Genomic DNA, 72,089 nt, shown 5'->3' on the forward strand with positions numbered 1-72,089 from the left:
CATCACGAACAAAATCATATTTGGCTCCGACATTGCGAAGCTCCACGCAAAATTTCTTACAAACTTTTTAACTTTTTAACTTTTAAAAAATATAATGTACTCATTTCCAAATGATATGCGCAAATCCTATTACCTATTGGTTCAAATTTTCCGTTCCGACTAGAGGAGTTCTCTATATGAAAAGTAATTCATATTTTTACCATATAAGTGGATTATGGTAGATGAGACGTTTATTTTCATCCATTGTATCCCTTTATTCGACTACAATTTTTTTTAACCTTTAAATATTATTCCCTTTGTCTCAGTAATAGCTTTCAGCAAAAATCATGAATATTTTATTCAGTTAACGGAAACCCAACCCAAAAATTGTAAAGTCTGTAAATTTGTTTGAATTTTATTTAGAGTGTTTTCGATTTAAGAAAAGCTAGATTGTAATGAGCAATGTGTACTTTAGATTCCATGTAGAGCTTCTTAATTTCATTGATGCGATATTTCCTTTCATGGTTTTTGGTTTTCTTCAAATACACAGACTATTGGACTTCATTAGAAATTAGCATACCAACAGTGTGTTTGAAAATTTCACGAAGCTTACAAATTCGAAATGGTACTTGAATTGGTATAACTGTTTAAATATTATTTTTACATTATAAAAAGTGACTAGTTACAAAACAAAAGTCACCTGTTTTGTATACGGGTTTGAACCGTGGATTGATCAGCTGGGATTCAGTAATAATACAATAAATAGTAACGAAATATAAGAGCAAAATAGTATATTAATCAATAAAATCTACATTTTTATGTGAATATGTGAAAAATTACATACATGCAGTAATTCAAGAACAGTTAATGTTATAATCAAACTATGAAGGAAAAAAACCTCGATAGATCATATTTTCAACTGTTTCCGCTGTGAATGTCCCATCTGAAAGTATAAAATATTAATTATTATACATTTTATCAGCAAACAAATCAGGGCAATTGAGTTGAGAATAACAATGTTACATTAAAAAAACGTCTTTGTTTCAAATAATCGTACGAGTAGAATAATGTAATATCAAGTATCTCACGTTTTGCTATTTCTTTTTTTGTACATTAAAAAATGTTTTTTAATTTGTTAGTTATTTTTCGAGTTTTAATATTTAGTTTGAAAAAAAAAAATATTTACATCTAAAAAAATGACAAATTTTTTTATCATTATGTTTTTGCTTAGTTTTTGAACATTTTACTCGACACATTTATTGAATATTATTCTATTGTTTTATTACTTTTCCAATGGGCCAAGAATTGCCCTTTTTTTGGTGCTCCTATGGTTACTTGCGGCGCTTTATCTGCTACAGTTTGGCATATTTCTTTGATATCTGAATAATTTTTCAAATCACCGGTCTTGCATCGTACCTCTCTTTTTACTATTTTCTATTATTATAAAAGTAATAATTAGAAATTAAATAGTGTATTACAAGTTACAAATAAATCTGATTCCTCTTTAGCGTAATAAAAACTGCTATCTACAAGACACAAAATAGGCCATGAGGTTTTTTATGCAAAAAAACATCAATTTTATAGTAGTTAACGTATTGATTTCATATTATGTAAAAAATGGGAGAAGATATTATATTTAAATTCTCTCTTACTGTATCAATCATTGGAAAAATTCGTTCGAAAATGGTTCTTCTATTAAATATCTTTTTATATGTAAAGAATGAGTGGAAAAATCATTAACTATAAAAATCCTTCCGTTTTACTATTGAAAGTACGTATATATTTTAGGTTTAAGAGAAAGACAATACCTATCGAGACCAGAAAAGAAAAAATGGCAGATGTCTAACTTTTTTGAAAGTTTGAATATTTTGAATATCTCACAAAACCAACCTAATAATCCTTTTATCTGAAATATAGTATTATGGTTGTTATTTACCTTTAATTCTGGTTTTTTTGTAGCAGCAAACGCTAGGGCATAGGTCATAACATCATCTTTATGAAACCTACGGTCTGAAAGTTCAAAATATTATACATTTTTTAAAAAAATGAATCAGGTCAAATGAGTTGAGAATAACTATGCGGTATACTAGTAAAATAATAGTAGTTTTTAGAATAGTAATGTAATAAAATATGGTCCCAATTTCCTAATTTTTTATTAGGTTTTATTTGTTACTAACTCTTAGTTTAAAAAAATACTTTTTTATAGTTATTACATTTGATTATTAATGATGATGTCTTTTCAATGGTTTTTGACCATTTTACTCAACATATTTATTGAATATTTTTATAAATCGTTTAATTACCCGATTGTGATTCTAGGCTTTCAAATATATCCATATTAGCTTCTGGTATGTCAGCATCCTTAGCTACTTTGGCACATATAGCTTTTATTCTATCAAATTTTACGACGCGATCTTGCCCCATTATTTGCTCGAATATGCCTCTAACTAATGTCTATAATTTTCAGCATAAGAATTTAATTTTAAAATGTATTTTATAATTAACACAAAAACTAATTCTTCTTTAGCGAACCAAAACGCCAAACTATGAACAAACGTTTGGAGAACCGCCCCTCCCCGCGGAACTTTTTGATGCGTACCCAGCATGCATGTTACGATAAAAATAATGTTCTTAAAATGTTTGTATTTTTTCGATTATTTTGGCCAAAAAAAACAAGAGAAAAAAAATCATAAAAATTTTTAAATAATCTTTTTAACGTAACAGACATGCAGCATAAGTTTTATTTTTAGAATTTTTTTTAAATTTTAATTCTTCATTTCTGTTTAAAAAATGGAAGAAATCTTTTTGTAAGCTTATATTTATTAATTTTTTATGTAAGAAACCAGTAACAAAATCATTTTATGGTTTGAGAGAAAAAAATATCATTCGAAAAGCTGAGAATTTTTATATTAATAATAAAAACCTATACTTTTTAAAGTTATAAGTTGTTAAGTGTTAATTAAGTGTATGAGTTTTAAATGGGAAAATTAAAAGTTTGAATATTTTGAATATCCTAACACAAACAAACTAACGAGCTTTTAATCTGTAATATAGTTTTATAGTTTTTATTTACAAGTAAACTTGGATTTGTTTTAGCTGTATACGACAGGATGGCGATTACAGCTTGGTCATTTGTGTATCGAAAACCTGAAAGTTCATAGTAATATTTATTATTAAAATAACCAAATTAACAGCAAAGGAATCGAGAATAGTATCGTGTTACAGTTGCAAAATATTTGTTTTTTATGTTAATGTAATTTTAGAATAATAAAGTCAATTCACATTTTATATGTATAGTGATATTGGTTAATGAACTTATCACATTTTATAATTTGTTTTGTACATCATCAAAATGTACCCGTTTTTTAAACTTTTTATTTGGTTTAAGAGTTATGATTTTTTGGTTAAAATTTTTTTTTAATTTTCAACTATATAAATAACAAAATTGATTATTAAATTGTTTTGTCAACATTTTTCTAATATCTATTACCGAAATCCATATTGTTTACATCATAGTTTTTGACGATTGTATGTGCTACTTCGTTTATTACATTTAATAATTGAGTAAAGTCCATTTTGCCATCATTCCCCACTTTTGACGCGATTTTTTCTTTAATCATAGTCTGTAATTTTCAGAATAAGTGTAAAAGTATGTTCAGTATAAGTGAAAAATATTTTTTTAAGCGTAACTGGCGATTGTAAGAATATTAAATACATTTTTTAAACAATATATCTCTTCTCCAGTGGAACAATGGTGTAAGTGCAAATTTTTGACTTTTTGACTTGAGTATGAAAACAGTATGAAAACATTTCATTTTATCGAGTAAAAAAACCATGACATAAGTGTAATATCTATTATTGACCGCTAGAGAGCAGTTTTGTCGTTTACCAATCGTGTACGGTTACCATTGCACTAAAATTTTAAATCACGTTTTCTGATGAACAGTTAAATTTGCACTTACACCATTGTTTCACCGGATAAGCGATATTACGTTTGGCATATGGTCAGAGTTTTGTCTTTTTTATTCGAATTATCTTTTTATTCAAAATTATTTAATACTATTTATTCCAATACTTTTTTTATTCTACAAAATCTAAGATGCTTTCCAATATTTTTTATATGAAAAATTGCAATAACATTTTTTTTTAAATATGTCAACAATTAAAAAACTAAATAAATCATGTAGTCTAAGCTTTTTATTCTATTTGAATAATAGTTATCCAAATTAATAATTTTACGTCAATCTTTCGAAAAATTATTCGTCGGTCATTCAAATAAAAAAAATGATTTAAAGAAATATTTAGGTAAACAATTTTTTAAATAATGTCCATCTCTGTATAAAGTAAAACAAAACTTTTAGTGTTATATCTCGATCATAATTAATAATAAGTGCTCGTTTACTTACTTTCTGTTCTTGAGTTGGGGGGACACCTTGACATTGGAAAAAGAATGACGTCACGCAAAAAAACAGTATACTTTTCAAATACATGTTAATTTATCAAAAAAATAAACTCGGATTTAGAATGTTAAATTATTAGTTTATGAAATTAAAACTGTTTTGAAACTATTCGATACTTATGAAGATTTTATAATGTAATTTGAGTATTGTATTGATTGGTGACTGTGATTCAAATAGTATAAATTAGCGCAGTACCTACTATAAGAACATATACTTCAGGACTGTACACTGTTTCAAATTTGTTACTATTGTGTTGTGCCTTTGAAGTAAACAGTAGATATTCAAGAACATTGTTTGTTGCACGGTATACTCAAGTGCAAAACATATGCATATACTGCCAACGTTTTTCGTTTGTACTCAGTCTGAAGAATATATTTCATACAATTTAACTTATTTATACTAACATTTTTAAATATGTAATATTTTTGTTAGTACTTCACGGTTTGAAATGGGAATGGATAAACTGTTTTTGGCCAATTAAGTTACTTTAAGTTTCTACTTATTGGTTAAAAACAATTAGGAGTTTCAACATACACGAAAACAAATTAAATGATAAATAATTTTGACTTTGTTATAAAAAATGTATCTTGGTTAATGTCATGCTAACTTACAATAGATGGCCGATGCCATATTATTTCAACATCATAACCACTGCATCAATAATAAAAAAAATTTCGATTACAAAAATAATATTGTTCTAACATAGTTTATTCTAATAATAATAATAATATACACAACACATATTGTATAAAGGCCAATCAGGCGAATTTGGTATATCGTAAATATATGTGTAAAATAATAAAAAATCGTAGAAATATAAGAAACATATTTTCCTTTTCCATGTGTAAAAGGCTGTAATGTAAAAATATGTTATAACAAAATATAAGGCAAATACTTAATTTTAAACAATATCGTATTGTGCAGAAAACAACATAATTCGATTCTCATGATTAAATTTGACTTAATATCATATGAAAAGAGTTATTCAATTTGGCGAGAATGGCTAATAATTTTGTAGTATGAAATATGTTTAAACATTGTACTGCTGATAAAGATTGAAGAACCAACAAAATTATAAACCCTTTCCCCTAGAAGGGATAGAATTTTTTTTCTATATTTTATTTTTTCAATCAAAGTTTTAGGGTTTGAAAGGTAATCTAATATGAAAACCCCTAAAAAAGGGAAAAATTACAGTTTGACTAAAGTAAATGTCTAGGTTGCTACGTTTTAGTGAATGAATAATAAAAATAAAGATAAAGAATAATAATAAAATTGTTTAAATGTTTAAATCCTATATTAATATCTTAAATTTCTCAAATTTGTAGTATTCACTTCCTTGTCTTTTTAAGTAAATGAATTGGTTCTTCAAAAATTTACATCCACAATAATCTGAAAAAAAAGCGGATAAGCTTCAATATTTTTTTGAAAAAAATTAAAATCCGATCATCCGAAGTAGGCGTAATTATGTCAAGTCTTTAAGTCTAAATTGGTTTCATGTACTACCAAAATGACTTTAAGCCGTAGAAAAAATTGTATACGTTAAAACTAGTACTAGAGGCGTATACAAATTACAAATAAACCTAAAGACAAATTGATATGGTCCAAATTTATTAAAACCCTAAATATTACCTATATAATACTGATGATTAAATCCCGCCCGTTTTCAATCTCCATAATATTAGCTGGTTATTATTTTATTAGATGTATTTTTTATGTGGAAAAAGAAAACCTTTTCGGTTGCACATCTAGCATGAACGTAGAAAATACATGTACTTTCAAGAGGGGGCGGCTAAAAAAAATTCTGTGGGAGGCTATTGTCCCTTTGACAAAGCTAGACAAAATTGTTGTCTAAATAAATAGCGGCTCTTGTATCGTTACAATGATTTATTAAGTTGTGTTTTTTCGATTTATTAGGCCTATCGGCCTAAGTACAATCTAGGTTGTAATACACGAGCAGATAAATATTGTACATGTGTATCGTTCAAAAAATAACATGTTTTCGTGTTAAACTAAAAATATATGTAGGTTTACTGTGTACGAATTTATCGGTTTGAAAAAAACAACAGATATCATGTAACCAGAACACATTTTATAAAAGCGATACCGAATTATCCGATTTAATATACTATACTATAATATGCTTCTTGATGGGGTACTATCAAATAAACTTGTTTGTCTTGTTTACTGCTTTTGTCCTTGTAAAATAAAACTCAATTAAAAACATGACAAATTTAAGTTACGCCTATATAAACAGGAACGAATAGTTTAAAACGTCCCGAAAGGCCTAACTCATAGCTTTTGATACTTTTTTTTTTACCTTTGACGTTCGGAGTTAACTCACAAATAAGATTACACCCACCCCCCCCCACAAAAATCTATACGATATAAAAATTTAAAAGGGTAGAATACACGAGTAACAGAAAAAGAATGGAACTCATCCCGATTTTGAAGAATTTATATCCTTTCAATACGATTTAAAACTAAAATTAAAAACGTACTACAAACTATGCATCGAACAAGTATTGAAAAAAGTCTACCAGTTTTCAAAATAATTGTAGTTTTACGCATTAGTTCATTTTAATCATATTTCATATTGCATATAACAGAAAACAGTTAGACTTAAATGTTTTAATACTTTATATTAGGTAATTATTAGCGTCTTGAATGGTTTATTCATACATTATCAGAGCATTTTTCAAAACCCCATCTACTATTATACGTTGTCCATTAAAAATGTACTTGTAATGTTTAAAAATACAAAAAATTAATCAATTGATCAACGATTACATTAAAGGGATTGAATGCAGGAATGCATGTTATTATGGAAGTCGATTGTTGAATAACTGATTCATTTACTTCAAAAAGATGAATTTCAGCAAATAAAATAGGACTTAAACACAATTTTAAATGAAATATCATTAGTCGATTTTTACATTAACCTAGAAAAGTGGCCGATTTAGTCAAATATTTTTACATAATTGATATCTAACCATCCTGAGTTGGCCTAAAATGTCCAACAAACAGGCTACTTCAACCCCCTTAAAATATTCACTGGAATCAAACTTACAAATTTTACAACAGTTTTTGGCTACAATAAATTCTGACTTAAAGCATTTTCTTCAATGTCTAATAAGTAAGCATGCTGTTCCCAATACACGTTCAATCAAGATTGTCAATGTTTTATTTTCACTTTAAAATATCTATTTGTATCATAACCCTTTTTTGTGACTTACGAAAACCCTTAAAAAGTAAAACTTTTTTTTTTATATTAACTTTGAAATTTATAGAATATACGTGACATTTTGTATGTAGCCTTTGAGCTACTAGAGATGGGCTCTCCCTCCTTTAATTACACCTATGGATTTGTATGGGAAAAATCGCCTTCGATGATGTATCAAACCTATGTTTTCAAACAGGGTTTTGAACCCAATTTGTATTTGAATTTCACAGTAGTAATTTTCAAACCGATTATGAGTCGATTGAACTATTTACCAACACGACGTTAACCGCTTTAAAATGTGCATGTATATAATGTGTCAATATTTTTGAAATCTTCAGTATAAAAACTCTCATATATACATATACATATGAATATCGTAAAAAGGCCTTTGCATAGTATGTTCTTTTTCGATTCCAGCAAGTATAATAATAATTTCAACCATTGCATCAGCCCCTAACCTAACCTAGCCGGTTGTTTTTTAAATTGTTCTCAATTAGCAATGTAAAGTATAAACAGATATTTTATCGAGCGTTTCAATTGAAAATCTATTCATTTGCTCCTAAAACGAAATTGTTATTGTGTTTTCTGCTGTTGTTGTCGTTGTAACCGTTCTTATTTGTGCACATGTTTCATATGCGAAAATATTTCACTAAAAAACAACTTTATTTTTTTGTTCCATATAGGTCGGTACTATTAGTTTTTATAACTTTATGCGAATTGTTGTTTTCAATATTCCACAGTATTTTTTGTCCCTTCATATTATTTTTCTGTTTGAATATTTATAAAAGCCATTTTCATTGATCAAATAGATTTACACATTACAGTATACCTTGGAAACCTCTACTTTAAGTATAATTTTAATTCCTAAAACTACAAATAAAGAAAAAAAGATTAATGAATCCCCCTATGTTTCAAAACAAATATGCTTTGCTTAAAAGTTAATTTAATATAATACAAGACAAAACTTGTCATTATATTGTTAATTACGATAGTTACTATTACTACTAATAGAGTTACTATGGCAATACATGTATATAGATAGACGATCAACCTTAATCGTATCCTTAGTATTAAAAATGGATTTTTAAGCACATAATTATTGTCATTAGGTACAATGCTTTTATCGATATTTGTATTTTTACCTGTGAATACTGAACTTCCCTTGCTTACTCACTTACTACTACTACTCTAAAAATAGTACACATAGGCCCAACATATAAAAATAATAATATTAATACTAATAAATAAACCATGAATAACACAGGCTACATAATATTGATACCGATAAAATTACAGTCAATATATAATTATATAAATATAGCAATGAACTTAAAAAGAATATTAATCAATATTAAAATTGCATAAAACATTAGATATATAAATAAATATGACAATGATTAAAAGCAACAAAATGATAATATTCGTCAAGCAAAATATATATTATGAATATATTTATGATAAATATTATAAAAACAATGATATAACAAAATAACATTTGGTATAAAAGCATCACCCTTTTATAGTTTTAATAATGCAGTAAAAAAATCCATTACAAATATACAACAAATAATGCGTATAATAATAACTAGTATAATTTCCTAACAATTACCAAATTTCCACATAACATATAAACAAATATAGAATTTTTGCAGACAATCCTTATACACAATATTACAGTATTACACGATATCTACTGCAATCCACACCTAGTTACTTTAAAAATATTACTTTAGCCCGCTCAAGCGAAGCTTCAGGCCGTAATTAAAAAAAAATATCCAGCCAGTGTCACATATTTTAAAATCATACTATTTTATATTATATGATATAGTACAAGTCCGTCAATCATTAGCTATACAGTCTGTACATTGTACGCGTATAATATTTCTTTGTCAATCCAAAAATGTATTCCATGTGGTTGTGTACAATTTTGAATAACCTTTCCGCTCAAGGCAATTAATTGTCACATTCGGGCACCCAACAATATGACATTAGTTTTACTACAAATACAATTTTAAGCTCATTTTTGTCATGATAGTGCTTCTGTCGATATATTTCGTGTTCCTACGGATTATTGTTATATATATATATATATATATATATATATATACATATAAAAATATATTTATTAAATGATTGAGTATTCATTTTCTTACACGGGAACGTAACATGATCACGCAGTAGTATTAGCTGTGTAATTTATTTTTCTTGTGTTTTTATAACTTTTTAATTAGAAATAAGGGAAAACCAAGTTGGGATTTGATGTTTTATATATTTCTTCAAACAGTTATATATGCAAAAAAAAAAAATATATATATACCCGATAACCACATATTTCAGACCATATAAGATTATAATTGTGGTGTAAAAAATTAAAATACAATAACATTTCAGTTACAAAAGTTGAACGTTTACAAAAATGTTTTCTACAAAATACGATCTAATACAAATACCAATATTATAATATTGGTACCGTTAGTACTGTTTCTTTGAAAATTCATATGAAATATTTTTTTATCATAGTTTCATTTTGCCAAATAATAAATGCATATTTGTTTTCTTACACGAAAACATAATATTCACGGCACTTTGTTAGTGGCGCCATTATTTGTACAAATGCGATTCACGTAATGAACACTTGATTACACAAAGTATTTTGTGAACAGTTACATGTTAACCATACATGTAAGCAAGCTATACAAAATACATACTAAAACCACAGTTTTGGAGAACTATTTCTAAAGTTATTGAAGTTTTAAGTTTGGGACGGGAGGAAAAGTGAAGTGTAATGTATTATTTCTGTCTTCGCGCACTTCCCAACCGCACTTCCCCACCTGTCATAACTTTTAAACTCTTATAACTTAAAAAATAGTTGGTCAAAACTGGTTCATCAACCAGTCGACGTTTTTAGTAATAAATTCTTAATTTAATAAGCTAATACAATACCATATAAATTTTAAAATTTTATATAAAAATATTTAGTTTAGGAGGGGAGTAAAAACAAAAAAAAAATGAGACCACATTGTATAAAAATGATATTATGAAAAAAATTAAATTTCAATCAAAAGATTGTTAAAATGTTTATTACCATACTTTTATTTTTGAAAACTACAATTTAATAAAATTAATATAATAATGAAATGTAAATTAAGAGGGCGTCGCACCGGTGATTTTCAATGGTAAAAACATGTTTATGCCAACTGAAAATGCCTCGCTTAATTTTGGTTTTAGAGTAAAAGCACATATTATAAAATTAAAAAAAACAATATTCCGAAGGGCAAGATGGTGCGATTTTTTTAAAAGATTAACTTTTTTAAAAGTTAGAGTCATTTAAAAATGTTAAAAAAGTCATTATTTCTAAGCTATGTATTGAGCGTTATACTTGGAATAATGAAAAAAGCGCACCGTTTTGCTCTTCGGAATATTATTCTCTTTTATAAAGGGTGCTTTCACTCTAAAACCAAAATTAAGCGAGTTATTTTCAGTCTGCTTAAACATGTAGACATGAAAAAAAACAGTACAGGGGAGTCGAGGCATAGCGGGGACGGAGCATAGAGGAGACGGAGAGGTCACAGGTTTACAGGAATTTTTAAATCTGAAAGTGATAAAATCACTTTCGAAAAATCGCTTCGTGCCAATCGGTAGTTAGTATTTTCAAGCCAGTCAAACAGTCCAAACCAAGCATATTATAAACCAGCAAAAAGTATTAAATTGAGGTTCTGTATTTACAATTAAGCATCAAAGCGTTAATTTGAAAGTGATTTTATCCGAGACGACTAGTACAGTAAAGTATAGGCATAATGGAATCAAAGCAACGAGGGGACGAAGAGGTCACGGGTCTACAGGAATTATTATAAATAAAAGTGATAAAATTGAATAAAATCCCTTTCAAATAACGCTTTGATGCTTAATTGTAAATACAGAACCTCAATTTATTATTTTTAACTTTGCTGGTTTATACTGTGCTTGGTTTGGTGTCACCGCATAAATAAATATTTTAACATTGAGTAGAATACAAAGCAATGAGCGTTTTTAAAATTGATAGATATATTTTATAACTTCGATGTGGAGCAGCGATGCTACTGGTTTTTGCAATGATGTGAGCTTTTTTTTGTGTCTGTATACATTGTAACTTTTTTAATACTGGACCAATTCTTTTGAGTGGCAACTATATAAATGACAACATTTATCTACTTGGTATTAAGTGGGATCGATTTGAACTTAAAGTTTTAATATTTACTGGCTCTAATTTTTATTTTTATTAAATAAATAAATGATCTGGGTATGGTATAATATTCTTGAAAACTAATTTGTCCAAAACATTATTGCATTTTATTATATATTCTACGGCTGTATTTTTTTTTTTTTTGGTTACATCGAGATGCAAATGTCAAACTACGGTAGCATACCACATGTGTTTTGCGTATATTTGATTAAGCCAAGGTTAGACGACAAAAGGTGTTAACACCAACGGTAAAAAAAAATATAGTAGATAGAAAACCTATGTAAAAAAATGTTTTACATTAAAATACTTCAAATATTATAATATTTGCAAAACATCTATGATGTTCAACCTATTTCATCTTACTTCCATTTAATGTATTAACCACGATTTCTCGAAAAATAAAATGCATATTGACCGTTATAACAATTTATTAAAACTCATTTTCTTCATAGCAATAGTATAGGTGATTTATTTTTTAAATAAGGTATTGGTTTTACTCTGATGTGGGCTTTTTTTTTTTATCGAAAAGGAGACGGATCGAATTGCAATTTATAAGGAATATTTATTTGGTATGCCCGCACACATTTCTCATCCCCCTAGAAGGGGTTCAAGTTTTTCTGTTTTTTTAGTTTTTCATCCTTATTTTTAGAACCTTTAAGTTGAAAATTTATCATTAGTTAGAACTCATATGTATTCAAAACATATTAAACGGAAAACAAACTCGGCAATACAGTTTTTCTTTAAATTTCGGAAAACAGTGTTTTCGCAGATAGCGTACATTTTAACAAAAACCCCTAAAATAAAAAAAAAATAAAAAATGTATCAAATCTTAAAAACAATTTGATGTATATCTATGCGGAATAATACTATTAAGGTTTGTGCTCAAGTACTACTTTTGACTTTTAGTTAACACTCACAGTCAAAACCAAGCACAATATTAACCAGCAAAGTTAGAAAGTATTAAATTAAGGTTCTGTATTTACAAATGAGCATCAAAGCGTTTATTTGAAAGTGATTTTATTCAATTTTATCTCTTTATTTATAATAATTCCTGTAGACCTGTGACCTCTTCGTCCCCTCGTTGCTTTGATTCCATTATGCCTAGTACAGTAAAGTACTGTACTAGTCCTCTGATAAAATCACTTTCAAATTAGCGCTTGGATGCTCATTTGTAAATACATAACCTTCATTTAAAACTTTCCAACTTTGCTGGTTTCTACTGTGCTTGGTTTGGATTGTGCTGGCTTGAAAATACTAACTATACCGATTTGCATCGAAGCGTTTTTTCGAAAGTGATTTTATAACTTTCAGATTTAAAAATTCCTGTAAACCCAACTATGCTCTGTCCTCACTATGCCCCGACCCTACTGTACTGTTTTTTTTTGCAAAAACGTAGTGGACCAAATAACACATATACAATGTTTTGTTATATTTTGTTGGAATGGTCGACGATTCATGTTTCAATCGTTTGTACTCCATAGTTTATATTATAATCGCTTATTCTCAATAAAATTAAAATTTATGTATTATATATTTCCATTAGAGGAATCTCACACTAACTATTTATACTTTATATATTATATAACTTCTATGCTCTATTTTACTTCTATTTTACTAGATTGACAATGTACAAAATCGACGGGGTGCGAAATAAACCGGTTTTCCGTCATGATTAAAACTAGAGCAATATTTAGTTGAATAATAAGTAATAACAAATGATACAATTTTTTTTAAACAGTGCTCTACATTTTAACGTATTTCTTTTAATAAAATCTTTCAACTTTCCTCATATATTTTAATAGCTTTAAAAAACAAAATATATATTAAAAAAACACTATTTATAATATAATATTAAATATTAAAATATATTTATAACTTCTGAATAATTATGACAAAATAAATTTGTTATTGTTATTATAATAAAAATATTTTAATGGTAATATGAATAATAAAAAATATATTTAAAAATGCTGTAATATTCTTAACTTTTGATTTGGTTTCTGCGATATCATTTTTTTGAGTTCAGATTTTTTAGAAGACCATTTACATTCCTTAAAAATGTTGACTGTAAAAAACAATTTCATTATATACTCATAATGTTTAGCCCATCCTTGTGGCACAATATTTTTGGGTATATTATGATTTTCTCGACTCATTAATTGATGAACTATTTGTTTTTCACTTTTTATGTTGTTGAAATTTTGTACAAAAACATTTAAGCATATTTTTGTGAAAAGCTTTAGATTTTCAGACGGGACCTTTAAACTAAAATTAGAATTTAGTTCAATTTGTTTAAATATTTTATGTACAATTAATAGTTCGTTTTTATCGTCTAATTCCTTATTTGACTTTTATAAAACATTTTTACACTCTTCACATTTAAATTTATCTAAACATCGTTTAGCTAAGTATCCTGCAAAGTAAGGATAGAACACTCTTCCAAAGACGACGTCTGATTTTCGTCAACGGGTGATTCTATCAATGAAGAACTTGTATACGTTGTAGAATGGTTCGAAAAGTTATCTGACAAGTCTATATTGTTATTATCATAAGAGTTATTATCATCTGGTGTTACCGCGGCTGTATTTTTTATATTTTGCTCTAATACATCTAAGTTCAAGAACTCATCTTCATCCGATTCGCAGTTGCATTCTGAAGCTCTCATCAAAGAAAATGAACAAATACTAGTAAAACTACTACGAAACATCCTTGCTGTGGGATTTCTCGTGTAACCATTTTTTTGTCTCATTATTGAGAACATATTTTCCAGCGGGTCTTGGTTCAATCTATTGCAAAATAAAAAAAATTCTTGATTTTGAGGTAAAAAATTTGTCATATCTAGCGGTTCGGATTCATATAAATGCAATATCGCTGTTAATGACCATTCCATACCAGTAAAACATGGCGGGACTGAAATTTTTTTACCTAGATGTTTACTGTTACACGTGTCAAATGTATCATTTATTTCTAATAAAAAGTCTGCAGTATCATTTGCCGTTTTTGTTATTAATTGTCCCGTTTGTATGCATGTTTTGATGGCTGCAGCTACACTATTGCTAAATATTTGTACAGCTAGTCTGCATGACATTTTTTGAAAGGGGTTTGGACTAAGGTGCTCAGGTGTTATTTTGCACATTGCTCGAGCTTTAACACTTTTAGAATCAATTTCATAAGCTTTTATTATATCTTGAAAGCTAATGATTTTATTTTGAACTTGTATATCTCCCGTCAAGAAATTGTTTCTTAAACTTTTAATAAGATGTGGGATATCATAAATTAAATATATTTTTTCGCTATGTATGGTTGTTATTGGATTTGAAGCAGTTCCTCCAAGAAGGGAAAATAACTTTTGATTTTGTGTCCCCTGATCACAAACAATGGCCTTTGGTAATAACCCAATGTTTAAAATATGTTCAACGATTTTTTTAATCAGAATATTTAAATAATTTCCACTAACACCGTTATTTGGCAAAAAATAGCACAACGGAAACTTCCAGTTTTTATAAAGCCCTCTCACCATAACTACTAAAGCGTGTTTAGCATATTTACATGAACGACCAAGTGGTCCTAAATCTTCAAATCCCTCGATCATATCAAGGGCTTTATTATACTCAGTTAACTTCATGATAGACACTTCGTCATGTAGTATGATACATTTTCTATCGCTATAAGACATCGAAGACACTTTAAGTTTAATTTGTTGTAAGTATCCTCTAACAAACCCAGGGAGGTATTCAATTGATTTCAACCAACGTCGGATTGTACTTTCCGCGGGTAATATGATACCATTTTTTCTCATATATTTATAAGCCGAAGGTGACTTATAATACAATGATAACGCGAGTTTTTTTTCTGTTATTGACCAAGGTTTGCGCTTTTTGTGCAAAATTTGCATAGACGCAAGAGCCTTAGAATTGATTGTTAAAAATTGGACTTGGTTGAAAAATTGTTGGACATTTTTTTTTTAATAATGTAATTATAGCACGTTTTTGCTTCAATAATTTTTTTTAAGTGCACAATTTCTTTTGGTCACATGATTAGGGCTATTGTTTATAACATAAAGTTTTTTCTGAGGACTTGGCATTTGTATTAGTTCCGATACCCAAGATTTAGTTTTAGGTGAAATCGATAAAGTAGGACTATTACTGAAAAACAAATTTCTCGGTGATGTTGTTATAATATTATTGTATTTTTTCTTTGGTGTCGACACTTTTAAGTCTCCAGATGAATGTATATTAGATGGAGTGGGAAATTCTAAAAAAAGTCAATAATAATAAACATTTTAGGATTTATGCCAGTTGTTATGGGGACGTGCTTTATTAACAACAGTGGTAAATTTTAACTAGTGAACAATATAATAAAAACAGTCTATAATAAGTCAATATACAAATCATACCTATTAGCTTAAAAACCCAAATACTTAGTAGATGAACTACTGTAATTTTAAAATTAGAAATTTTGTTATTTATTAAGGTAGTGATCAGGCGTGATTTGTATATAACTCTTAAGTATGAATCTTTAACGACGGTAGGCGATAAGGCATTCCATTAGAGTATGAATATATTATTGTATTTATTAATCGATCGCGATCCGGCGATGGTGAGGTTTCAACTAACTGGACATCAGGGCCCCTGGCTTGGTGACCCGTGTACCGCTGTTTTCTACCCTATTGCCTCATTGACTAGTGATTAATAAGTATGTTTTGGGCAAGTGGTAACGACGGTTGGCCGAATGTACTCGTTACACATGTTATAGAGATAATAATTTTTTTTACATGTACGAAACGAGCGGCTAGAGGCTTTCCAAGTATACAGTATTAAACTGATAAAAAAATTATTATAATTGATTATAATCAGTATTATCTTAAATAGTTATTTAAGAAGCTGATATATTTTAGAAGTATTTATTTATTTATTGAGCCCTTGGCTCAGTTAAAAAAGCCTAGGTTTGTGTGTTTTGCACACTTAATACACTTGGTTAATGCGGCTCTGCCCGCCATGGGGATTGTCTAATCTGTCCCCCCGCAAATGACGCCACTAAACTAAATTTGACCCTACTCTGCAACTTCAATTAGTACTACAAGTAGTGCATTTGTAATCCTTTAATAATTAAGAGCTATTATTTAATTTCAATACCTCACATACCTTCAGTCACTCTTATTTTTTTTTGACATTTTGTCGGAGTAGTGTTCAATATTTTACTCACGTTGGCATTTTCTCCTAAATTCATACAAGAGATAATGTTATAGTGAGACAAATTTAAATAGGCTAAAATGTAATTAGTGTTCTATTATCACTAAAAAGTCCAGGGACGGAATTAGGACGTGAATATGGAAGACTATTCTAGTGGTGTCCACCAATAATTGTTTTTTATTATATGTCATTTAAGGTATCGCAGAAACATTTAAGGAAACAACTATTTTTTTTGTTAAGAAAATTAACATATTTAATAATGGTGTTTAGATTTATTTCATTATTTAAAAATTCTATAGGCTATAGGCGCAGTAAAATGTGTTTTATTTAGGTTGTTAATGAATCTTATAATTCAATATCTAATTTCTCGATGTTTTTAGTTTTTAGCAATGTGTACTTTAGATTCCATGTAGAGCTTCTTAATTTCATTGATGCGATATTTCCTTTCATGGTTTTTGGTTTTCTTCAAATACACAGACTATTGGACTTCATTAGAAATTAGCATACCAACAGTGTGTTTGAAAATTTCACGAAGCTTACAAATTCGAAATGGTACTTGAATTGGTATAACTGTTTAAATATTATTTTTACATTATAAAAAGTGACTAGTTACAAAACAAAAGTCACCTGTTTTGTATACGGGTTTGAACCGTGGATTGATCAGCTGGGATTCAGTAATAATACAATAAATAGTAACGAAATATAAGAGCAAAATAGTATATTAATCAATAAAATCTACATTTTTATGTGAATATGTGAAAAATTACATACATGCAGTAATTCAAGAACAGTTAATGTTATAATCAAACTATGAAGGAAAAAAACCTCGATAGATCATATTTTCAACTGTTTCCGCTGTGAATGTCCCATCTGAAAGTATAAAATATTAATTATTATACATTTTATCAGCAAACAAATCAGGGCAATTGAGTTGAGAATAACAATGTTACATTAAAAAAACGTCTTTGTTTCAAATAATCGTACGAATAGAATAATGTAATATCAAGTATCTCACGTTTTGCTATTTCTTTTTTTGTACATTAAAAAAGGTTTTTTGATTTGTTAGTTATTTTTCGAGTTTTAATATTTAGTTTGAAAAAAAAAAAATATTTACATCTAAAAAAATGACAAATTTTTTTATCATTATGTTTTTGCATTAGTTTTTGAACATTTTACTCGACACATTTATTGAATATTATTCTATTGTTTTATTACATTTCCAATGGGCCAAGAATTCCTCTTTGTCTGGTGCTCCTATGGTTACTTGCGGCGCTTTATCTGCTACTGTTTGGCATAATGCTTTGATATCTGTATAATTTTTTAAATCACCGGTCTTGCGTCGTACCTCTCTTTTTACTATTTCCTATTATTATAAAAGTAATAATTAGAAATTAAATAGTGTATTACAAGTTACAAATAAAACTGATTCCTCTTTAGCGAAATAAAAACTGCTATCTACAAGACACAAAATAGGCCATGAGGTTTTTATATGCAAAAAAAACATCAATTTTATAGTAGTTAACGTATTGATTTCATATTATGTAAAAAATGAGAGAAGATATTATATTTAAATTCTCTCTTACTGTATCAATAATTGGAAAAATTCGTTCAAAAATGGTTCTTCTATTAAATATCTTTTTATATGTAAAGAATGAGTGGAAAAATCATTTATTATAAAAATCCTGTCCGTTTTACTATTGGGAAGTACGTATATATTTTAGGTTTAAGAGAAAGATAATATCTATCGAGACCAGAAAAGAAAAAATGGCAGATGTCTAACTTTTTTGAAAGTTTGAATATCTCACAAAACCAACTTAATAATCCTTTTATCTGAAATATAGTATTATGGTTGTTATTTACCTTTAATTCTGGTTCTTTTGTAGCAGCAAACGCTAGGGCATAGGTCATAACATCATATTTATGAAACCTACGGTCTGAAAGTTCAAAATATTATACATTTTTTAAAAAAATGAATCAGGTCAAATGAGTTGAGAATAACTATGCGGTATACTAGTAAAATAATAGTAGTTTTTAGAATAGTAATGTAATAATAATATGGTCTCAATTTTCTTAATTTTTTATTAGGTTTTATTTGTTACTAACTCTTAGTTTAAAAAAAATACTTTTTTTTACTTATTACACTTGATTGTTAATGATGATGTCTTTTCAATGGTTTTTGACCATTTTACTCAACATATTTATTGAATATTTTTATAAATCGTTTAATTACCTGATTGTGATTCTAGGCTTTCAAATATATCCATATTGGCTTCTGGTATGTCAGCATCCTTAGCTACTTTGACACATATAGCTTTTATTCTATCAAATTTTACGACGCGATCTTGCTTCATAATTTGCTCGAATATACCTCTAACTAATCTCTATAATTTTCAGAATAAGAATTTAATTTTAAAATTTATTTTATAATTAACACAAAAACTAATCCTTCTTTAGCGAACCAAAACGCCAAACTATGAACAAACGTTTGGAGAAACCCCCCTTCCCCAGAAACTTTTTGAAGCGTACCCAGCATGCATGTTACGATAAAAATAATGTTCTTAAATTATTTTGGCCAAAAAAAACAAGAGAAAAAAAAATCATAAAAAATTGCAGACATGCAGCATATTAGGTTTTATTATAGGAAATTTTTTTTATTTAAATTTTTCATTTCTGTTAAAAAAAATGGAAGAAATCTTTTTGTAAGCTTATATTTATTTATTTTGTATGTAAGAAACCAGTAACAAAATCATTTTATGGTTTGAGAGAAAAAAATATCATTCGAAAAGCTGAGAATTTTTATATTAATAATAAAAACCTATACTTTTGAAAGTTATATGTTGTTATGTGTTAATTAAGTGTATGAGTTTTAAATGGGAAAATTAAAAGTTTGAATATTTTGAATATCCTAACACAAACAAACTAACGAGCTTTTAATCTGTAATATAGTTTTATAGTTTTTATTTACAAGTAAACTTGGATTTGTTTTAGCTGTATACGACAGGATGGCGATTACAGCTTGGTCATTTGTATATCGAAAACCTGAAAGTTCATAATAATATTTATTATTAAAATAACCAATTTAACAGCAAGGGAATCGAGAATAGTATCGTGTTACAGTTACAAAACATTTGTTTTTTATGTTAATGTAATTTTAGAATAATAAAGTCAATTCACATTATATATTTATAGTGATATTGGTTAATGAACTTATCACATGATAATTATCACATTTTATAATTTGTTTTGTACATCATCAAAATGTACCCGTTTTTTAAACTTTTTATTTGGTTTAAGAGTTATGATTTTTTGGTAAAAATTTTTTTTTAATTTTCAACTATATAAATAACAAAATTGATTATTAAATTGTTTTGTCAACATTTTTCTAATATCTATTACCGAAATCCATATTGTTTACATCAAGGTTTTTGACTATTGTATGTCCTACTTCGTTTATTACATTTTTTAATTGAGTAAAGTCCATTTTGCCATCATCTCCCACTTTTGACGCGATTTTTTCTTTAATCATAGTCTGTAATTTTCAGAATAAGTGTAAAAGTATGTTCAGTATAAGTGAAAAAAATTTTTTTAAGCGTAACTGGTGATTGTAAGAACATTAAATACATTTTTTAAACAATATATTTCTTCTCCAGTGAAACAATGGTGTAAGTGCAAATTTTTGACTTTTTGACTAGAGTACGAAAACAGTATGATAACATTTCATTTTATCGAGTAAAAAAACCATGGCATAAGTGTAATATCTATTATTGACCGCTAGAGAGCAGTTTTGTCGTTTACCAATCGTGTACGGTTACCATTGCACTAAAATTTTAAATCACGTTTTCTGATGAACAGTTAAATTTGCACTTGCACCATTGTTTCACCGGATAAGCGATATTACGTTTGGCATATGTTCAGAGTTTTGTCTTTTTTATTCGAATTATCTTTTTATTCAAAATTATTTAAGACTATTTATTCCAATACTTTTTTTAATCTACAAAATCTAAGATGCTTTTCAATATTTTTTATATGAAAAATTGCAATAAATTTTTTTTTAAATATGTCAACAATTATTAAACTAAATAAATCATGTAGTCTAAGCTTTTTATTCTATTTGAATAATAGTTATTCAAATTAATAATTATACGTCAATCTTTCGAAAAATTATTCGTCGGTCATTCGAATAAAAAAAATGATTTAAATAAATATTTAGGTAAACAATTTTTTAAATAATGTCCATCTCTGTATAAAGTTAAACAAAACTTTTAGTGTTATATCTCGATCATAATTAATAATAAGTGCTCGTTTACTTACTTTCTGTTCTTGAGTTGGGGGGACACCTTGACATTGGAAAAAGAATGACGTCACGGAAAAAAACAGTATACTTTTCAAATACATGTTAATTTATCAAAAAAATAAACTCGGATTTAGAATGTTAAATTAGTTTATGAAATTAAAACTGTTTTGAAACTATTCGATACTTATGAAGATTTTATAATGTAATTTGAGTATTGTATTGATTGGTGACTGTGATTCAAATAGTATAAATTAGCGCAGTACCTACTATAAGAACATATACTTCAGAACTGAACACAATTTCAAATTTGTTACAATTGTGTTGTGCCTTTGAAGTAAACAGTAAATATTCAAGAACATTGTTTGTTGCACTGTTTACTCATGTGCAAAACATATGCATATATTGCCAACGTTTTTCGATAGTGCTCAGTCTAAAGAATATTTCATACAATTCAACTTTTTTATACTAACATTTTTAAATATGTAATATTTTTGTTAGTACTTCTCGGTTTGAAAGGGGAATGGATAAACTATTTTTGGCCAATTAAGTTACTTTAAGTTTTTACTTATTGGTTAAAAACAATTAGGAGTTTCAACATACACGAAAACAAATTAAATGATAAATATATTTGATTTTGTTATAAAAAATGTATCTTGGTTAATGTCATGCTAACTTACAATAGATGGCATCAATAATAAAAAAAAATTTGAATACAAAAATAATATTGTTCTAACATAGTTCATTCTAATAATAATAATAATATACACAACACTTATAGTATAAAGGCCAATCAGGCGAATTAGGTTAGGTCAGTGGCGGTTCTGGCATTAAATTTTTGAGGAGGCAACAACTTTGTACCCTCATTGATAAAAAAAGCGCAAAACCCTAACACCTAAAATTTCTTCATACTGGTATACTTCCCTTTTTAACTATAACAGAAGACTTTTGCTTATTATCCTAGTTATTAGTTATAATCGCATTACCGGTCATCTAATAAAATAATTATCTATAAAATGTACGAACTTAAGATAAATGTATAATCATAAAAACATATGTAAATACAATTTACAAAAGATGAAATTGTAATCGCAAACGATTTTCTGTATGGATGTTGCTTCATAACCACTATACTGTCATATACAGGATTCATTTTGAAAAAAAATAATAAAGCTAATAAGTATAATAATATATTAACTAATAACTTAAGAAAACTAAATAAAACGCCATATAGTAAACCGGTATCAGAATTAAGTAAAAAATATAGCGATATCAAATTGCTACTGCAGATAAATGATTTAGTGATAACGGAAATGGCGTTTTGTTGTTGGCAGTGTCGGTGCTAATGTACATGCTGAATGTCTATGCCCCATTTCTTCCCCAAGATAAGAACGATCATCGGTCAGTTGCCCACAAAGGCAATATTTTTGTGTCGCCTCTCGCAGAGAATTGCGCATGCGCTATTCGTATTATTTTATGTATGTGTGTGTGTGTATGTTGTGAACACAACAACATAACGTGAGATATTAGCGGCAGCCGCCTCCGCCGGCTACCCTTATGCTACGTGTGTAACAACAGGCAGCGGCCGGCGGACGGCGGCCGTTGCATCCAGACGGTCACCGCTGATACGGAGAGACGTTATTTCAAATTCTTAAATTTTTTTTTCGCTTTCAAAATTAATTATTGTTCATATACATTTTTCGATTGAAAATATTTATTGTAAACCAAAATATCTCATCATAATAACAATATTAAGTACATAGTTTCATTAATTTTTAAGGGAGGCCTTCCCTTGCCTCCCCGGGAAAACCGCCACTGGGTTAGGTATATCGTAAATATATGTGTAAAATAATAAAAAATCGTAGAAATATAAGAAACATATTTTCCTTTTCCAAGTGTAAAAGGCTGTAATGTAAAAATATGTTATAACAAAATATAAAGCAAATGCTTAATTTTAAACAATATCGTATTGTGCAGAAAACAACATAATTCGACTCTCATGATTAAATTTTACTTAATATCATATGAAAAGAGTTATTCAATTTGGCGAGAATGGCTAATAATTTTGTAGTTTTGAAATATGTTTAAACATTGTACTGCTGATAGAGATTGAAGAACCAACAAAATTATAAACCCTTTCCCCTAGAAGGGATAGAATTTATTTTCTATATTTTATTTTTTCAATCAAAGTTTTAGGGTTTGAAAGGTAATCTAATATGGGGCTCTAGCACATACCAATTTCTCAAAAACCTGTAGTCAAACTTTCTTTTAAAAATGAAAACCCCTAAAAAAGGGAAAAATTACAGTTTGACTAAAGAAAATGTCCAGGTTGCTTCGTGTTAGTGAATGAATAATAAAAATAAAGATAAAGAATAATAATAAAATTGTTTAAATGTTTAAATCCTATATTAATATCTCAAATTTCTCAAATTTGTAGTATTCACTTCCTTGTCTTTTTAAGTAAATGAATTGGTTCTTCAAAAATTTACATCCACAATAACCTGAAAAAAAGCGGATAAGCTTCAATATTTTTTTGAAGAAAATTAAAATCCGATCATCCGAAGTAGGCGTAATTATGTCAAGTCTTTAAGTCTAAATTGGTTTCATGTACTACCAAAATGACTTTAAGCCGTAGAAAAAATTGTATACGTTAAAACTAGTACTAGAGGCGTATACAAATTTCAAATAAACCTAAAGACAAATTGATATGGTCCAAATTTATTAAAACCCTAAATATTACCTATATAATACTGATGATTAAATCCCGCCCGTTTTCAATCTCCATAATATTAGCTGGTTATTATTTTATTAGATGTATTTTTTATGTGGAAAAAGAAAACCTTTTCGGTTGCACATCTAGCATGAACGTAGAAAATACATGTATTTTCAAGAAAGGGCGGCTAAAAAAAATTCTGTGGGGGGCTATTGTCCCTTTGACAAAGCTAGACAAAATTGTTGTCTAAATAAATAGCGGCTCTTGTATCGTTACAATGATTTATTAAGTTGTGTTTTTCGATTTATCAGGCTATCTGATAATAAACAAGGCCAATTTCGAGGGACAGAGGCCTATCGGCCTAAGTACAATCTAGGTTGTAATACACGAGCAGATAAATATTGTACATGTGTATCGTTCAAAAAATAACATGTTTTCGTGTTAAACTAAAAATATATGTAGGTTTACTGTGTACGAATTTATCGGTTTGAAAAAAACAACAGATATCATTTAGCCAGGACACATTTTCTAAAAGCGATACCGAATTATCCGATTTAATATACTATACTATAATATGCTTCTTGATGGGGTACTATCAAATAAACTTGTTTGTCTTGTTTACTGCTTTTGTCCTTGTAAAATAAAACTCAATTAAAAACATGACAAATTTAAGTTACGCCTATATAAACAGGAACGGACCGTTTAAAACGTTCCGAAAGGCCTAACTCATAGCTTTTGATACTTTTTTTTTTACCTTTGACGTTCGGAGTTAACTCACAAATAAGATTACACCCCCCCCCCCCCACAAAAATCTATACGATATAAAAATTTAAAAGGGTAGAATACACGAGTAACAGAAAAAGAATGGAACTCATCCCGATTTTGAAGAATTTATATCCTTTCAATACGATTTAAAACTAAAATTAAAAACGTACTACAAACTATGCATCGAACAAGTATTGAAAAAAGTCTACCAGTTTTCAAAATAATTGTAGTTTTTCGCATTAGTTCATTTTAATCATATTTCATATTGCATATAACAGAAAACAGTTAGACTTAAATGTTTTAATACTTTATATTAGGTAATTATTAGCGTCTTGAATGGTTTATTCATACATTATCAGAGCATTTTTGAAAACCCCATCTACTTTTATACGTTGTTCATTAAAAATGTACTTGTAATGTTTAAAAATACAAAAAATTAATCAATTGATCAACGATTACATTAAAGGGATTGAATGCAGGAATGCATGTTATTATGGAAGTCGATTGTTGAATAACTGATTCATTTACTTCAAAAAGATGAATTTCAGCAAATAAAATAGGACTTAAACACAATTTTAAATGAAATATCATTAGTCGATTTTTACATTAACCTAGAAAAGTGGCCGATTTAGTCAAATATTTTTACATAATTGATATCTAACCATCCTGAGTTGGCCTAAAATGTCCAACAAACAGGCTACTTCAACCCCCTTAAAATATTCACTGGAATCAAACTTACAAATTTTACAACAGTTTTTGGCTACAATAAATTCTGACTTAAAGCATTTTCTTCAATGTCTAATAAGTAAGCATGCTGTTCCCAATACACGTTCAATCAAGATTGTCAATGTTTTATTTTCACTTTAAAATATCTATTTGTATCATAACCCTTTTTTGTGACTTACGAAAACCCTTAAAAAGTAAAACTTTTTTTTTTATATTAACTTTGAAATTTATAGAATATACGTGACATTTTGTATGTAGCCTTTGAGCTACTAGAGATGGGCTCTCCCTCCTTTAATTACACCTATGGATTTGTATGGGAAAAATCGCCTTCGATGATGTATCAAACCTATGTTTTCAAACAGGGTTTTGAACCCAATTTGTATTTGAATTTCACAGTAGTAATTTTCAAAACCGATTATGAGTCGATTGAACTATTTACCAACACGACGTTAACCGCTTTAAAATGTGCATGTATATAATGTGTCAATATTTTTGAAATCTTCAGTATAAAAACTCTCATATATACATATACATATGAATATCGTAAAAAGGCCTTTGCATAGTATGTTCTTTTTCGATTCCAGCAAGTATAATAATAATTTCAACCATTGCATCAGCCCCTAACCTAACCTAGCCGGTTGTTTTTTAAATTGTTCTCAATTAGCAATGTAAAGTATAAACAGATATTTTATCGAGCGTTTCAATTGAAAATCTATTCATTTGCTCCTAAAACGAAATTGTTATTGTGTTTTCTGCTGTTGTTGTCGTTGTAACCGTTCTTATTTGTGCACATGTTTCATATGCGAAAATATTTCACTAAAAAACCACTATATTTTTTTGTTCCATATAGGTCGGTACTATTAGTTTTTATAACTTTATGCGAATTGTTGTTTTCAATATTCCACAGTATTTTTTGTCCCTTCATATTATTTTTCTGTTCGAATATTTATAAAAGCCATTTTCATAGATCAAATAGATTTACACAATACAGTATACCTTGGTAACCTCTACTTTAAGTATAATTTTAATTCCTAAAACTACAAATAAAGAAAATAAGATTAATGAATCCCCCTATGTTTCAAAACAAATATGCTTTGCTTAAAAGTTAATTTAATATAATACAAGACAAAACTTGTCATTATATTGTTAATTACGATAGTTACTATTACTACTAATAGAGTTACTATGGCAATACATGTATATAGATAGACGATCAACCTTAATCGTATCCTTAGTATTAAAAATGGATTTTTAAGCACATAATTATTGTCATTAGGTACAATGCTTTTATCGATATTTGTATTTTTACCTGTGAATACTGAACTTCCCTTGCTTACTCACTTACTACTACTACTCTAAAAATAGTACACATAGGCCCAACATATAAAAATAATAATATTAATACTAATAAATAAACCATGAATAACACAGGTTAAAAATCCATTACAAATATACAACAAATAATGCGTATAATAATAACTAGTATAATTTCCTAACAATTACCAGATTTCCACATAACACATAAAAAAATATAGAATTTTTGCAGACAATCCTTATACACAATACTACAGTATTACACGATATCTACTGCAATCCACACCTAGTTACTTTAAAAATATTACTTTAGCCCGCTCAAGCGAAGCTTCAGGCCGTAATTAAAAAAAAATATCCAGCCAGTGTCACATATTTTAAAATCATATAATTTTCTATTATATGATATAGTACAACGTACAAGTCCGTCAATCATTAGCTATACAGTCTGTACATTGTACGCGTATAATATTTCTTTGTCAATTCAAAAATGTATTCCATGTGGTTGTGTACAATTTTGAATAACCTTTCCGCTCAAGGCAATTAATTGTCACACTCGGGCACCCAACAATATGACATTAGTTTTACTACAAATACAATTTTAAGCTCATTTTTGTCATGATAGTGCTTCTGTCGATAAATTTCGTGTTCCTACGGATTATTGTTATATATATATATATATATATATATATATATATATATATAAATAAATATTCATTAAATGATTGTGTATTGATTTTCTTATACGGGAACATATTATGATCACGCAGTAGTAATAGCTGTGTAATTTATTTTTCTTGTGTTTTTATAACTTTTTAATTAGAAATAAGGGAAATCCAATTGGGGATTTGATGTTTTATATATTTATTCAAACAGCTATACATGCAAAAAAAATATATATATATATAATATACCCGATAACCACATATTTCAGACCATATAAGGTTATAACTGTAGTGGAAAAATAAAATACAATAACATTTCAGTTACAAAAGTTGAACAAACAGTTATACATGCAACAAATATATATATATATACCCGATAACCACATATTTCAGACCATATAAGATTATAATTGTGGTGTAAAAAATTAAAATACAATAACATTTCAGTTACAAAAGTTGAACGTTTACAAAAATGTTTTCTACAAAATACGATCTAATACAAATACCAATATTATAATATTGGTACCGTTGTACCGTAGTCCCTTTGTTTCTTTGAAAATTCATATAAAACATTTTTTTATCATAGTTTCATTTTGCCAAACAATAAACGCATATTGGTTTTCTTACACGAAAACATAATATTCACGGCACTTTTTTAGTGGCGCCATTATTTGTACAAACGCGTTTCACGTAATGAACACTTGATTACACAAAGTATTTTGTGAACAGTTACATGTTAGCCGCTATACAAAACACATACTAAAACCACAGTTTTGAAGAACTATTTCTAAAGTTATTGAAGTTTTAAGTTTAGGACGGGAGGAAAAGTGAAGTGTAATGTATTATTTCTGTCTTCGCGCACTTCCCAACCGCACTTCCCCACCTGACATAACTTTTAAACTCTTATAACTTAAAAAATAGTTGGTCGAAATTGGTTCATCAACCAGTCGGCGTTTTTAGTAATATATTCTCAATTTAATAAGCTAATACAATACCATATAAATTCTAAAATTTTGTATAAAAATATTTAGTTTAGGAGGGGAGTAAAAACAAAATGAGATCACATTGTATAAAAATGATTTATTATGAAAAAAATTAAATTTCAATCAAAAGATTGTTAAAATGGTTATTACCATACTTTTATTTTTAAAAACTATAATTTAATAAAATTAATATAATAATGAAATGTAAATTAAGAAGGCGTCGCACCGGTGATTTTCAGTGGTAATGACATGTTTACGCCAACTGAAAATAACTCGGTTAATTTTGGTTTTAGAGTAAAATCTCACATTATAAAATTAAAAGAAAACAATATTCTGAAAGGCAAGATGGTGCGATGTTTTAAAAAGATTAACTTTTTAAAAAGTTAGAGTCATTTTAAAATGTTAAAAAAGTCATTATTTCTAAGCTATGTATTGAGCGTTATACTTGGAATAATGAAAAAAACGCACCGGTTTGCCCTCCGGAATATTATTCTCTTTTAATTTTATTAAGGGTGCTTTTACTCTAAAACCAAAATTAAGCGAGTTATCTCCAGTCTGCTTAAACATGTAGAGATGAAAAAAAACAGTACAGAGGGGTCAAGGCATAGCGGGGACGGAGCATAGAGGAGACGGGGAGGTCACAGGAATTTTTAAGTATGAAAGTGCTAAAATCACTTTCGAAAAATCGCTTCGATGTAAATCGGTAGTTAGTATTTTCAAGCCAGTCAAACAATCCAAACCAAGCACAGTATAAACCAGCAAAGTTAGAAAGTATTAAATTGATTTTATCCGAGACGACTAGTACAGTAAAGTATAGGCACAATGGAATCAAAGCAATGAGGGGACGAAGAGGTCACAGGTCTACAGGAATTATTATAAATAAAAGAGATAAAATTGAATAAAATCACTTTCAAATAAACGCTTTGATGCTTAATTGTAAATAAAGAACCTCAATTTAATACTTTCTAACTTTGCTGGTTTATACTGTGCTTGGTTTTGACTGTGAGTGTTAACTAAAAGTCAAAAGTAGTACTTGAGCACAAAACCTAATAGTATTATTCCGCATAGATATACATCAAATTGTTTTTAAGATTTGATACATTATTTTAAAGATTTTTAGGGGTTTTTGTTCAAATGTACGGAATCTGCGAAAACACAGTTTTCCGGAAATTAAAGAAAAACTGTAGTGCCGAAATTGTTTTCCGTTTAATATGTTTTGAATACATATGAGTTTTAACTATTGATACATTTTCAACTTAAAGATCCTAAAAATAAGGCTAAAACACTAAAAAAAACAGAAAAACTTGAACCCCTTCTAGGGGGATGAGAAATGTGTGCGGGCATACTAAATAAATATTCCTTATAAATTGCAATTCGATCCGACTCCTTTTCGATAAAAAAAAAAAGCCCACATCAGAGTAAAACCAATACCTTATTTAATTAATAAATCACCTATACTATTGCTATGAAGAAAATGAGTTTTAATAAATTGTTATAACGGTCAATATGCATTTTATTTTTCGAGAAATCGTGGTTAAAACATTAAATAGAAGTAACACCTTTTGTCGTCTAACCTTGGCTTAATCAAATAAACGCAAAACATATGTGATATGCTACCGTAGTTTGACATTTGCATCTCGATGTAACCAAAAAAAGAAAAAAATACAGCCGTAGAATATATTATAAAATTCAATAATGTTTTGGACAAATTAGTTTTCAAGAATAATATACCATACCCAGATCTTTTAATACACGATGTATGACAACATACAATGTAATACACAAGCAGAAAAATATTGTTCACGTGTATCGTTCAAATAATAACATGTTTTCGTGTTAAACTAAAAATATATGTAGGTTTACTGTGTACGAATTTATCGGTTTGAAAAAAAACAACAGATATCATGTAACCAGGACACATTTTATAAAAGCGATACCGAATTATCCGGTTTAATATACTAAACTATAATATGCTTCTTGACGGGGTACTATCGAATAAACTTGTTTTTACTTAACACCAAAAATTATATTTCTGATGGCTAAGGCTTTACTGCTTTTGTCCTTGTAAAATAAAACTCAATTAAAACCTGACAAATTTTTTAGCCTTATTTTTAGGACTTTTAAGTTGAAAATTTATCAATAGTTAAAACTCATATATATTCAAAACATATTAAACAGAAAACAAATTTGGCACTACAGTTTTTCTTTAATTTCGGAAAACTGTGCTTTCACAGATTGCGTACATTTGAACAAAAACCCCTAAAATCTTTAAAAAAATGTATCAAATCTAAAAACAATTTGATGTATATTTATGCGTAATAATACTATTAAGTTTTGTGCTCAAGTACTATTTTTGACTTTTAGTTTACACTTACAATCAAAACCAAGCACAGTATCAACTAGCAAAGTTAGAAAGTTTTTAATTAAGGTTCTGTATTTACAAATGAGCATCAAAGCGTTTATTTGGAAGTGATTTTGTTCAATTTTATCACTTTTATTTATAATAATTCCTGTAGACCTGTGACCTCTCCGTTTCCTCATTACTTTGATTACATTATGCCAATACTCTACTATACTAGTCCTCTCGGATAAAATCACCCCTTCAAATTAACGCTTTTATGTTATTTGTAAATAAAGAACCTCAATTTAATACTTTCTGACTTTGCTGGTTTGGACTGTACTGGCTTGAAAATACTAACTACCGATTTACATCGAAGCGATTTTTCGAAAGTGATAAAATCACTTTCAGATTTAAAAATTCCTTTAAACCTGTGACCTCCCCGTCCCCAATATGCCTCGACCCAACTATGCTCCGTCCCCACTATGCCCCGACCCAACTGTACTGGTTTTTTTTTTTTAATTAAATCTTATACTGGTACTGTGATGGAGAAAACAATAAATTTTACTTACATATATTACTTACATATTAGTTTAATATTACTAACATTTTATTACTAGCTGTCGGCTGTTGCCTGTTATTTAACAATAACCTTTTATGGAGAATTTAAAAATTGTGTTTTTTTAATAATAGTATAGGAGTAGTATCACTAAGTTAAATGTTCACGAGTTTTGATCTAGTCATCAAATAAAGTATTATTCATGACTTTTAATTATTATTAAAATATATCTTAATTTGAACATAGTAATAAAATAATGAAATATTTTGTACAAAATCAGAGCTACAAGTTGATAAACTAAAAAATTAAAATTAGCACGAAGCAGATTATCTAATATTAGATAATTTAAACAACCAAGCGTGAATCTCTTTAAATGAATTTGCCGTGTCAGAACGATGAAGTGTCTTAATAAGTAAACGGATCGATTTTTTCCCCAATAAATCGTATATCTACTGTAATCAGTTACACGATTTAGTCGTCTGTGATATCATGTAATAAACACAATATTATGATACCGGCCGTTGGGTCCTAACCTAACCTAAGTAGTCTATAAAATGCCGGTTCTGGCCCACAATAGAATGACGTCACTATTGTTATACTACAATGTCAAGGTCAGTGACGTAAACAAGTGTATAATTTTATCGACACCTATTGTTAATCATATAAAAAATGTGCAAGTTCAGCATTTTTCTAGCTCTCAAAGGATGCCGCTACATATTATTATAATTAAAATTCCTTTGTTATCATGGGCAAACTATCATATCTATTGTCGTAGGTCAGTAATCTGTACATAAAAAATTTGTGACGTCATTTTTATACTCCTATACCCGCACCTTTTGTCATCACATTGAATGGAACAACAAATGATGTCTCACGAGTGCACGGTCAGTTACGTAAACAAGTGTATAATTTTTAAAATTTCTATTGCACGATAAACGAGCATGCAAGAGTATCCGAAAATGTGACCGTTACACACGTGGGGCGAGTTCGACGTAGACGCTAGTGTGTGTAAGCTTACATTAATCGGCAGCGGTTGCGGAGGTGTTGCCACTAAAATGTACATCAAATACGATACACTAAATGTATATCATATACAGTACTCTATCGTTTGAACACTGCGGTTGCGATAACTGTTTATAATAATATGATAACACAAGAACCGTTGATAAAACGTATATGGTCGTCATCATAAAAGATATCTGATGCCCTAAATAATTTTTGTTTGTAAACAATCAAACAAGGAATTCTGCATTCAAAAGAAAAGTGTAAAAAAAATTGTACAGAGTAATATTTAATGAGATGAATATAGTGTATTATTCAGTATTGGTATACTACAACATACTGTATATTTGGCGGTGTCAAACGATATGTAAAATTATTATAGTTTAAGCATAGCTCATCAACTGCATTGTACTAAACAATTAAATATTATGTGCTGAATTATCAACTTGAAATAAGGTTTTGCATGCAAAAATGGGTCAACATAAAAAAAAAATGTACAGTATAATATTTACTGAGATGTATATTGTACTGCAGTATTAGTATACTACAATTTAGCATCACCCTATATAATTGGAGGTGTCAAACGATATTCAAAATTATAGTTTAAGCATAGATTATCATTTTGTATCTAACTGCAGTTTAGTCAACTTTGATGAGTTTAGCAAAAAATAATATATAAATATAGCCAGGACCAAGCTTTTTGATCATTCGTTCACCGGATTTCAGTTAAGTACATGTCTCTGTCCGATTACTATACGTTTTTATTTTTCACAAGTCACCGAACGATTATCATACAAAGTTTTTATTTTTTACACTTACAGTAAGTGAAACATTATTTACATACAAATATACAATTTAACTAATATAACTTATTAAGCAATATATGTATTTCGAATTATTTCAACAGCAAACTACAGCGATTGTCAGTACCATAAGCCATACAAATCATACTCGTCAAATCATACAAAAAATAAAAAAACGTATGTATACAATTATTATATTATACTTTCATAGTTTATTAATTAATATGAAAAAAATATAATTAAATAAATTTATTTTAAATTCAATTGCTAATCGAAATATAAAACAGAGTGATTCTTTTATCATTTATTTTTTTGATAACAACTTTTGAATATTAAATGGTATCGTATATATTTTTACTAACTTTTTAAATTGAGAATAATGTACGATAAAATTTGTTTGGTCGATAACCAGTTTCGGATGAATATTTTTGAAGATATTGAATCTTCAATATCTTAGAAGAAAAGGTGGATTGTATTTTTATTTGCACATATTCCCCAACAACACTTCCCCTCCCATCCGTAAACCCATCGCACCTACACTGTTGTGTATGCAATCAACAGTTGTTTGTATGGTCAGTGGAAGGAGAGTAAAAAAATGTTATTTAATGTATTTATTTTTATATTTTATTTACAATAAATATATATATATATAGTTTGTACTATAATATTTTCTATGTGTAACCTATCATAGTCTAACATATCCTAATTACATCACACCTGAAATCTAGTACAATCATACTTGTATTGATGAAACAGCACATGTTATCTCAATAGTATCTAATCTATGATAAAAAATAAAATAGCTTCATTCAATATATTTGTTTATTTACTTTAATAATAATAAGACAAAAAAAAAATATGAAATGTACCTAACAATATTGTTATGGAATGTTATTAAGTAAAAAATTATATTATTTATATATATATATATATATATATATATAAGTATACAATGATGCAGAATGTTCAGGAAGAGATTGATTTAAGTATAAATTAAATCATTAGAATACTTTATTATATGATTATTGTTGATATATATTTAAATATTTAGAATGTTTTTAAATTTGAGCTTATACATTTTTTTCCCGAATGAAATTCATTGAAATTTACATTTGAAGGAGATTATGATAAGTATGTGTAATATGATTAATTTTAAACTAAATTTTTTTTATAAAGAAATATAATATCATACCTGTAGGTATCCAATGGATCATGCTCGGTGCAGTTCATGCCATTGGTATACTTGTCTGCACATGCCAGATCAATTCCGCATTATTTGAATTAAAAAAAAAACTTACTGTTCTGATATTTAAATATACTGTCAATCTAAAAGAACTTGTACAGCTCAATATGAACGCCAAACGAACACTAAATTTCTTTAAATCATATTTTATATGTCAAGGTTTATAAACTTACTTTATATAATCAATATGCAATGGCTCCGTCCGGCAACAATTTTTAAAAGTTAGGTATTTGGATGCATAATAGAGAACAAACACAAAACGTAGTATTTAGTAATCAGTTGATATTACATTTATCATGGAAAAAAAAAATATGATCGATTGCATACAATTGTATGAAATAAACAATATGTCTACAGATGTACTGTACAACTAGTTGATAATGTACATGTAAGATACATTATAATTCGTTATATTTAAAAAAATATTGATTAGTTTTGTACGGTAAAAAATTTGTTTTATTAAAATATTATTTTTATGATATAAAACATATAATTTCTAAAAAATTCGATTTTCATAATATTATTTGTACACCTTAAATTGTGTATGCATACTACACAAAATACAGTTTGTGAGTGCCGGTATTTCAATAGAAGTTAGGAGTTATTTAAAAATCACAAATGCTTAATGTAATATTATTTGTATATGTAATTCTGTTTCTTAGAAGTCAGATAATAAACTGATTGATTTTACTACAAAATAAATCTTTATTAATATTTACATAACACAAAATTTATAATGACAAATAACAAATACATACCTACAAAATAAAATCAATTTCTTATAGCTTATTATCTAAAATTTGTTTTTTATTGAATATTATTATTATTATTATTGCTATCAAATTTTGAGTTTCATTTATTTATTTATTTCGTTTTAGTGACCCTTACACACCCACATAGTACACACATAACACACTAATTCACCACATAGCTCTCTGGTTTTATGTAAGCAACTCTTCCCACTTCTAGTAGAGCTATTTACATCACGACACACACACAGACTGACCGGTAAGTTAGAGCAATTGGTGACACAGTAAAAAAACGTTTACCCCCCCCTGGGGGAGGGGGTGGGAAATTAGTTTAATTTAAATTTGATACAGCTGACGTGTGCGGGCATACCAGATATATAATCCTTAAAAATTTCAACTCGATCCCACTCTTTTTTTTCGAAATTATAGCCAATAAAATGTCTAACTTAAAAACTCGTACGGTTCATCGTAAGATCATTTTAGTAGGAACTGGATTATAGAAGAGTTATTTGGCATAAACACCGTCGGTTATTAATTACCCATTATCCATAACACTTACCTTTTCCCTATAACATTGTCATTTAATTTTTCTTTTACATTATTGTGTGGAAAATGTTTAAAGGCAAAACAATAGGCTTAACCCGTAAAACGAGGGTTCTCAAATTCGTATTTTATTTTTTTACTTTGAGATTTGCCTTGATTCCTCCGTCGCCTCGTTGCCTATATTCTACTGTACTAGTCACTTTCAACTTAACGCTTTGATGCTTATTTGTTATTGCAAAATATCAGGAGTGGCCGTTAAAGTATTCGCTGAACACAAGGAAACCACAACGAAAAAAAGGACGTAAATGGAAACGTATTAGATCCTTTGATTTTTGAAAATGAGCTAGCCGGAGACATCATGTCTGAGTAATCCAATAATATAATAATATATCTAATTAGGTAATAATATAATTTTTTTTTAAATTTCTCTTAAAATGTTATTAAACAAATGTTTCAAAATACAATACGTCATAACGACTTATATAACTACAAATTCCTTGTTTCTTTTCAAATAAATACTTAAAACTTACTATTTGTACAATATTATTTTAATTTATAAGAAAAAAGAAAAATTACTACAATTTAGTAAGAATTTAAAAGGGGACAAATTTGTACTAAATTTCAATAGGTATGGACATTATTAAGTACATCATCTACATCATAGTTATTACAACTTATTACGATACCGTTTTTTTTTAAATTCCAATATTTTTAACTAGCCAAAAATTGGATTCATCTCTATAGCTCTGCTTCAACATTTATGGAATAAAATGTACTCATTTCCATATGATATGCGCAAATCCTACTACCTACTGGTTCAAATTTTCTGTTCCGACTAGAAAAGTTCTCTATATGAAAAGTAATTCATATTTTTACCATATAAACAGTCATGGTAGATGAGACGTTTATTTTCATCCATTGTAACCCTTTAATCGACTATAATGTTTTTCAACCTTTAAATATTATTCCCTTTGTTTTAGTAATAGCTCTTAGCAAAAATCATGAATATTTTATACAGTTAACGGAAACCCAACCCAAACATTGTAAAGTCTTAGTCTTTTCATTGTGTACAATAATATGATTTTAATTTTACATGTTTACTGCTATTGATAATGATAATTTTTACCAAAAAAGTCCATTGGTTTATTTTAAAATAGTGTCACTTAAATTTCATACCGCCAAAATAATATGGACAAAATTTCTTCAAAAGTACAAAAACTTGGGAAAAACGGTTCGAATTTTACTTAGAGGGTTTTCGTTTTAAGATAAGCTAGATTGTAATAAGCAATATGTACTTTAGATTCCATGTAGAGCTTAAGAGGTTCTTGATTTCATTGATGCGGTATTTCCTTTTATGGTTTTTGGTTTTCTTCAAATACACAGACTACTGGACTTCATTAGAAATTAGCATACCAACAGAGTGTTTGAAAATTTCACGAAGCTTACAAATTCGAAATGTTACTTAAATTGATATAACTGTTTAAATATAATTTTTACATTATAAAAAGTAAAAATAATATTTAAACAGTTATAAAAAGTGACTAGTTACAAAACAAAAGTCACTGGTTTTGTTTACGGGTTTAAACCGTGGACTGATCTGCTGGGATTCGGTAATAATACAATAAATAGTAACGAAATATAAGAGCAAAATAGTATATTAATCAATCAAATTTACATTTGTATGCGAATATGTGAAATATTACATACAAGCAGTAATTCGAGAACAGTTAATGTTATAATCAAACTATCAACGAAAAAAACTTCGATAGATGATATTTTCAACTGTTTCCGCTTTGAATATCCCATCTAAAAGTAAAATTATTAATTATTATACATTTTATAAACAAACAAATCAGGGCAATTGAGTTGAGAATAACAATGTTACATTAAAAAAAAACGTCTTTGTTTCAAATAATCGTACGAGTAGAATAATGTAATATCACGTATCTCACGTTTTGCTAATTCTTTTTTTGTACATTAAAAAAGGTTTTTTAATTTGTTAGTTTTTTTTCGAGTTTTAATATTTAGTTTGAAAAAAAAAATTTACATCTATAAAAATGACAAATTTTTTTATCATTATGTTTTTGCATTAGTTTTTGAACATTTTACTCGACACATTTATTGAATATTATTCTATTGTTTTATTACATTTCCAATGGTAGATGAATTTCTCATATTTGGGTGCTCCTATGGTTAATTCTGGCTTTATATTTACTATTCTCCTGCATATTGCGATAATATCATCATAGCTTTTCCAATTAGTATTATTATAATCCTGGACCACTCTTTTTACTATTTCCTATTATTATAAGAGTAATAATTAGAAATTAAATAGTGTATTACAAGTTACAAATAAAACTGATTCCTCTTTAGCGTAATAAAAACTGCTATCTACAAGACACAAAATAGGCCATGAGGCCATGCAAAAAAACATCAATTTTATAGTAGTTAACGTATTGATTTCATATTATGTAAAAAATGAGAGAAGATATTATATTTAAATTCTCTCTTACTGTATCAATAATTGGAAAAATTCGTTCGAAAATGGTTCTTCTATTAAATATCTTTTTATATGTAAAGAATGAGTGGAAAAATCATTTACTATAAAAATCCTGTCGTTTTATTATTGGGAAGTACGTATATAATTTAGGTTTAAGAGAAAGCTAATATCTATCGAGACCAGAAAAGAAAATATGGCAGATGTCTAACTTTTTTGAAAGTTTGAATATTTTGAATATCTCACAAAACCAACCTAATAATCCTTTTATCTGAAATATAGTATTATGGTTGTTATTTACCTTTAATTCTGGTTCTTTTGTAGCAGCAAACGCTAGGGCATAGGTCATAACATCATACTTATAATACTTACGGTCTGAAAGTACAAAATATTATACATTTAAAAAAAAAACGAATCAGGGAAAATGAGTTGAGAATAACTATACCGGTATACTAGAAAACCATCAATATTTACTATCAATATTTAAAATAATAGTAGTTTTTAGAATAGTAATTTTTATAAATATATGGTCCCAATTTTCTCAATTTTTATTAGGTTTTATTTGTTACTAACTCTTAGTTTAAAAAAAAATACTTTTTTATAGTTATTACACTTGATTGTTAATGATGGTCTTTTCAATGGTTTTTGATCATTTTACTAAACATTTTTATAAATCGTTTAATTACCGGATTGTGATTCTAGGCTTTCAAATATATCCATATTTTCATCTGTCATCTTAGATTTATTAGCTACTTGGTAACATATAGCTTTTATTCTATCAAATTTTACGACGTGATCTTGCTTCATAATTTGCTCGAATATACCTTTAACTAATGTCTATAATTTTCAGAATAAGAATTTAATTTTAAAATTTATTTTATAATTAACACAAAAACTAAACCTTTTTTTAGCGAACCAAAACGCCAAACTATGAACAAACGTTTGGAGAAACCCCCCTCTCCGCAGAACTTTTTGAAGCGTACCCAGCATGTATGTTACGATAAAAAACAATGTTCTTAAATTATTTTGGCCAAAAAAAACAAGAGAATAAAAAAACATAAAAAATTGCAGACATGCAGCATATTAGGTTTTATTATAGGAAATTTTTTTTATTTAAATTTTTCATTTCTGTTAAAAAAATGGAAGAAATCTTTTTGTAAGCTTATATTTATTTATTTTTTATGTAAGAAACCAGTAACAAAATGATTTTATGGTTTGAGAGAAAAACAGTATCATTCGAAAAGCTGAAAATTTTTATACTTATAATAAAAACCTATACTTTTTAGAATTATAAGTGTTAAACCTGTTTTAAATGGGACAATTAAAAGTTTGAATATTTTGAATATCTTAACACAAACAATCTAAAGAGCTTTTAATCTGTAATATAGTTTTATAGTTTTTATTTACAAGTAAACTTGGATTTGTTTTAGCTGTATACGATAGGATGGCGATTACAGCTTGGTCATTTGAATAAAGAAGACCTGAAAGTACATAGTAATATTTATTATTAAAATAACCAAATTTAACAGCAAGGGAATCCAGAATAGTATCGTGTTCCAATTGCAAAACATTTGTTTTTTATGTTATTGTAATTTAAGAATAATAAAGTCAAATCAGATTATATCTTCATAGTGATATTGGTTAACGAATATACTTTTAATAAACCAAATAAACTTTTTATTTGGTTTAAGAGTTATGATTTTTTGGTTAACAATTTTTTAAAATTTTCAACTATATAAATAACAAAATCGATTATTTAATTGTTTTGTTAACATTTTTCTAATATCTATTACCGATTTTTTCATCGCTTGCATCATAATTTTTGACGATTGTATGGCCTATTTCGTGTACTACTTTTTTTAATTCAGTAAAGTCCATTTTGCCATCATCCCCCACTTTTGACGCGATTTTTTCTTTAATCATAGTCTGTAATTTTCAGAATAAGTGAAAAATATTTTTTTAAGCGTAACTGGCGATTGTAAGAACATTAAATACATTTTTTAAACAATATATCGCTTCTCCAGTGGATCAATGGTGTGAGTGCAAATTTTTGACTTTTTGATTTAAATACGAAAAAAGTATGATAACATTGAATTTTATCGAGTAAAACCATGGCGTAAGTGTAATACCTATTATTGACCGCTAAAGAGCAGTTTTGTCGTTTACCATCGCGTACGGTTACCATTGCACTAAAATTTTAAATCAAGTTTTCTGTTGAACAGTTAAATTTGCACCTACACAGGGGCGTAGCTATGAATTTTTTTTGGGGTAGGCCCACTATAAACCATTGATAAACAAAGTTATTAATGATTATTCTTATTAATAATTAATTTTTTTTCTATACATTCTGAGTCAAGTCACGCGGTCATCGGCCTGACCTCAAATTTTTTTGAAATTTTTTTTTTTAAACTTCTTTTAGTCTAATATAGTACTTTCGTTTTTTGGAAATTTTTATCACTAATTTTAGCCCCAAAAATAGAGGTTTTTTTAGGTTATTTCTTAAAAAAATCGATTTCAACCAGTTTAAAATTTTTTAAATTTTTATCATAAAATCAGAGAATTAAATCAAATCTTTTCGTAAAATAACGAGAGTGAGCCGAGATTTATTTCTATTTTTTTTTTAATAATAAAAATTTTCCCGGTTGGTCTCCCATCCTGGATCAAGCAGCAATGGACACAGCTTAACCTCAGATGCCGCGTGGCAGCTCAGGTATCCACTGCGCCCACACTATGCCACTGCGTATTATTTTTAATGTTATTCATAAGGAACATTTTTCACTTTTTACTCCTAAAATATGAAAAAAATCAAAATTTACCAAGACATGTTTTATTTTTTTTTAATAAGAAAACTGAAATAAAAAATGTTTTCTCAGATTTTAAAAAATAGACATTTTTCTTTATTACAAAAAAAAAATAGAAATAAATGTTGGCCCATACTTGTTATTAGACGAAAAGATTTGATTTAAGTCTCTCATTATATGATAAAAATTTTAAAAATTTAAAACTGGTCGAAATCGATTTTTTAATCAAAAAAAATTTGAGGAGGTCCGGCCGATGACCGCGTGATTTGACTCTGAGTGCCCCATATATAGAAAATTTTGGGTAGGCCCGGGTCACCTATTGGCTACGCTCCTGCACCTAAACCATTTTTCCACCGGAGAAGCGATATTACGTTTGGCATATCGTCTGAGTTTAGGGACAAGTGGGGTAAATGTAAACGAACGGGGCAAATGTAAATGCATTTTTTTTTCTTAGAAAGAACAAACAGTGTTCGTATTTTAACATCTGTAACTATAAGATGTTAGTATACCATAAAAAATATGTAATCAAATACAAACAATGTTTGTTCTTTCTAAAAAAAAAAAAATACATTTACATTTGCCCCGTTCGTTTACATTTACCCCACTTGACCCTAGTCTTTTTTATTCGAATAATCTTTTTATTCAATATTATTTAAGACTATTTATTCCAATACATTTTTTATTCTACAAAATCTAAGTTGCTTTCTAACATTTTTATACGAAAAATTGCAATACATTTTTTTTTAAATATGTCAACAATTAAAAAAAAATTACCAAAGAAAAAATAAATATCTAAAAAAAAAACTGAATAAATCATATAGTCTAAGATTTTTATTCTATTTGTATAATAATTATCCAAATTAAAAACAATACGTCAATCTTTCGAAAAATTATTCCTCGGTGATTCGAATAAAAAAATGATTTAAATAAATATTTAGGGAAACAATTTTCTAAATAATGTCCTTCTCTGTATAAAGTTAAACAATTATATCTCGGTCATAATTAATAATAAGTGCTGGTTCACTTACAATCTGTTCTTCAGTTGGGGGGACACCTTGACACTGGAAAAAGAATGACGCCACGCAGAAAAACAGTATACTTTTCAAATACATGTTAATTTATCAAAAAAATAAACTCGGATTCAGAATGTTAAATTAATAGTTTGGGAAATAAAAACTTTTTTGAAACTATTCGATACTTATGAAGATTTTATAATGTAATTTGAGTATTGTATTATTGATTGGTGACTGTGATTCAAATAGTATGAATTAGCGCAGTACCTACTATAAGAACATATACTTCAGAACTGAACACAATTTCAAATTTGTAACTATCAAGTTGTGCCGTTTAAAGTAAAAAAAGATATTCATGAACGTTCTTATTTGCATTGTATGCCATTTTTCATACACGCACTCTCTCGGTGTTATTTTTTAGAAGAACTTACTACATTTACTTGTGAAACTGTTTACTCTTGTGCAAAATAAATGCATATATTGCCAACGTTTTTCGATAGTGCTCTGTCTAAAAAATATTTCATACAATTTAACTTCTTTATACTAACATTTTTAAATATGTAATATTTTTGTTAGTACTTCTCGGTTTGAAAGGGTAAAAGATAAACTATTTTTGGCCAATTAGGTTACTTTAAGTATTTATTCAATGGTTAAAAACCATTATGAGTTTCAATATACACGAAAAAAGATTAAATGATAAAAATCCAGAGTGTATAAACAATACTTTCTCTTAAAGCTACGATGCTCTCTTACTTTTTTTAAAATAGTCGAAAAAGTTCCAAATTTATATGAATTGTTCTTCAAACATAGTACTATTGATAAACATAAACAAACCAAAAAAAAAATCATAAACCCTTTCCCCTAGAAGAGATAGATATTTTTTCTTTATTCCACTTTTTTAGCAAAGTTTTATAGATTTAGATCTGAATTTAGACTGAAGATATAACTAAAATGAAATTATAACATATACAATTTTCTCAAAAATCTGTTGTCAAATTTTTTTAGCTTCGATGCAAAGCGAGAAGGTATTGGTTTTACTCTGATGTGGGCTTTTTTTTTCGCTGTATACACTGTAACTTTTTTAATACTAGACCAATTCCTTCGAATAGCAACTCTATAAATCACAAATGTTGTCTAATTTAACTAAAAACCTGGTGTACCAGATGGGAGAAACGAACAGACACTAAAAACTATCAGTTGGTAACGTCTATCCGTGTTAGATTAGGTTAGGGCCCAATGATCGGTATCATAATATTGTGTTTATTACATGATATCATAGACGACTAAATCGTGTAACTGATTATAGTAGACACTCGATTTACTGGGAAAAAAACCCATCCTTGTACTTATTAAGACACTTAATGATTCTTATACGACAAAACCACTGTCGTTATCTCGTTATTTTATAACCTGCGTTACATAACCTTACCGAAGGACAACCAAGAGTATTATAAGGTCCAACTACCTGCAAATTATGTAGAGGACTGTTGTTTTTTAGATTCAGATTAAGTGTTGGGTTTTATGCAGTATACCGCCTCAAAATGTATTTTTTATTACACAATTTTTTTAAAGGAAAACTAATGTTTTGCATATTGTTATACTGTTATTCATTTAAAGAGATTCACGCTTGATTGTTTAAATTGTCTAATATTAGATAATCTGCTTCGTGCTAATTTTAATTTTTTAGTTTATAACTTGTAGTTCTAATTTTGTTAAAATATTTCATTATTTTATTACTATGTACAAATTAAGATAAATTTGAATAATAATTAAGTCATAAATGATAATACTTTATTTTATGACTAGATCAAATCTCGTGAACATTTAACATCATGATACTGCTCCTATGCTTTTATTAAAATAACACAATTTTTAAAATCTCCATAAAAGGTTATTGTTAAATAACAGGCAACAGCCGACCGCTAGTGGCTATACACGTTAGTAATATTTAACTAATAAGTAATATATGTAGCTAAAATGTATTGTTTTCTCCATCACAGTACCAGTATACGATTTATTTTAATTTAAATGTAAGAAAATCAATTTTTCTTTAGAAAATAACAAGAAATTAATATACAAGATGAGGCAATAAAACGGCAATTTCCTAATGTATTTAAATGGGAAAACCCGTTTCACTATCCCACCCTTTACATTTTAGGGATCTATGAAAAGGTTTTTTTAGTTGCATTTTATTTTGTACATTGTCAATCTAGTAAAATAGAAGTATAATATAGCTTTGAAATAAAATAATCTATGAAATATAAATAGTTTGTGTGAGATTGCTCTAATGGAAGTATATAATATATATTATATATAGTATATAAGTATATAGTAAAAATATTAACTTTATTGAGAATAAGCGATTATAATTTAAACTATGGAGTACAAACGATTGAAACATGCATCGTCGACCATTCCAACAAAATATAACAAGACATCGTAGATGTCTTATTTGGTCCACTACGTTTTTGCAAAAAAAAAAAACCAGTACGGTGGGGTCGGGACATAGTCGGGAAGGAGCATAGTTGGGTCGGGGCATAGTGGTGATGGGGAGGTCACAGGTTTACAGGAATTTTTAAATCTGAAAGTGATAAAATCACTTTCGAAAAAACGCTTCGATGCAAATCGGTAGTTAGTATTTTCAAGTCAGTACAGTCCAAACCAAGCACAGTATAAACCAGCAAAGTTAGAAAGTTTTAAATGAAGGTTCTGTATTTACAAATGAGCATCAAAGCGTTAATTTGAAAGTGATTTTATCCGAGAGGACTAGTACAGTAGAGTATTGGCATAATGTAATCAAAGCAATGAGGAAACGGAGAGGTCGCAGGTCTACAAGAATTATTATAAATAAAAGTGCTAAAATGTAATAAAAGCGGTAATCGGTTTCTTGGTTGCTATATGTGAGTGCATCAACAGTCAACAGGTAATAAAAATATTTTTTTATTATATTGTTAATTACGGTGTATGGGTGGGTAACTATGACAGTACATTTTTATAGACAGACGATCAACGCTTATCGTATCCACCCTGCACAAGACTAAATATTAAATTTTAAGTACATTATTGCTGTTCCCACGATATCTTCTAAATCGTGACACGGCCTTGATACATATTACTAATAGGACGCCGCGCACTGCGGCGTACTATTAGTGATATACCGCGGGCCGCGACACTTTACCGCCATAATCCGTCTGGCAGATACGAACTGGCCGGCTGACCACCACTCTCTACCTAGGGTGCAAAGTCCAGTTCGGACGCCGGCATAGCGCGGTGAATATAATGGGTAGCTAATTACTTCCTGATACGACGCGCGACCGACGGCTTACCGTTTTCCCAACGTATTCCGTCCGCCCTCGTATCACCTAGAGTTAATTCGACGCCTTATTCTGACTTCACTTCTAGCGACATCCCCACGACTAGCCCGCTAGCTCGATCATTCCGGATCCGTCCGCGTTTTGTAAATCTGAACTTTAACTTATATTATATATTGCGTGGTCGAATAATATATTGTGTTTCCGCCGCAACCCCGTGTTGAGCTTATTTATTTAACCCTAACCCGTGAGTTGCGTTCACAGTACGACCGCGTCTATAACTGGCTCCCCGGTGGGGAATCGAACCCCGGTCTCCCGCGTGACAGGCGGTGATACTTACCACTATACTACCCTCCCCCGCCATGCCGTCAATCCGTCGGCTAGTGGTGTAGCTAACAGGGCCGAGAAGGATTAGTCCCTTATCAAATCGCCCTCAGGACCTATTGTAAGGTACCGATGGCGGACTACGGTATGGCGGATCGCCCTACAGTGGCTTGTCGATAGGACTAGTAGGACAGGACTGGAAGTTGTCTTCTGGTCCGGTGTCCGTCTTCGTCCAGTCCATTTCGGCCATCTCCTCAAGTTCCTGCTCCAGCGATGGGTTTTCCTCTTCCGCTGAGGCAGAGGGTGGCGGGCCGACGGCGGCCTCCACCGGGGTGACTTCGGGGTGGGTCGGGTCGTTCATCGGCTGATCCTGTGCGTGCACGTCCCTGGATGGCCCGGCGTCCTCATGGTCCAGTTTCACCAGTCGAAACTGTTGGGAGGTAGATGGCGTCCTTGGCTCCTGGGGTTGAGCTGTCTTTTCCTGCTTTGCCTTGCGGAATGCCCGGAGACGGAGAGCGGACTTTCGTTTCGCCGAAGGGGTTCTTGGTTTTTTCGGGGCGGTCCCCTTTGCCCTGGGAGGACCCGCTGTCGCTGACTTTTCGCCTGCGCTGCTGACAAAACGTACCGTCTTTCCCACCTGGACGGTCGTCGGTCGATGGAACGGGCGTACCGGAGGAGTTGGCGTCCTGGACGTCACCTGCGGTGCTGCCGACCGTGGTGGTAGCTGGTGGGGAGGAGCGGTAAACCTGCGCTGTGGTGCCCTAGGTTGCCCGTAGGTGGGCCCGGCTTGGAGTTGCCGATGTGGCACCGTTGTCGCCGGCGGACCGACCGATATCTGACTACCGATGGGGGTCGTGGCCAGAAGGGCAATACAGTCACGCCAGCCACGTGAGTAGAGGGCCCATGCGACTGGGTCTCTCCGAATGATGTCGGGGAGGCGTTATTGGCCTCATAAACGGTGTTGAACGCGTGGCTGGGGAAGCGCACACCTCTACTGCTCAGCATCCGCTGCATCGCCAATTTATTTATTTAACCCCAACCCGTGAGTTGCGTCCACAGTACGATCGCGTCAATCGCTATAACTGGTTTGAGTATACTATCTGCAGATTCGCATCGAAGAGTTTATTTAAAAGTGAATTTATTACTTTTAGTTATAATATAATCTGTAGACCTGTAACCTCTCTGTCTACACTATGCTCCGACCCCACTGTACTGGCTTTTACGAAGTTCATTATCGCGGATTGGCGAGGGGACCTAGCCTCAGAAAAAATGTAATGCGTTATGAAAATGAGTTATGAAAAAGCGTTATGAAAACTATATGTGGTGCGGCCGAGCGTGATCGGTTCCCGGGAGTGAGTGGTACCGGGATCAAATCCGGCTCCCTCTCAACATTTTTTGGATTTTTTTACATATTTTTGAACTTTAATTGTAATTTATAATGCAAGAAGTCTAAAAACTTTTAAAATATTCATATTTTATTACTACAGAATACAATTTTACCCTTAAAAATACTTGATAACCTACATTGCATTAGGTTTTTCGTCATTTATTGTACTTCTCGTACTGATGATTGAATAACAATTTTTTTTGTATAATTGCACTATTTTAGAATTCAACCTGTAAAGCTGTAGGACTAAAAAAATACTGAAATATAATGTAAATTAATTTTTCATGATACTTATTATAATTTGGTTTGAGAAAATTATGAAAATGAATAATTATCATTGATATACGTCTAAAATATGTTACCTCATTACGTTTCATTGTTATGTTAATAACCGTTTATACCAAAGTAACTATGAGTAATATTGTACGAAATCAAAATAAGTAATACAACATTTCTTGTATGATTAACACAATCTTTCAAAAACAAATAAATAATTATATATATTGCAAATAAATTTATGAATATAGTTTTTTATTGCATCAGTAATCAAAAATAAAGAGAGGGGTGGGTAGAGAGAATGAGAGCCTGGCACGTTAATGATTAATTATGCCAAACCTGCATACGAAAGAGACTTCGTTCCAAACGCGTGTCCCGCGACACGAACCAGTTTTTTTTGTTGTAATTCTTTATGAAATCTGAAAATTAGATTGATAATATTCTTGCACAGATATCACTTTTAGAATTTTTACACGCATATATTTCAATACATTTTTCAACGTTTTTTTTTTAGTTTTTAAGCCGTAATTTTAAGACCTTTAAGTTGAAAATTTGTCAGTAGTTAGAACTCATATGCATCCATAACATATTAAACGGAAAACGAATTCGGTTTTACTCTGATGTGGGTTTTTTTTTATCTGTATACGCTGTTACTTATTCAGTACTGGACCAATTACAAACATGGTGTACCAGATGTGAGAAACGAACGCTAATAACAGTCGGTTGGTAACATCGACCTGTGTTAGGTTAGGTTAGGACCCAACGGTCGGTATCATAATATTGTGTTTACTAGTAGGAAGGTTGTAAACGAGTTGGTTCGAATGATCATTGAGTTTATAGTGGAACCTTGAATAGTAGATTATGGCAGTTTAGTGAGCTGTTTTGGCGTTTAAGTCTGAACAATTACTTTGATTAATACAAACGCGACTATTTATGTATTATTAAAATAAAAATAATAATAATCGAACTTATTAAAAGACTACGGCTCTTTTAAATTATATTATAAACTTCAAAGTCCAATCAAATTCTATGTTAAATAGATTAACATAAATGTCTAAATGTATTATTCATACAAATTGCTATAAGATATTGCAAAATCACCCCTCCCTAAAATCCTCCTAACGAAGGGGGGAAAATTACAATGACCTTGAAATAACATTGTATTACAAAAAAAAACCAAATTTACGTAAATTGCTTTTTTTATTATTCTAGAAAATTGTCAATAAGTCGGGTTGGCCATGAATTTCTTAAGACCTTGAATTTGTCAATTCGTATATTTCAATTTATGTAAACAGTGGAAATGGAAAAGCACATCGAACAACCCAAGTGTTTTCCTAAAGCAAAAAAATTGTGTTTTCGAGTTTATGCTTAGGCGAGAATTCGATTTATAATACTTCCATAGAAAATCATACATAAAAATCTTTGTTTACTTTTGAACTAGGTGTAACTTTTGAAACACATGCGCCAATGTGCGAAATTATACAAATTCCTCACTCTGTAACAATTATTAAAATAATTTATACACCTATGCAATGGGCTTATCATTAATGACTTATTGGTTCGTGTTGGCCTAAAACGGAACCACTAATTTGTTGAAAATTGTCCACCATCTTTTATGGTCTCTGCCGTTTTAAATATTTTCAAATTGAGCGGAACACAAAGTAGCAATGGGTATTTTAAAAATTGATAAAAAAAATTTTATTGAACTCAAACCGAATGTTTTCGTCATGGTTTGAAGATGGAATAAGAGAGTTACTCAACATTAAAAATTAGAACGGGAGGATGGGTGGAGTGAAATATTATTTTTTCTGTTGACACTACGCTTCTGTAAAAATACTGAGATGTGAAAAAAAAATAGAAAAGGTAAATGTTTAGTAATAGTTTTATAATATTGTAAAATAAAACTAACTTAAGTGTCTCCAATTATTATAAAAGCTACAAAAATGATATTATTTTAAGAGAAAAACTAGTGTCCTGTCATTAATGAATTAATCAATTTTCTAGTGTATTTTGATTTATCGAAAATAGTAAAATAACATGTTTTTGTAATATACTCAAAGGCACACGTGTATTAGTATTGAGTGTTTGCTTTACAACGATTTATCATTTTGCTTTATTATCGATGCGCAAAATGTAGTCATAAGAAACGAATTTAGCAAAATAACGACCGAAAAGGCGTAAAACTTTTCCTAAGGGTCTAAAAAGTTCTATTAGTTCCTAGCGTGCAAATTGTAAAATATATTACCTATATTTTCTTTTTTTATGTAATGGTATATAAGATCAAAATTGTCTTTATCATAATTTAATAGGTAGATGAAAAAAAAGGGTTTAGGAAACAAATTCCCTCGTGTCCGCTCAGACATGAATAGACGTTTAACACAACCAACGTTTCTGTAACAAAATTCTTGGCTTTTTCGGTTAAAAAAAATATAATACTGCTACAGTTTTTTATACTTTAACATAATAAATCAAGACTGTCTCATTTCGATTTGAGGTGTTTTAACTTTCAACTTGATAATAACTCTTAACCAGATGACACTGGTGAAATAATAACAAACTGCCACATTTGATAACTCGTACGGATTTTTTTTTGTTTTTTCAAATTTCGTCTGTGAAGAAGTAAACTTTTTCAACTTTTACCCCTCCCCAAAGTACAATCTAGATAAAATTTGTGATTTATAGAGTTGCTATTCGAAGGAATTGGTCTAATATTAAAAAAGTTACAGTGTGTACAGATAAAAAAAAAGCCCACATCAGAGTAAAACTAATACTTTCGCCGCTCTGCATCGAAGCTAAAATATTTTACTTTTTAGCGGATTTCATATGACACAAAAAAAGGTTATGACACAAATAGATATTTTGAAGTGAAAATAATATATTGACAATCTTGATTGAACTTGTATTGGGAACAGCATGCTTCCTTATTAGATATTGAAGAAAATGCTCATGAATTTATGGTAGCCAAAAACTGTTGTAAAAATTATAAGTTTGATTCCAGTGAATAGGTTTTGACCCATCTTATGGGGGTTGAAGTGACCTGTTTGTTGGACATTTTAGGCCTAAAAGCCTGACATAATTACACCAACTCAGGTTGGTTAGATTTAAATTCTGAAAAAATATTTGAATTAATTGGCCACTTTTCTAGGTTAATGTAGAAATCGACTAATGATTTATTAAATGATATTTCATTTAATATTGTGTTTAAATCCTATTTTTTTTGCTCAAGTTTGTCTTTGTGATGTAAATGAAACCGTTATTCAACAATCGACTTCCATAATATAATATGCATTCATGCTATTATATACATTCAAGGCAGTCGTTGAGCAATTGATACTTCCTAATTTGTATAAAATGCTTAATTTAGCATGTATGTTATATCACAATATTTGTATAATCCACATTATTATTCAAACATTTATATTCATTTATAAATATCCATAAGAGATGGAATGTATTCTGTAAGAATTAAAATATAATGTTTTTCTATACATTTATAAAACTAAATTCGGAATACTGACAATTGCCCTACAATTTTAATTACTCAAGTAAAAAATGCATGGACCCAAAATATAATAATAATCAAAACCGTTTTAACGTTGGAGACTACATATAATATAACTAGGTCGATGATAAAATATGTTGTTTTTGTTTTCGAATATTTTCTTATTTAGGACATAGGTGTATGACTGTAACTGTTTGAACAAGCATACAAAACAACAAATCAAAACAAGTAGTCGTCTTATTTTAAATAAATAATACAGCTTAAAACGTGTTTTCAATACGTTTTCTCGTTTAAGAGAGTGAATATACAATTATTCCCATCTTCTGTTAGTGAATCAATTATTATAGAGATGTGTCTTACACTAAAAAATGAAGGATTTGAAGACCCTTCAAACCCTTATGTAAATATTGCTCTGTGGATGTATCAATGATGTCCCGTATCAAACTGCTCTTCATAGCGATCATTTAGTGCATTAAATAAACAGTATCGTTATATTAAATATTGAATGCACATCACAAAAAGTTTAGAGTATGATGACATATTAATCGATGAGTATAGTTCCCAATACACGTTCAATCAAGTTTGTCAATATATTATTTTCACTTCAAAGTATCTATTTGTGTCATAACCCTTTTTTGTGACATACGAAACCCGCTAAAAAGTAAAACATTTTAGCTTCGATGCAGAGCGGCGAACTATTTTTAAAACGTTTAGTCGGATTGAGTTGAAATTTATAAGGCATATTTACTTGGTATGCCCGCACACATCAGTTGTATCAAATTTAAATTAAACCCATTTCCCACCTCCCTAGAGGGGGTTCAAGTTTTTCTGTTATTTTAGTTTTTTAGCCTTATTTTTAGGACCTTTAAGTTGAAAATTTGTTAGAAGGCATATGTATTTATAACTAATTGCCGGAAAACTGTATTTTCACAGATTGTGTATATTTTAACAAAAAATACCTAAAATCTTAAAAAAAAATTTATCGAATGATTAAAACAATTTTATGTAGATCTATGCAGAATGATACTATTAAGTTTTGTGCTCAAGTGCCACTTTTGAGTTTTAGTTTACACACATTTTTTTTTTTTTTTACTTAAATATTTTCTGGCTAAATAAAATTGAGAACTGATATTAAATTCGTAATTGTTATACCTTAGTATGAAAGTAAAACACAATTAGATTAATGTGAATAATAATATTCGCTGATGTCTATTATGAAACCCAAATTACACGGAAGACAAGTTGTGCCAGTGTAGCACTCGCGTATGGAGGACAATTCCCACCATATATATTTAGATAAACTGCTGATACGTAACACTAAATACTGGAAAATGTAGAAAAATATGTACCTACAAGTATGGGGAAAAAACCATTTCAATAATAAAAGTAAATGTTTAAAACTATTATACCAATATTTCAAGGTGGAAATCAATATCCCAAACATTTATCCTGCGCTGTTTCGCCTATGTTGTGGGTCATGTTTTTAGAAGTTTAAATATATTTTTTTTATGTTATGTTGGTGGTTTTTCTCGTATTACCGAATATATTTTAAATATTTCTGAAAACCCCATAAGCATTGATGATCTAATACTAAACAACTATCCTATTTTTTCCTTCAGTGGTTGTACAGTTTTAAGATATTGATGGAATTAAAAAAATGTATTATACGATGTACATCTTTTTTTTTATATTTTAGTAAATTAAAACGAGAAAAAAAATTAGTTTTAAACAATTATTAAAAACGAAGCTAACGACAAACCGACGTTCAACCAAAACCTATTAATTCAACAGAGGATATTTTTATAAAAATTATAATAACCCAATTTATCTAACTAATTGATTTAAAGTCTTTCAAATGCTTTACGGTTATTGTAGAAATCTTATTTTTAAAAAGTATTTTAAAAGGTTACGGATTTTTTGATTGACGTTATTAACTTCAAAGTTCAGTCAAATTCTCTTTTACTAAAAAAATAGCTTAACAAACATAACTAAATTAATATAAAGGTTGCTATAAGAGATTCCAAAATCACCCCTCCCTAAATCCTGTTACCCAAGGGCGGAAAAATTATAATGACTTTGAAATATCATTGTATGATGAAAATAAAAAATTATTCACATAGGTGGTTTTATAAAAACTTTTAAAAAATCGTCAACAATTCATGTTGGCTTTGAAATTCTAAAGACCATGAGTATTTGTCGTACACCGTTATTAAAATGCAAGTTTAACATGGGTATCTAAAAAATAGACACAGTCTTTTGGCTTTGTACAATATTTTTAACACAAACGAGCACTGTATTTCATTTATGCAAACAGTGCAAAATTTAAACGCACATCGAGTCACACAAATTTTTTTCTAAAGTAAAAGAATTATGTTTTCGAGTAAACGTTTAGGCAAGAATTCAGTAAACAATAATTGAATAAAAAAAAACAGTACACATGGATGAAGAGAAACTTCTTTCAGAGTCATTCAACAGATACATTAATCTAGCGATATCATATTATTGGCCAGACTGTAATTTTTAATCACATATAATGAATTCCAATAAGAGTTTCCAAAAATTGTTCAATTTTTTATTGATTGGGTAATCTGGTAAAAATGTCTAATGTATTTTTTGTTATTCCATTCTTTATACCAAGGAGTTCATTAAAAATGTGTCGATAACACCCCTTGTTTGAACAATTTAATCTAATTAAATTTAAAAATGCAATTGATCACCAATAATTTGAACAAAAATCTACCGTCAGTTGTTCCCATAAGTTAGCTGAACTCAATAAACACAAAATTACAGTTGAAAACGCGATATCTATATATATATAGCCGGTAACGTTCAGCGTTCGCACAGATTTTCCAATTGACCCCCAGCCAAATGACATATCCATGTTAAAAAAATTAGGGGCCTCATTTTAGGTCAAGATGAACCAATAAGTCCACTGATCAACGGAATCTCGCAAAAGCCTGTTATATGTTTATATATGTATACAGGGTGATACATTAATGATAATACGCTTATTTTTATTTTGAAAACATTCTTTTACACAAACTGAAGTGTCTCCAATTACCAAAACTACAAGAATTACAGGATAATATATTATTTTGTTTTCATTACCGATGAGCAAAAAGTAGTCAAAGTAAATAAATGTAGCCAAATAACGGCTGAAAACATTTAGTAGTTTTTCTGGGGGTCTAAAAAAGGTGGACTTTTTAAACTTAAATGCAAACTTATACGCTTGATTTTCTTTTTAAATAAAGAATATTTTGCCATAAATACAGAGCAATTTTTAGCAATTACTATTTTGATTATTTTTTTATGCTAACTACTTAAAGTAGCGATAATTATGCAAAATATTGAAATTTGTCATAAACAGTCGAACGGTGGCCTTAGTTGACAGTTGTTAAAGTATACTTATGATGTGAGTCTTTTTTTTTTTTTTGCGATTCAGCTGCTACGGCTGACGATACACAAATACAAATTTTTACGTCTTGGGACAAAATATATGTTATAGGCAAATTGTCAAATGTAGTACCTACATTTTTTGTATGTAACTTACTAAAAGTTGTAACAGTAAATCATTCAAAAGCTCTCTTTATTGTAATTTAATACATAAAAAACAAGGTAAAATGAATAACTAAAAAAATTCAAAATTATGGAAAATTGCAAAAAAATTAAAAATCGTCATTAGCCGTTACAATTTACTCGTATTAAATTGTTTAAATATAATTTGATCATCTCCAGAAAACATTTATGTCAACTGATTGTATAATAATATGAACGCAGAACATTGATGTGTCGCTTTTGACTTATTGACTTCGAATAATAATTTCTGAAAACCCCTTTGAGATTAAACTATCCTTATTAACGTCATACTTATTAAATTTGATTAGCCAATTTTCTATAACATCCTCACTCGCTACATTAATATAATATTAAGTTATAATTTAGATTTTATGATAACTAGTACCTATCATCTAAAATTCTGGTGTCTGGCTGAGATTTAACTAAGTAGCTTAAAATTAAAACAACAAGCATCTGGTAGCAAAAATAATTACAAAGTATTAAAAGTAATCATTTAGGAGCAGGTTTAATCTTTAAGTTGCATTTCCTCAAAAACATGATTCGTACTAATTGTATGCAATAATTATAGGCTAATTTTAAGTACATTATTGCCTTCACAGTGCTTTTATCAATTCCTATTTCATATTATTGCGTTGTACGCTTGTATAACTTGGTGGAGCTTAGTATTTAAGTAGAAATAAAACACAACACTAATATGATTGAACACAATACTATTAAACATAAAAACACACAGTATAAATATAAAGAATAGTATATAGAACGTACGTTACAGTTATAACAACTTCCGTAATAGTGTGATATCCAACACCTTAATACTATGGCGTATATATGATGTAATCTAGGTCATAAATTAAATTGGTCCTTGTATCAAACGACTTTTACATAATGATTTCTATAATGTTGGCATATACTACCATATAAGGTTATACTATATTTATTACTTATAACATACTTATATTCCATGACCCAAATACACAATAATAATTATATTCAATACAAATTTCTACAAAAAAAAAAATATACTATCGGCGGCAATGTCACATTCACAATTTTATGCCTTTTTTATGAACATTATTTTATCAACCAGCAATTCTTTTCGTCTTAACTTCTTCCGTTTATCTATCCTTTAATCCTACTTATTTTTATTAAAATTTTCACTGCTTAGATACTTTTTTAAAACACTATCGACATTTTAAAATTAACAGTATTTGCTTCGTTTGATTGTCAAACCGCAAAAACCTTCATCACACATCCTAATTCAAGACAAAGTGATAGTTTTTATAAATTGTTTTTCCAATATGTACTGTTTTTTTTTAATTAGTATAACTCAGTACATTTTTAAGACAAGCGGTTCTAACTATTGGCGTTTAGAATAATATGAAAAGACTTTCGAGATCGATTATAGCTATAGTAAAGTTTTTACTTATTAAAAAAAAAAAAGCTGTATTTACTTAGTATACCATAAGTTTTTTTCTAGAATGGGGCACAGAAAATATACTTAAAAATCTGTAGTGAAGCTTTGTTTTATTAGGAATAAACCAAACTAAAGGGGGGAATAACGATGTTACGGTAATAGGTTTGTAGGTTGCAATGAGTAAGGGTGAATTAACAGTCAATAGCTGGTATCTGAAATATATTTGCATTAAGGTGTAGGTTTTTTTTTGTCTGTATAGACTGCTCATTTTTTAGGTGTGCAAAGTTTTTTTGTGTTTTAGCCGTAATTTTAAGACCTATTAGTTGAAAACATTTTTCAGGAGTCAGAACTCATAATATTATGTATCCATAACATATTAGACGAATACAAAAATTCGGGAGTACATTTTTTTTTAATTGCCGGAAAACTCTTTTTCGCAGATGTTAAATGTTTAAAAAAAAAATTATGAAATCACGTCAATATTTTAACGGATACTATTAAGAGTGGTCCCGGTAAGTTTTGAGTGCCTAAGCATAAGTTTTAGGTTTTAATGACATTTTTTAAAAGTGATGTTATCACACTCAGTCAGTTCGGTTCAACCTAAGTCCCAACCCCAATTTTAATGGCTTTTTCCCTTGTGAATATTCGTCGATAGCCATACTTAAGGTTAGGTTACTGTTTGTTTTACGGACTATTACAGGCAGTAGTCGTACTATAATACAATATCTATGTGCCCAAATTGTATGTTAGAATGTACTCAGACATTCTCATGTGTGCACAAGTGGCGAAGTTTTATGTTTTTTTGAAAATATTTTCGATTTATCTACAAAATTTATCTACTTGGTATTGAGTCGGGTCGATTCGAAATTAAAGTTTCAACATTTACTGGCTCTAATTTTAATTTTAATTTAATAAATAAAAGATCAGGGTATGGTAAATTATTCTTGAAAACTAATTTGTCCAAAACATTATTGCATTTTTTTATATATTCTACGGCTTTTTTTTTGGTTACATCGAGATGCAAAAATCAAACTACGGTAGCATATTAAGTTTTTTGCGTATATTTGATTAAGCCAAGGTTAGACGACAAGTGGTGTTAACACCAACGGTAAAAAAAATTATAACCTATGTAAAAAAACGTTTTACAGAAAAATACTTCAAATATTATAATATTTGCAAAACATCCATGATGTTCAACCTATTTCATCTTACTTCCATTTAACGTATTAACCACGTTTTCTCGAAAAATAAAATGCACATTAACCATTATAACAATTTATTAAAACTCATTTTCTTCATAGCAATAGTATAAGTGATTTATTAATTAAATGAGGTATTGGTTTTACTCTGATGTGGGCTTTTTTTTTATCTGTACACACTATAACTTTTTTAATACCGAACCAATTCCTTCAAGTAGCAAATCTGAAAATTACAAATTTCATCTAATTGTCACATCTATATTACAGACATTTGGGATACAATACCAGAGAAGTGTTGGCTATTGGAACAAAACGGACGGGTGGAACGTAACAACCGTACTATTGTCGAGGGTGTAAGGACATTAATTCATTCCAATAATTTGGATGTGTCATTATGGGCAGAAAGTGTCAACAAAGTGGTATACACTCTAAACTAAACAGGTACGAGTTTAATTAAAGATAAAACGCCACATGCGTTATATTTAAATAAACGTTTTTGGAGTTGAAAGAGTTTTTGGTACACAAGATTTTGTACATATACCAAAACAGAAAAGGCAAAAATGGGACGCTAAAAGTAAACTTGGCCGATGAGCTCAAATATTTGTACAGAACTAAAATCCAATTATTTTAATTGTAAGTAGGCGTAGTTTTGTCAGGCTTTTAGGTCTAGTTTGATTTCTTGTAGAAACAAAATGGCTTTTTTATAGAAAAAATTGTATAAGTTAAAAATAGTGTTTCGAGGCTTATACAAAATAACGGGAAAAGAAATTGACGTGGTTAAAAATGATTAAAACCACTTATTACTTAAATAATGCCTTTACCTCTTCCTTTCCAACTTCCTAAATTTTATCTCCTTAAAGATATCGTTAAGCAATTAATATTTCCTAATTTGTATAAAATGTCTAATTTAGCTTTCTCTATACCAATTTTAATTGTATATTATAAAAGGTCCTATTCAGTAAATCGTTGCATCCGTAGCTAAATTCCCTTAGTGATGTCACAAGTATTATACTATTACTTATTTTATTTTGCCTACACGAGGGGGAGGGGCAGGGAAGTGATTGAAAGTATTTTGAAAAAAAAACAGCTGGGGTTGTAGCCGATGCTACAACGGTGTTGTTATAAATTATTTCAGGACAATCATTTTGACGAAGGGTGAAAATGATGAGGGTAGATTTCAGTTAATTTATTTTTATTTTCCAGGTAATACACTACTTAGATAGCATGTTGAGATGAGTTTGGAGAAGTTGACTGCAAATAAGTGGATCTGGATCAGCAGCTAATGTCATCTGCGTAGGTTCCGATGAGGGTGTTTTCGGTACGTGGTATGTTAGCTGAGAAGATAATGTACAATAATGACAATGTCGCTTCCCTGGGGGACACCGGCTAGTATGTCATGATAATCGGATAAAGCAGAATCAAGTTTGACTCTGAAAGACCTGTTTTCAAGATATAATTTGCGTAAAAGATATTAAGGCGCAGGAAATATTTTTTTAAATTTATATAGTAAGCCAGTGTGCCAGACTGTGTCAAACGCCTGTGCATCGTCAAGAAATAATGCTGAGCATTTTTTTCTGGTTTCGAGGTAGCAATAAGATCTACTACTCTGTGGAGTTGATGAAAAGTAGCATGTTTTGGACGAAACCGAAATAAAATTCAGGTATGGCGTTTTCCCCTTGAGCTATTGTACGTTATATCTTAAACTTTAGAAGTCGTTTGTTAATTAGTTAAACATTTTTGTATATTTACTATCATGTATTTTTTTAAAATTATTTATTAATTATTGTATATGAATTATTAATATCAAATTTTAAATAAATATTGTTTACATAATATATCGAACTCATTTAAGCTAATGTTTGTGATGGAGTCAGAGAGTAATATTAAAACAAATATAATTGCAAGTTTAAAGAATAAATTTCATTGAAATTCCAAAAGAAAAATGTTAATATTGGTCCAAGATGTTATCAATTATGTACTATTCGACCATTGATTTTTTTATACAGGGTGATTCTTTTATCACGAACCAGTCACTATCTCACTGAGTTTAATTAAAAATTGACATTTTTTTTTTTAAATGTTTTATAAAACGTGATCTCAATTTTTTATAATTTCTTTTTGTTTTTACCCTCCTTGCAATATAGTTTTTTGATAGCAACTTTTGAAACTTAAACACGCACAAAAGACTGGAGCTTCACTCAAATACAGCTGTCATACAACTCCTCGACAACTCACAAGACATCAGACGACTCAAACGAATGAAGCCATTCGACTTAGTTCAATTATTAGATTAAGAATGGGACTACTTCACTGGAAGTAGAACCCCACACATGTTTTGTATATGTATATATATAGTTTACTCATATGTATGTATAAATACTCTTTTGATTTATACTTATAAAGATTTTTAATCGTTTAAATAAAAATGCCCTTTGGCACTTAAAAAAAAAAAAAAAATTGGTAATGTATTTTCTTAATTTTTTAAACTGAGAATAATGTACTAAAAATGTTGACTGGTCGATTACCAGTTTCGGATAAATATTTTTCAAGTTATTGAAGTTTCATGTTTAGGGCAGGAGGAAAGGTGGAGTGTATTTTTATATTTATCTGCGCGCATTTCCCAGCCGCACTTTCCCTCCCATCCTAACTTTAAACTCCTATAACTTTATAAATTTAAAAAGTTAATAAAATATATACGTTACCGTTTAAGTTTCAAAAGTTACTATCAAAAAAACTAAGTTGGGAGGGGGTAAAAACAAAAAAAATTGTGAAAACCTAACCCAGTGAGATATTGACTGGTTCATGATAAAAGAATCACCCTGCATATAAAAAAAAAATGAGGTTTTTTTTTATGTGATATCACAATTTTTGTATAATCCATCAATATCCAAACATTTATATTAATTTATAAATATTCCACAAGAGATGGAATACATTCTGAAAATCTTAAAATATTTTTTCTATACTTTTATAAAACTTAATTCGGAATACTAACAATTGTCCTAGAATTTGAATTACTCAAGTAAAATATAAATGGACCCAAAATACAATAATAATCAAAATCGTTTTAACGTTGGAGACTTCAAATGAAATAACTAGGTCGATTTTAAAGATTTTGTTTTTGTTTTTAAATAGTTGGTTATTTAGTAGGTACATTGGTATATGACTGTAACTTTTTGAACAAGCATACAAAACAACACATTTCAATAAATAAGCCCACTTAAAGCGTGTTTTCAATACGTTGCCAATGTTCTCAATCAATGTTTTCATAATAATTTATAGTTTTTTTATTATTACATAAATAATAATTTTGTGTATTATATACGTATTTAAAATGTTCTCATTTCTGTAATTCTGCCTTAAGGTATTCAACACATTTGTGTCTTTATCGAATGTGTTTTTTATAATACAACTTTAAGGTCTTTAATATACTAACGCATTTAATAGTTCGTAAAATATGTGCACATCTACAACCATGAACCTTTTTAATGTGTATTACTATTTGAGTACATCGGTGTTTTCATACCGATACGAATTTAAGGTAAATAAGACAACAACAAAAATATAACTAACTGTGTATTATTTATTGTTTTTATAATACACTTCGCATTTCATACGACGAAAATTCAGAGCATAAAATAAAACCTTACACATTATGGAAACGTTTGGAAATCCAAATTTGGGCCTCTGGTTAAAAAAATCTGTACAAGTTAATAAATAATCGTTCCACTCGTTAAAATGTTTCAAAAAATCAAAGCCAATAGAATTAGGTTGAAGAATAGTGGGGAAGGGAGGTCACAGGTATCAGAAATTATTATAACTGAAAGTGATAAAATAATTTTTAAATTAACGGACACTCAATGGACTATCGGTTCTTACGGGTACAGTCCCAAACTAAGCATAGTAAGAAAATATCATGTGTAAGTAGTAAGTGAGTAGTAGTAAGTCGTAGTAGGTAGTAGTTGTAGTATGTGAGTAAGTAACAGAGGTTCACAGATAAAAATACAAATATCGAGAAATGAATAATACCTAATGACAATTATTTACTTAAAAATTAATTTTTAGTTTAATGGTTGATACGATTAGGGTTGAGCATCTGTCTATATAAATGTATTGCTAGTAACCCATATATCGTTGTTAAAAATATAATAAAATATTTCTATTATCTGTTTACTCACTCACACAATATAGCAAATGTGTGAGTAGTCATGGAAATTGACTACGGTCAAAGTGTAATTTCTCCCTTATTTTGGGATTTTCCTTAATAACGAAAATGTTTGATCACAGATTTGTATTAAAAAAATGTTATATGTTATAGTTCCATTCTAGATAATAATATACCTTCGGTCTAATTATACCGACCTAAATGTCTAAAACTTTGCTTCAAAAAGTGAAATAAAGAAAAAAATCTATATTTTTTATTTGTTTAAATTCCACACAGATTTGGAATTAATTCGACTATATTTTAAGAAGAACGCCAAAATTACTAAATTAAATTTTAAAAAAAAATTTTAAAAACCTTTTAAATGAAATTATTTACAAATAAAAAATAATAATCCAGTTGATCTAATTAGCCATTAAAAAAAAGTCGTTTAGATGCTTTACAATTATTGTAGAAATTGTATTTAAAAAAAAAAGTTCAAAGGCCACGACTCTTTTAATTGATAATATTATAAATTTCAAATTCTATTTTACTAAAAAAAAACATGCATATCTAAATGTATATGTATATTTTATGCATATCTATATTATACCGGTTGCTATAAGAGATTTCACAATCACCCCTTCCTAAATCCTCTTACCGAAGGGGAAAATTTACATTGACTTGAAATAAAATTGTAAAATAAAAAACCGGTACTTGAGTATCAAAACCTAATAGTATCAGTCTGAATAGATGTCCATATTAATTTTTTAATGTTTTTAAAAATTTTTTTTTTAAGATTAAAGGTGTTTATGTTAAAATATATAATCTGCGAAAAACACAGTTTTCCGGCAATTAAAGAAAAACTGTAGTTCCGAATTTTTTCTTCGTTTAATACATTTTGGATACATATGAGTTCTAATTCTTGACAAATTTTCAACTTGAAAGTCCTTAAATTATGACTAAAAAACCCAAAAAACTTGCACCACCTTAGGGGCTTGGGACTTGAGTATGATTCAAATTGGAAACTATCAACGCGTGGGGGCATATCAAATAAATATGCATCTCCAACGGGCGAGGAGAAGAATGAGTGCCGAAGCCTGTCAACAACCGGAGAATGGCATGAAGGCAGCTTGCAAGGCGCTTCGTATAGAAGTCAGGCGAAGCCAAGACGTATCTTTGGCTGGTCATTAAGCGGCTTCGCGGACAGGGAATCACCCCAGGCCTTATGACACCAGAAAGAATTGAGACCATCGTAGATAGACTTTTTCCGGTTCATCCGCCGATGACGAGCGTTCCAATACTCGTAAGAGAGCAAGATATAATTCCACTGACACAACGGGAGTTAACGGTGGCAAGTAGGAGGATGCCTTCCGTCAAGGCGCCGGGTCCTGATCGCGTGATGAACGAGGTCATTCGGGTTAGGGTTAGGGTAAGAAGCCATCGACGTTGTTGCAGGTATACAAAAATTGCTTGAGATATGGAGTTTACCCAAGTCGGGAAAAACCTCTGGACGCTCCATCGTCTTACTGGCCAATATGCCTTCTGAAAACGGAAACTATGTGTCCTGGGTTCTTTAGACGTCGCGAATGCGCTTGTCTTGGCCGGTGTGTACCCTGCTGACCTCCTAGCAGGAATTCAGTCCGGCAAAAGGGGTTTCCACGGACAGGGTATGGATCCGGCTCAGATAACACTTATTCGAGGAAGAAGATTAAACGAAGAATGGCAGATCAGGTGGAGCATGGGAACTGACAGGACGTGGACGAGGAGGCTTATACCTCTAAGTACAAGCTATATAAATGTGCACGCCAAATACTCAGCGCTTAATCATCGTAATGGATAATACGCGATAATTACGAAGCGATTTAAAATTAAATATATATTTTTTATTAATTGAATACAGGGTTTTTCACCATTTTGTTTGTTTTGTTAAACCCCCCTCCAAAACTAATTTTTTTTATATACATTTATATAACTTAAATGGTAAAACATATATCACTAATTTTTAAATGAAGGATATTATACTAAAAAAGTATTTTTCAGCCGAGTCTGCAACCACGAAAGAGCATTTTCATGTTTTATTATATTTTCATATTTATCACATTTAGTCGGCTCGGTGCAACTTGAATCCCAATCCAAATTATTATGGATTTTGACATTTTCATGTCGTAGCTCTGGCACTTAACCGAAAAAAGTGTTACCAAATATTAATAAAAAGTTAGGACACGGAGATGGGGATGGGGGTGGGAATGGGGTTTGGTGTAGAAATGGGGTTGGGGTTGGGGGTAGGGGTAAGAGATACGAGATAAGGGTAAGAGATATGAGAAAGGATAAGAGATAGGGGGCAAAATTTATTCGGTAATTCAACAAGACATGAAAATGCACTTTCGTGGTTGCAAAACCAGCTGAAAATCTTTTTCCTTTGAGAATATCCGTCGGTAGCCATACTTAAGTTTATGCATTCCCCAAAAAAACTTGACCGGGGTAGGGTTTTTATAACAAAAAAATATCTTGTTGTTGCTCAATTTTTTTTTACAAATTTCAGAAAAATAAATATATTATTAGGTGTATTATGCAAATATTAGAAATTGAGAAGCATCCGTGGGAAAGCCAAAAACTATATTAAATATAATATAAAAAAAAAATTACCCCTTCTCCTTTAAAATCAACGCCAAAAATTTTACAAATTTCTCAACTTAATGTTATATAGCTTCTTTCTTATAAAAGATATGGTGCCATCTTGAGCATTTCATAACAATAGAATTTTTGTCCATAAGGGCAAAACTAAAATTGGCTACGTTGTGTAAAAATGACTTCAATGTTATAACACATGTTTAATACGATATAAAGTTAACAATTTTTTTGTGTTAGGACTTTGTTGATATAAGTACTAAGTAAAGTGGAAAAACGTTTTGTTTTTTACTTGGAATGTTACATAAAAATAAACATAAATATTATGTACAAACAATAACTGTGAACCAATAATTATTGGTTGTTCCGCTACATTTTTACTTGTTTAAGCTGTGCATCAGAAAAAGTATATGGCTATAATATATTATATTGTCTATGATAATCGTTATAGTTCAATGAAAATTTCATTAAGGTCTTTTTTATAAAAAAAACCTTGTTGAATAATGTAAATTGTTTAAATTCATAATATTAGAACTAAAATTAATTAAGAAAGAAACCCAAAAAACATCATTAATGCCTTGTGGTTTATATTACTCATTTTTTAAATTATAGTTATTTGATCTGTAAATATACATAACTGTATAATTATATTTTTCAATTCTTAATTAAATACAAAAAAAAACCTAATCATAAAGTAAAAGATTAAATTTATGGAAATTTTAAAAGATTATAAGTAATAAATATTTTTAGAAAAAACATACCTACAATTTTTTTTAACATGTACAAAACAACATAAGTAGGTATAGTGGATATGATTTTGTAAAAGTTCCCATAGCCTATTATACAGCTTAATATTTTATTACAGCTGTTTATTATATTAGCAGTTATTTTATACGTTCTATTGAAGTATTTTGTTTTTGTTCATTAAGTAATCTTTTAATTGAACTTATTTCCCTTCCCCATAAATACTGTGCAACCCCACTCCTTCCCAGCTACAAAACTGAAACCCGTTTACTTATTACAAGTAGTAATGTAATTATATGGATTTTCCAATAATGTTCACCATGTTTAATTTGCTGTCTGGGTATGATTTATCATAATTATGGTTGTATGGTATAATTCATCTTTTTTTTTTGTGAATTTTTCCTTTAATAGATTTGTCAGTGCTACGCGGTTTACCTACTGCGAAATTCGTTAACGGTACGTGTCAGACTCATTTTTTTGTATTTTTTATTACTTTTTAACAAGTGTTCACTGAAAAACAAACGACGACAACGCCTACATAGCCAAGAGCTCAATACATCTGCTGAGTAAGCACACATGCTGTTCGATTGCAAAAACACCGAAGTGGCTTCTTCGTTTTATTGACTTAGTCGTTTCGCGAATTCGGCCGCGTTCTATGGCCTAAGTACAAAAATACAAAAAAATGAGTCTGACACGTAGACTCATTTTTTTGTATTTTTTATTACTTTTTAACAAGTGTTCACTGAAAAACAAACGACGACAACGCCTACATAGCCAAGAGCTCAATACATCTGCTGAGTAAGCACACATGCTGTTCGATTGCAAAAACACCGAAGTGGCTTCTTCGTTTTATTGACTTAGTCGTTTCGCGAATTCGGATGCGTTGTATGGCTTAAGTTCGAGCTTAAATTTATTCATTGCTGCCTACAGTTCTAGTCGTGCAGACCTAGTGGAATATCCGTCTTTCAAAAATGCACAACATCTCTAAGGGAATGGTAGTGGTGGCCGTGGTCGCCTGGTGCTCATTTGCCGGTCAGTGTTCGTTTATAGAGAGGTTCATGAAGAACAACGCCACAGGCAAAGAGACCCTGAAGAAGTTGACCAGCGTGGACCAAGCATTTATGAGATTGGAAATGAGAGCCGGCACCGTGTACGATTACTTGACAGGCTCGCCCCAGTGCAATGACGAAACTGTCTATCACGGAACGAGTTGTCTTTTGCTAGTACACCGTTTCGTTATTGACAAGCAAACCCTGGGCAGTGTGTTGGCACACTTGGAGGCCTATCCGGAACTACCGCCGGACCAAGACGACCCGTACTCTTATGAAGCCGTCGTCAGGGCGTTGAATGTGGTGGAAAGCGTGGGCGTGACGATTATGTGTCGTTTCGCCCACTTGAGCCAGACGATGTTGGCCAAACCGTCATACTCGCCCTGTGAACATTTCCAACTGTTGAAGCAAGTGTTGTACGCTATCCACTGCAAGTTCGAAGAGCACCATATACCCTTGACGCCCGTGGAAAATCTCATTGCAATTTTCGACAACTACTGTAGAGTAAAAAATCCGGACATTAATTACAACAACGCTATCAAAGAAATATTCAAAACCTTCTTGGTAAATTTCGGTCATCTGTCGGGATTCACAGACCTGAGCAAATACGAATCGGGCGGCTACAACAACGAAGCTCCTACCTTGGGGCCACTACTGAAGCAGAATATGGGCCACGCCTTGTTTTTCTTCGAGCAACCCCAAAGCAGCAACGCACCACCCGGCAGCAGTATGCAGGGATAGCCATTAATATAATGGTAAATAAAAAAAAAAACGTATACAACAGATTAGGGCATGTCTTAATTTGTATATTTCACCCATTTGTATATGTGAATTATAAATAAAATTTTAAAAAAGGAACCAATTTTTTGTTTTTTTCCCGGCAACGTACCGGTGAATTTATTTTTTTAAATTTATAAATCTTGGAAAATTGTTTACAAAATCATATCCACTATACCTACGTAAGTTGTTTTGTACTTAGGCCATACAACGCGGCCGAATTCGCGAAACGACTAAGTCAATAAAACGAAGAAGCCACTTCGCTGTTTTTGCAATCGAACAGCATGTGTGCTTACTCAGCAGATGTATTGAGCTCTTGGCTATGTAGAGCGTTGTCGTCGTTTGTTTTTCAGTGAACACTTGTTAAAAAGTAATAAAAAATACAAAAAAATGAGTCTGACACGTACCGTTAACGAATTTCGCAATAGGTAAACCGCGTAGCACTGACAAATTTATTAAAGGAAAAATTCACAAAAGAAAAAGATGAATTATACCATACAACCATAAATATGATAAATCATACCCAGACAGCAAATTAAACATGGTGAACATTATTGGAAAATCCGTATAATTACAATACTACTTGTAATAAGTAAACGGGTTTCAGTTTTGTAGCTAGGAGGGGGTGGGGTTGCACAGAATTTATGGAGAAGGGAAATAAGTTCAGTTAAAAGATTACTTAATGAACAAAAACAAAATACTTCATTAGAACGTATAAAATAACTGTTAATATAATTAACAGCTGTAATAAAATATTAAGTTGTATTATAGGCTATGGGAACTTTTACCAAATCATATCCACTATACATACATATGTTGTTTTGTACATGTTCATAAAAATTATAGGTATGTTTTTTCTAAAAATATTTATTACTTAATTTCCTTTAAAATTTCCATAAATTTAATCTTTTACTTTATGACTAGGTTTTTTTTTGTATTTAATTAAGAATTGAAAATATAATTATACAGTTATGTATATTTACAGATCAAATTACTATAATTTAAAAAATGAGTAATATAAACCACAAGGCATTAATGATGTTTTTTGGGTTTCTTTCTTAATTAATTTTAGTTCTAATATTATGAATTTAAACAATTTACATTATTCAACAAGGTTTTTTTTATAAAAAAGACCTTAATGAAATTTTCATTGAACTATAACGATTATCATAGACAATATAATATATTATAGCCATATACTTTTTCTGGTGCACAGCTTAAACAAGTAAAAATGTAGCGGAACAACCAATAATTATTGGTTCACAGTTATTGTTTGTACATAATATTTATGTTTATTTTTATGTAACATTCCAAGTAAAAAACAAAACGTTTTTCCACTTTACTTAGTACTTATATCAACAAAGTCCTAACACAAAAAAATTGTTAACTTTATATCGTATTAAACATGTGTTATAACATTGAAGTCATTTTTACACAACGTAGCCAATTTTAGTTTTGCCCTTATGGACAAAAATTCTATTGTTATGAAAAGCTCAAGATGGTACCATATCTTTTATAAGAAAGAAGCTATATAACATTAAGTTGAGAAATTTGTAAAATTTTTGGCGTTGATTTTAAAGGAGAAGGGGTAATTTTTTTTTATATTTTGGCCTAAAAAAGTACCCTTCAGGTATAATATTTTGGTTATAGAGTTGAGAAATCGGTCCAGTGAGGTTTAACCCTTTAAAGCCTCATGTAACAATTCTCTAACAAACCTGGAAAAACCCGCCAGACGACGCCCTAAGTATAATATTTGGTTCATTCAAATCGAAGTAACCCACTTTTGAACAAATTGGTATGTACGTTAAATCCTAGATGGCGTAACATATGGACTTATGTCACTATTTATTATTCGAGTTATTTGGCTAGTTTACTATTTTTTAAATATAACACCAGAACTAATACCCAATTTGTTTTACATAAAAAATTGCAAAAAATCAAAAACTTGTTGCCTACATACAACCTAGTTAAGTTGCCAAAGGACTCGTATGTCTTTTTAGAATTGAAATCGGATAATCCTAAGTAGTCGAAATTTTGTCTGGCTTTTTTAGTCTAAAACGTCAAAAAACAGACCTCATGCAATCCTTAAGATTCAATACTTGTACCTTTTTGCCGGTAAATTTGTGGATAATCTCAATTATCTTAATATATCATTGTAGGGTGAAAACCAAAAATGATTCACATAGGTGTTTTTTTCATCAATTTAGAAAATCGTCAAGAAGTCGGGTGGACTATGAAATTCAAAAGACCCTGTATTAGTCGATGTTAGGTGTACAATATTATAATGCAAGCTCAATATGTAAGCAAGTTATAGCAATAGCCTTTACATTTGAAATATTGATAAACAAACATTTATATTTCATTTTACATATATCAATTAGAAATGAATTGCTCTGACTAGTTATACTTACATAGAATTCACCAATTACATTTGAATTTATTGGGTAGTCAAAAAATGGTAATGAATTAAACTTAACTACTTCTAAATATACATTTCCAACAGCCTTTTTAATAATGTCATTACTTTCTGACAAAAAAACATATCTTTATCATTAACAGTACTTAATACTTATATTCCATTTTTCTAATTGTATGTGTTCGTATTGGGTATCACTAGGATCTTGGTACAACAAAGGGTCATAAGTTATTTCTTTTTAAAAATTGGGTATTCAACAAAAGAATTACTTTCAATATTATTTTGTTCTACAATTCTATTATATACATCTTAAAGAGGAAATCTTGCATTTTTTAAAGTATTTTTAATATTTTGTAAATAATTTTCAAATTTGAAAGCGCTAAATGTGTCCAATGAACCATGTATTTTAACAAAATGAGATACATGAATTAACCCATGAACGTTGTATGTGATGTATTCCTCACCATAACGTTCTGCATATTCTATCACAAACTGTCTTAGTAAAGTATTGGCCAACTCATTATAAGTAATACATGTTTCGTTGGACACGAGTAGTCGAATTGCACAATGCAACAACATAAAATGTTTATAAAATGTCTTTTGTAATTTCCCCTTTAAAACAATAGGGCCTGAATACAGCAAAAAGGAACGGAATTCTACCGCCTTCCAATACTCGAGTTCTTCTAAAGAACGAGGTAGTCTGTTAAATTCTTTGGGGAAATATGATTTTAAATGTTCGAGTTCTGAAGATATTTCATTCGTTACATTATCATTAATTAAACGGACGGACTTTTTGCCCTTTTTCCAAAATGATATTAATCGTTTCATGACACCAAGGCATACATCATGCATGTATTCTAAAACCACGCAATCTGTAATATTTAAATCATGAAACAATTCTAATCGACTAAGGCCTTTATGATAATCTTCGTCTGTTTTAGAACGGAATGACACATTCGTACGCAATGAGGCATTAATACCTAAATATGACATACGATTATTTATAAAAGTGCCTTCTTCAACACATGAATTACAACTATGATAAGCATTATGTTGTTTAACATTAAGTATAAAGACCTTAGCAGGACTATCACAAATAACTTGGCTAATATTAAAATGGAATACTTTGTCTTTAATACTTATACCATTAGTCATTATTAACTGCATTTCAGAAATAAACGGATTTAAAAATTTAAATACTGAAGTAGGTTTTCTATGTTTACCATGGTATATTCCAACACATAAACATTTTTGTGCCAAAAGTGGGACATTAACAAATGAAATTAAAATAGGCCAAAAATTTGATTTTGAACTATTTGTTAAAGGGAGACCATCAATGTTTTAAGGCTTAATTTAAATAAAGAAATATTATTTAACTTGTCGTAATACTCTTTTAAGATAGGTGTTATCAAAAATTCAATGCCAATATGAATGTATGATCCAGGATGTATATTAATAATTTCATGAGATTGAGGAGTCTTTAAGAGAGTTCTTACATCTTCAGGCAATTTGAGACCTTCACATCTTAATATAATCAAAAGTTCATTTACAAAATTATGAGAAACATGGTATTTGGATATTAATAATCTCAATTTATCTTCTAATGAAATATTATTTTTACTGTTTAAGGAACTAGACGAACACATACATGAAGTATTAAAATTAAAAAGAGGCTCATCAGAAGTTACATTGGGTAGACTTGGATGTTCAAAATCTGGAAGTGTAGTTAAATTATTGAAAATAATATTATGACCATCAGACATTTTAGGTGTAGACTCTATGACTTGGATAGTTTCCTGAATATCATGGAATCTTGTTTTAGGTACTACCACTTCTTTGGCTGGTAAAATTGAGCGCTTTTCAATTATTACCCGTTCAAATTGTCTTCTTGACATTGATCACAATGATTTCCTTTTCTTTAACTGCAATCAATTTGATTTTTTTTTTACATTAAGGCGGATATCAAAATATGATTATAAAAACAAAATTTTAACAGGTTTTCTCTCATCACTACCTTAAAAAAATATAGACACATATCTAAAGAATTCCTCTCTAATATTAGAAATGATTGATTTAACTCTGAACCTAATTACGCTTTGATGCTTCTATATTGTAATTTTTTTTCGTTTAATATGTTATGAATACATATGAGTCTAACTCTTGACAAATTTTCAACTTAAAGGTCCTAAAATTACAGCTAAAAAACCAAAAAAACAAAAATTTTGCCTCCCCCCCCAGGGGAGTGGGAAATGGGTATATTTAAAATTTTTAAGAAGTGTAAAAACAGCAACCGGTATAAAGTTAGAATACTACGCAGTGATAGTGGACTTGAGTTCGTAAATAAAGATGTCACATCGTATATTACAGACATTTGGGATACAATACCAGAGAAGTGTTGGCTATGGAACAAAACGGACGGGTGGAACGTAACAACCGTACTATCGTCGAGGGCGCAAGGACATTAATTTATTCCAAAAATTTGGATGTGTCATATGGGCAGAAAATGTCAACACAGTGGTAGACACTCTATACTAAACGGGTACGAGTTCAATTAAAGATAAAACGCCACAGTTATATTTAAATAATACACCAAAAATTAATCATTTAAGAGTTTTTGGTACACAAGTTTTTGTCCATATACCAAAACAGAAAAGGCGAAATGGGACGCTAAAAGTAAACTTGGCCGATGAGCTCAAATATTTGTACAGGACTAAAATCCAATTATTTTAATTGTAAGTAGGCATAGTTTTGTCAGGCTTTTAGGTCTAGATTGGTTTCTTGTAGAAACAAAATGGCATTTTTTATAGAAAAAATTGTATAAGTTAAAAATAGTTTCTTGAGGCTTATACAAAATAACGGGAAAAGAAATTGACGTAGCTGAAAATGATTAAAACCACTTATTACTTAAATAATGCCTATATAGAACCTATTCCTTTCCAACTTCCTGAATTTTATCTCTTTAAGGATATCGTTGAGCAATCGATATTTCCTAATTTGTATAAAATGCCTAATTTAGCATTCTCTATACCAATTAGAATTGTATATTGTAAAAGGTTCTATTCAGTAAAGCTTTGCATCCATAGCTAAATTCACTTAGTGATGTCACAAGTATTATACTATTACTTATTTTATTTTGACTACACGAGGGGAGAGGGGCAGGGGAGTGATTGAAAGTATTTTGGAAAAAAACAGCTGGGACTGTAGCCGATGCTGTGTGAGATATATTTCAAACATAACACTATAAAAATAGCCTGAAAAACTATGTAA

General features: G+C 29.5%; 3 protein-coding genes across 4 annotated transcripts; all 3 read right to left on the reverse strand.

Moving 5' to 3' along the window:
• Positions 1 to 826: 826 nt before the first annotated feature.
• LOC126839649 (uncharacterized) lies at positions 827 to 42,355 on the reverse strand. Of its 2 annotated transcripts, none has more exons than XM_050575058.1 (7): positions 42,091 to 42,355; positions 3,470 to 3,602; positions 3,053 to 3,126; positions 2,283 to 2,433; positions 1,916 to 1,989; positions 1,266 to 1,413; positions 827 to 922 (listed from the first exon to the last, which is right to left on the reverse strand). In XM_050575058.1, exons 1-7 carry the CDS (start codon positions 42,172 to 42,174, stop codon positions 861 to 863), a joined length of 726 nt encoding a protein of 241 aa, XP_050431015.1. In that variant the 5' UTR covers positions 42,175 to 42,355; the 3' UTR covers positions 827 to 860. The 2 variants fall into 2 exon arrangements, with proteins under 2 accessions (XP_050431015.1, XP_050431014.1); XM_050575057.1 differs by lacking the exon at positions 42,091 to 42,355 and adding an exon at positions 4,386 to 4,641.
• On the reverse strand, positions 17,822 to 21,641 carry LOC126839650 (uncharacterized). Its single transcript, XM_050575060.1, has 7 exons — positions 21,385 to 21,641; positions 20,470 to 20,602; positions 20,039 to 20,112; positions 19,304 to 19,454; positions 18,934 to 19,007; positions 18,289 to 18,436; positions 17,822 to 17,943 (listed from the first exon to the last, which is right to left on the reverse strand). The coding sequence occupies exons 1-7, from the start codon at positions 21,466 to 21,468 to the stop codon at positions 17,882 to 17,884; spliced, it is 726 nt and encodes a 241-aa protein (XP_050431017.1). The 5' UTR covers positions 21,469 to 21,641; the 3' UTR covers positions 17,822 to 17,881.
• A 26,776-nt stretch (positions 42,356 to 69,131) lies between the features above and the next one.
• Positions 69,132 to 69,815, reverse strand: LOC126839684 (uncharacterized). Its single transcript, XM_050575092.1, has one exon. The coding sequence runs from the start codon at positions 69,813 to 69,815 to the stop codon at positions 69,132 to 69,134; it is 684 nt and encodes a 227-aa protein (XP_050431049.1).
• Between the last annotated feature and the right edge of the window lie 2,274 nt (positions 69,816 to 72,089).

The sequence above is a fragment of the Adelges cooleyi genome, unplaced genomic scaffold (assembly GCF_023614345.1).
Source record: "Adelges cooleyi isolate 19-005CV unplaced genomic scaffold, UGA_ACOO_1.1 ACOO_flye_CR_arks_rails_tigmint_CR_PRNA_307, whole genome shotgun sequence".
NCBI classification, from domain to species: Eukaryota; Metazoa; Arthropoda; class Insecta; order Hemiptera; family Adelgidae; genus Adelges; species Adelges cooleyi.

What these genes read in the sequence shown, in the direction of transcription:
- LOC126839650 (XM_050575060.1), bottom strand. Translation starts at nt 21,468, where the DNA reads ATGTATTTGAAAAGTATACTGTTTTTTTCCGTGACGTCATTCTTTTTC. An exon ending in CCCCAACTCAAGAACAGAAA is followed by an intron (nt 20,603 to 21,384) that starts GTAAGTAAACGA and finishes TGAAAATTACAG; the next exon opens with ACTATGATTAAAGAAAAAAT. An exon ending in ATTCTTGGCCCATTGGAAAT is followed by an intron (nt 17,944 to 18,288) that starts GTAATAAAACAA and finishes TTATACTTTCAG; the next exon opens with ATGGGACATTCACAGCGGAA.
- LOC126839649 (XM_050575058.1), bottom strand. Translation starts at nt 42,174, where the DNA reads ATGTATTTGAAAAGTATACTGTTTTTCTGCGTGGCGTCATTCTTTTTC. An exon ending in CCCCAACTGAAGAACAGATT is followed by an intron (nt 3,603 to 42,090) that starts GTAAGTGAACCA and finishes TGAAAATTACAG; the next exon opens with ACTATGATTAAAGAAAAAAT. An exon ending in AAGCCTAGAATCACAATCGG is followed by an intron (nt 1,990 to 2,282) that starts GTAATTAAACGA and finishes TTGAACTTTCAG; the next exon opens with ACCGTAGGTTTCATAAAGAT.
- LOC126839684 (XM_050575092.1), bottom strand. Translation starts at nt 69,815, where the DNA reads ATGTCATATTTAGGTATTAATGCCTCATTGCGTACGAATGTGTCATTC.